The sequence below is a fragment of the Argiope bruennichi genome, chromosome 6 (genome assembly GCF_947563725.1).
Source record: "Argiope bruennichi chromosome 6, qqArgBrue1.1, whole genome shotgun sequence".
NCBI classification, from domain to species: domain Eukaryota; kingdom Metazoa; phylum Arthropoda; class Arachnida; order Araneae; family Araneidae; genus Argiope; species Argiope bruennichi.
The window spans coordinates 59588349-59660437 of NC_079156.1; positions in this window are offsets into that span (position 1 = coordinate 59588349).

Consider the following 72089-nt stretch of genomic DNA (forward strand, 5'->3'; position numbering starts at 1 on the left):
ATGTGCATAATGCATTCGTTTTCTATGAATCAAAATGGTTTAGAAATTATATAGATGTTTGTCTAACGATGCGATACAATTGTGCTTTTAGAAATTAAAAATGAAATATCGTATGCACAGGCATTCGTCTTTTAATGAGATGAATGTGAATTAATTAACTTTTAGATGTAATCTGCTGTTAGAGAGGAATTGTTAATAAAATATTTTAATGTAAAATGGAACATAAAGCATACATTGTTTTTTTCGCAAGCGTTGAAACTATCGAGAAAATACAGATTTTTATTTTTTATGATTTAACCGATTCTATAAAAGACTAAAGTGCTGTATATTAATATTTTTCTACCTCAAGAAGGAGATTTTGTAACCGAATATTTGTTTTTATTTGTTCATTTTGTAAGAAAAATGACTAAGAATTAATTTTTAGAATTTGCATATTAAACATATGCTCAACACAAACATAGAATCTATCCTCTATTAGCACAAAATGCCCCAAAACATTGTTACAATATCTACACGATGTCGGCCGGTATTCAGAATATCGCACAATATTATGTAGAAGATATTGACATGAAGGCAGTGTACAATATTTTATGCTAATAGGGTCTTCTATTCTTTCGCATTTATAATATTGTTACGAATCCTTGATGCGGCTTCCCAGCATAGTGGGTTCCATAGGAGATCCCAGAGCTTGGTGACAAACTTGGCGACTTTGGCGCCAAAATAGATTATATCCGAAACATCGAGAATTTTCCCGATCCGTCCAGTGGGAACCGAGTTACACCTCGAACGTTCCTGATTGGTTCAGAGGCTTCTAGCCCCGCCTTCTGAGACCTATAAAAGGAGCTGCAGCTGTCGGGGGGGGGGGTTGTGGTGAATTGAATCGTGGACCAGTGGTGTCGAAGAGTAGTCGGAATCGACAGTAAAAAAACTGGCCTTCCAGAGATAAGCGGAGCAGCGACGGAGTGAAGCTAGTGCCGAACTAAGCTGTGCGCTACTGTCTGTCTTATTATATGCTGCTGCTGATGTAGCTGCACGTCTCAGCTGAAGATAATCGTCTTCTGTGCTGTATATAGCTGTCGTCTTTGTGCAGTCCTGTGTGTCTTCGTGTAAATGAACGTCGTTGTTTTATTTTCTACTGCCGTCTGGTGATTGAGCGTTCTTCACACCATATAACTTCCTCTATCCAAACGAACCCCGGAAATTTCGTAACAATATACTTTTGTAAATACTAAAAATAGATTAGGAAATATACAAATATTTATTTTTTCAGTTCAAAATAATTCAATATACATAAAATTTGTTTGATCAGTGTCTTTCAGCGTCAAGAATGTGATATATTTGCACGAGTAGCTGCCTTTAGTTGCATTTTTTATAAATATATGAATCGGAGTTGATTTATTTTGAGATATAATTGGTATCTTGGGATTAATTAATAATAAACGGGAGAAATATTAAATATAGAATTAACCGATCACTTATTCATTTGTATATTTGATGTATTCGTTTAGTAAGCATTAAATCAAAATTCCACATATATATAATTTTATCATAAAGTGTCACTTCGGGCAGACTTCTGAGGTTTTAGCATGAATAAAATATCTTATATTCTGAGTTAAAAAAATTTTGATGCTCCTTTTATGATGTGATGAACTGGAATTTATTTTGAGATATAATTGGTCTCAAGTGATTTAATTATTAATAAGTTATCTAAATATTCGATGGAATGTGTTCTTTCTTTGAGAGATTTAAGTATATTCTAACCTTTAAAAGATTTTTAAAAAATACACTTGTACATGATTATTTTGAATACCTTGAGCTTGAAAAAGTTTATCTGAGCAAAATTAATTTGTCTAATTAATTTTTCAGATTAATAAGGTAATAGTACTTTAAGAATATTTAATAAAACAATGATATCTAGATGTAATAAATCCAAGTTAATATGTATTTGATATTTTAAAACCTTTTGGAGGCTGACAGTTTAAAGAAAATAATAATGCAGCAATACTAAACTGTCTATGGATGTGTGTTTGTTGGGGCACAATACAATAGACAATTTAATTTAAATCTATTAGATTTGGTGCAAATACATTTTGAAAGTAAAAATGCACACCTCAAAAAATTTCGGAAATTGTTTTTTGAAAAATGTAACTTCGAAATTTTGCAAAGTTTTTGAAAACTTATTTTCAATTTTTTTTTACTAAATTAAGAAATATATTAATTTATTAAAAATATTTTTAAAAAAATTTTACATTAAAAAAAATTTTGTTTTTATTATTTTGTCATTTTCAACGATAAAGTCTTGAATAGGTATATTGCAAGTCTATTATGGTGTCTATTGCACGAAAATAATTTTTAATCCTAAAAATAATTTTTGAATTTAAAATTCAAAAATTTAAAATATCGTATTTTTAATGATTTAAAGTTATATGCCACATGATTCCTAAATTAGAAACTTTTTCAGAATTGCTTTTTTTATAATTTACAATAATAAAATATAAATCATTTTCATTATTCCATGAAATATTGAACATCAAAATATTATAACATTTAAGATGTTTGCTATATTTCAAATAAGCCCCTGATAACTTTATATAACTAATTTGTTCCATTTCAGAAAGCTAAAAAAATTATTCTGCTTTATATCTGCGCAGTTTATATGAGAAATAAGAAAATGAAGTAACAGCAGCCTGATGAGCCTTTTTCAATATCACGTACAATATCGTGGGACATGACTAAATAGAAAGGTTCATCTACTCAGTGAAACAAGTGTAAGGCTATGAAATTAAAAAGCTTCTTACTCTTAAAATATCCTTTTGAGAGAATCGTAAACAACTATGCATAAGATATTTAGCTGAAATTAAATACAATTAATACTCCCAGTGAATCAGCTGGGGGTTAGAAAAGGCAAGCTTCAAGACTTGGTTCAACTATAGAAAATTTTCTTTCATTCAAAACGTGGAGGCATTGCTTCTCTTTTCAATAGAAATTCAGTTAGAATTTAAATTATATAATTGCACTGTAAAAAAGATCTATAATTCATTCAGCCTTTAAGTATCTAATTGATTTATAAGCTATTGTTTTAGTTCAACAATTTCAACAATTCGTTGATATAAATCCTTTTTCCTCTTTTATCCAGCTTAACTTCCCTGTCTAACGCAATCATCTTTAAACAGCTTAAAATGTGCGCCTAGAATAAACAAGCAGTTTTTAATAAGAATTTTGCAAGAGCCTCCCTTGGGGGCGTTTCAAACCTCATTAAGTTAACCGGGTTGTTTCAACACGCAGTTAATTGCCACACTTTTGCATTACCTTAGAAATGCAAGCCTTTTGAAAGCGCTTTCAGCACTTGCTTCCTTTTCTTCTTCAACTGAAAAGATTGATGATTCTTTTGTTTTAGTGTGATGAAAGCGTCGAATTTACGAAAAGGTTTCTTAGTGCTAATGTCGGATGAAACATTTTTGTTAATTCTAATTTATTCGGTCTAATACTAATTGTTTAGTTAATAAATGTTTTAAGCCAAAGTTTATGCTGACATTATGTGAGAGCTTGAAATAATTATAGTTTTGTTTTCATATATGCGACCAGCTTCATTAAAAGCGAATAGTAAAAAAATATTAAAAAAAATGAACACTTTAATAAAAGTTTGTAAGACTTTCAGGGGCTGTCTCTTTTATGATACACTGTACCTTTTGTCTATATCTCTATACTTGGATTTTCTTTTCTGAAGCGTTTTAGACATTTTGCACCTACATATCAACTTTCCCATGACTTTTATTCTGAATCCAAATTTTTATTGTTGTGTTGGTTTTTAAAAAATTTTGATTTTGTTCAAGCAATGTGTTTTTACCAATTGTTTTAAATGCATTTTTATAACTGTTTTAGCTCCAATCATACATAAATAGTTTTTTCCTCTGATCTTACACAATATTTATTAAGTCCTAATCTTCCTGTTTGTCAGATTTCAGCATACTTTTTTAGACAAAAACAAATCGCTCTTACCACTAACATTTGACAATTTCCAGTGATTTAAAATCATTACCGAGCGCAGTGGGCATGCAAATGATGTTTAAATACAATTAGAAATAATTAAAATACTTTTAAATTGAACAAAATATTATTTCCCTGCATTTTCTCGTCCATTTCTATTTAATTTTTGTCTGAAGTACTAAATTTTGCAACATTATTATCTGGTTTGTTGATTGTTAATTCGTTAATTATTACTGTGAGGTTTATTTTATTTCTTTTAAACTTATAAATTTCAGGCTTATGATGATGGAACTTTGTAAACTTTTTTCTCTCGCATTATTATATAATAAAATGTGAAATTATAAATTTGCATTCATTTTAGCTGTTGATAAAATTATCAGAACTGAAATTGATTTACACATTCATAATAAATTTCAGTCCCATAAAAAAAAACAGTTTGTATTGATAGTTCATTTGAGAAAAAAAAGTCATAATAATGCAGTGTATTTGCACAGAAAAGTAATAAATTATAAATATTTAGATAAATTCTAAAATGGAATTTAAATAAGAAAGTAAAAAAAAAAACGTGTAAATATTTCACTAGTAAGAAGATGCTTTCTTTTTCAAAATTTATGAAATATAACAAAGTTAAAAATTATAAATTGGAAAAAAAATTTAAAGGAAACCAAGTCATAATGAATCTATTAAATTTTATATTCATGCAATTGTTATGAAAGATGTTAATTTTACGAGAACAAAATTATAAGCAATAAAATTATTCATTTATACTAATTATATTTCGAATATAAAGAAAGACTCCATCTAAAAAAAAATATTCCAAGCTATTCTATTTGTTATAGAATTACGACATATCTCAATAAATAAAAGGTCATTTTTTTTTCTATTCAAAATATCATTTGCCTTTCAAAAACATACCGTCATTGCTTAAAACATTCTTTAGTTGTATTTGTGCATATCCACATAAAAACATTGTTCAATTATATTTGCATAGTTACTTTTTCTCTTGAATAGCCAAATATATATTGTGCTCTCTATGATCAGATAAACATATCTTATGTAATATTTGCGATAACGAAATGACATATCACCTATCTATATTAATTGTCTTAAATCATTAAGGAAGTTCCTTGTATTCAAAACTTATTATCTATCGTAAATATTACGACATTAAAATAACAAAACATTAACCCATATTCCTGCACCCATAGTTAAATTCACAAAGAGATTCTCTTCAATTCTTCATGAACAGAATATCGTTAATCTAAATAAATTTCAAAAACTTTTCTCAGTTTTCTTTTCTTTAAAAACTTGTAGCATAGAATGGTTCTAAAACGACATGCCTAATTGTCCATGTTCTAAATCCATAGTTTGTATGAAAATAAATAATAGAAAAATCGACTCTTTTTGCCATTAATGCTTGAAAGAGTGTAAAATTAAGAATATATTTTTTGCACCTAAAAATAATTCTCTTTACCTTCTGCAAGAAGATAACAATTAACTGTTTTACATTAATGAGGAAATTGCGTGATATGATGCATATTTTCAACTAACAAAAGAAAGTATTGATCACTATTAAGTTAAAGATCAGATTCCAAATATCTTCCTCAATTTTCCTATATGAATATTGAAAACTGTTGCTCAGTACGATAAAAAAAAAAGTGCGAGCTTTAAGCCATAGTTTTGTTTTATTAATTAAAAATTCATTCCAGAAAGTATTTTGTTTTATTAAAAAGTTTATGATGCTAAAAGTGAAGGAAAAAAGAACAGAAGTCAATAGAAAAATGGAAAGTGCTTAATAATACAAATGATTCTTTTATTTTTTGTTTGTATGCGATATAATTGGAAGTATTCCGTAAAATATAATTTTTAAATCCACAAATTAATTATACAAGTTAATTTGTTTCAAACTTTTCCCTTCGCTTTAGTTGAGAATTTCCGATCAATTAATTGTGTATGTCTTTGAAGTTGTGAATATCAAGTTTCATTTTGAAATTCCCTTCGATATGGAATAAACTGACTACAAACACTGTTCTGTGTTTTTGAATTAATTAATTTCATAAAAGACTGCACTTTTGTTCTTGCATTGAATTATTTAAATGCCTTGAGTTTTGATTTTTATAAACTGTCAAAACAATCCGTAGTGACGAATGACAGTTCTAATTACAATGCTCACAAGTCTAGCTGATATTTGTTAAATTAAAATCGAAATGATATCGAAAATTAAAATAGATTTCTATTTAGAAATCTATGAAATTTTAGCAATTTGTTAAAAAAGCTCCGAATTAAACTAACATTTTAAATAAGACTTAAAAATAGATAGTATAATGTTTTTCATAATAAACAGGAAACTATGATTATTATTATGGAATCGTTCTTTTAGAAATATCTCAATTTGCTTCATTTTATTTTACAGTTTTAATATTTAAAAGATTTTGCAATTATTAATGTAGGCAAAATTCTTGTATTAATGTATCACTTGTCTTCTTAAAATCAATACCATTTAGTAAGAAAATGTACCTTTTCAGCATCTAGTGTACATAGCTTATTTAATATAATCCATTAAAATTAAATGCTAAATTAAACGCATGAATACCAATAGCACACATATATTATTTTAAATGTATGATATTAAAAATATTTGCAATATTGTTAAATATTGAATAATACTATATCGTACAATATTGTACGATATTGTGCAACAATATCTCGACCTTGGATATATTTTTTAAAACTTCAAGTCTTTTCAACATATCCAACGAGCAAGGCCGAGTTGCATTTAAATTCGATATTCAACCCCTCCAGCACTCTGAAAGTCCTAATATGACAATCAAAATAGAAAAGTCCATCTCTCACGATCTATGCTGAATGTTATCCTCCAAAAACAATTGTTAAAAATTTATCTTTGTAAATGAGAGGAGTATGCATTGGTTAAGGACAGAAAACCTACAAAAGGGAATATAATCATACGTGTAAGGAATCTGTTTCTAATAGATGGTGATGAAATTAATCGAATAAAGAAGTACATAGTTTCTTAATTCACAAATTGTATTGTTAATTGCTTTTATTCAAAATTCTTCAATATTGAAATAGAGATTTGCCATCATTTAATTAGTTATGCCTTGACAATTTGAATATCTTTTTCGAAATTTCTTGAAACTGGTATCAATTCACTATGAAATTTAATCTATGTTTTTCATTCGTCTTTCTAATACACTTCATGAATTATTTGAGCCCCAACAGGACATTCTAAATCAACCGACTAAACAGGTCGAATTCCATTTAAATTTCACCATTATATTACTCTAACACCAGCAATTCTCAACCTGTGGTTCACGCCCCTCTAGGGGGGCGCGAGCATAATAGAGGGGGGGGGGCGAGAATATCCAAGAGAAAATATTATTTAAAAAAATTGATTAACTGACTGAAAGGAAAGCATACATACACATAGAAAACAAAATACATTTCGACATATTTAATAACTTATTAAAGTAAAACAACTTACTAAATTAAAACCAATTTAATAGTTATTAATGACTTCCTGGGGTCTGTCTTGAAGAGCAAATTTTTCGAAGGACGGCTTAATATTAGAAATAGCAACTCTCAATTCTGCTGAGATCTATATTTTGTCTTCAAAGTAGCCACAGCAGAAAATCCAGTTTCACAAAGGTAGGATGTTGAAAATGGTAATAAAATGCGAAATGCTCCCTTTTTTAGTGCAATTAAAATCATCTTCTACTTCTGACCAAATTTCAAATAGTGTTTTATTACTAATTGCCTACTGTGATATTGTAATAAAGAAATTTCAAAGTGACCTCATAGGTCTCAAATGACGTTTTCTTTCTTTCTTCCAAAAGGACTGTTAAGAATCTTACACTCCTATTAAATGATGCTTCTGTATCAGGAGCAGCTTTGGATATCGGAAAATACTGACACAAAAGAGTATATAATCGCCTGAAAGCAAATTCTGTGGTTCCTGATAAATGATAAGGTCAGGTGGATGGGGAATACTATATATTTGCTAATTTGAATGGGGAATGTTATATATTTGCTATGATCCGATAAATAAAACCTTGTATGTTTGGTCTGGGAGAAATTTTTTATATGCTCCAGAAATTTCACTCTATTTTACTATGCTCTCAAACTTCACACTAACTTCTTAATATGTGAGGGAAAATGGGAATTGTTAGGTAATTTGAAACTCGAAACTTATTTCCAAGTTTTGAATCTTAATTATCTCCCGTTTCAAGGATAAAATATTGAAGTTATTGTAAATGAAAGCAAAACCCGGAAAAAATTTTTGAATAATTTCATCGATGGAATGTTTTAATGATCTTAAATTCTTTGCTCTAAAGTTAAAAATTGTGTAAGAAACTTGAGATGAATGGACGGATATAAATTTTAGTGGCGCAAGAGTGAAACTTGGCAAAACTGCACCAAGAAATTTGAGAAATAAGTTATTTCAAAGAAGGGATTAGGAATAATTTTCTCATTAGAAAAGATTTTGTATAAAAAGTTTTCATCAAAGTTTTTAGCATACCTACAGATATTATTTGATTCAGACTTTTCACAAGGACAGAATTTTCCAACTTAGAATTTCCTTTGCATACGATGTAAAATGAAAATAATCCCTCAAAAATATATTTGTAATTGTAAGTTATTTTTCATGTTCTGTCTTCATCACATTCTGTCTTCAAGTTCTAGTTCTATTTTGTCGAGCGAAACAGTTTGTACAAGAAATGTGTATTATTGAAATGTAGGTTTTTCTTCTTTACTTAAGAATGGTAAGAATTCAGGAAATAAATATTAATTTTCAGAAATTTGTTTTTCCATTTACAAGCAGTAGAGTTTTAATTTAATCATGGAATGAAACATGTTAGCTGGAATTTATTTCGAATATTGTTTGCAAGGAGAAAATTGAATTTCGGAAAGGAAATTACCTCATTGTTTTTTACTAATACCTTACTCTCTTTTCTATGCACAATAATTTTGTAATTATTTTGTTGTAATGTGTCATGAAAACTACTTTTAAATATGTATATATGATTTTACTAAATTTTTACTTGTGTACATCAAAATCTCTAAGTTGATTAAATTTAAAAATTAAAATTTCAGAGAATAAAATGTTTAAACCCTAAATGGAGGTTTTAAGATATTTCAAATGGTCAAATCTTAATATTCAGAAGAAGGAAAGATTGTCTGAATGTTAAAGGACAAATATAAATTTGGGAGATATTTGGATGGGCCCTGGCTGTTCCACTTTCTATTTCGAAAATCAGTAATCTCAAGATGGTAATCTGATTTAAGCAAGGATTTTCTAAAAATGGATTTATGAAAATTGAAACTTTTTGGGTAAAATGGACTCACTTTGGTGATACATAGAAATTTAGAAGGGATGATGATGCATGGAATTTTAGAAATTTAGGATGTATTTCAAATGCATAGTGATGAAATGATCACTATTTAAAATATAAGCTAGCACCAAAGAAAGATTCCCGTGTTCCTTCAAAAAAATTGCTATGATAAGTAAAAAAAAAAAAAAAACATTAAAAATTTCTTATTGGATACATGAGATTTTAGCAAAGGGGAAAAAAAACTTCAAAAGTGGTAGACAAAAAAAATCTTATTATTATAAGATTCTTATCTTCAGACTATAAACGTGGTATCGTCATATTATTTTTAAACAGATTGATATATGATATCTTTGAATTGTTTAAAAAATAAAATATTATAATTATAATCTCGATATTGTACACAAAAACATTCTTTACAGTAATTACCTCGCATTTAAGTATAAATGCAATTAATAAAATAATTAAAACTTTTATGGAGCATTATTTTAAAATATACATTATACATTTTGAAGTTTCTATTAAAACTAGAGAAAAATTACATAAAAATATAATTAATATTACTATAAAGTTAATTGTTTTAATTTTAATGTGGAAGGAAAACGTTTTAATGAGACATTACTCTGAAATTTACGAGGAAAAAAAACTTTGAAAATTCTATAGATTCTTAATTAAAATTCTTAAATTAAAAAAAAAATTCTTTTTGTGTAACTATTAACTAAGAAATAACTACATCCCAAATATGTAAGTTCTTTATCTAACATGTGTCTTTTATAACTTTTCACAGAATTTTTATTCACGCATATTGTCATTTACTAAAAGTATTCCACATTGTTAACATTATATTTAAAATATTCTGTTAATATTCAAAATATGTCTTCCTGGTTCTGTTTAATATAGATGTCAGATGAAATACTATGGATATATAGATTTATGTGAATCTCCTAAAAGAAACAGGAAATATTAATATCAGGTGATTTCATGCTTAAGAATCTCAGTAAAATATGTGTATAAAGATTAAAAAATATACAAACCTTATATATTCTTTTACATTTCTAAATTTTGTTATTTCGAAAGGATGATTCCACCCTGTCAATGGAAATAATAAATTGAGATGAAATAACTATGAAAATTAATAGCAAAGTAGCAGACTTTTCTAAACATGAATTGGGAAAGGTGGGAGATATTAGAGCTTACACAATTCAAAACATTACAAAAGTGGTTTTTCATCTGTTTATCTGAAAGAAGGAAAAAAAAATGATAAAACAAATGGCACATATTGGAAATTTCAGTACCATAAAAACTGCGAAACTTGACTGAAACTTTTCATTAAAAATGAGGTAAAAGAATTCTGCAAAAGAAAACTTTATAAAATTTACATATAAATTTGTAAGCGACTTCAGAACCTTTTATTTAAAGCCAAAAAAAGTCGGTGGCAATCAGTGAGAGGACTATTCCTTATAATCTTTAACATAGATTAATTTTATTAATAAATTAAATACATTGACAAGAAGTAGTTTTGTATGTGAGTATAAGGAAAGAAAGATAATAAAATATTTTTAAAACATTCAATTAAAACCAGAGGGATTAGTTTCCCTGAAATTTTCTCTCATATCTAATAAGAAAGACTTAACTTCACTTATTTATTTTCAGAGCCCCGAATATCAGCATTTTGTACTTCATCGTCTAGTGAAGAAAAGAAAATACGTATTCTAGATATCTTTTTTCAGTCTAGAGTTTTCACAGAACTACATATAAATATGATGACAAATTTTCTTTTGCTATGTCATTGCGTTTGCATGTATGCGAATTTGCAGACCGACAGACAATTAAACAATCCCTTGATAAATTTAATTCGAACTTTAAAATGGATCTATACTTTAGATAAAAAAAATTACCAAATTTCATTTATTAATATTTTACGTTTTATAGCTAACATGTTCATTTGCAATTCGACTTGCAGACACACTTCCTGTCTAAGGGTATTGTTCAAATTTTGATAAAATTTGCACATTTTGTTATGATGCCACATGTGTATTTTATATACGCCTACTTCAAAATTTCTTCCTGTTATCGTGATCGCAAAAAAAATTAAATAAAAAAAATGTTTTCACGGATTCAGTGAGGTCGAATTACTTTCATTCTTTATAATCTCGGTTCAATTTTTTTAATGATTACAATATTTTCTTTTTATATATGTCATAAATAGAAAAACACTTAATGATAGTTTATATTATTAGTTAACCTCGCAGAGATGAGAATCATCAATTTAAAAATTAATTCACAATCCAGGAGTTATTATGTAAATATTTGCATTTTGTTCAGATTGAAGTATAAAATGGGAATCAGTAATGTTAAATTAAAAAAAATGCATTAATAGAAGGGATGTACAGAAAGAGAAAATTGAAATAATGACTTAATTCCTCCTTGTATGTTATTTGTATATTACGATTGTTAAAAAAAGTTATAAACAAAAAAATGATAAAAGTATAATTATTTTTACATGTCATAAAATTTTAAGCAGGATTTGGCAAAGTCAAGCTTAAAATTAGCAAAAAAAAGTAGGATGTAGTATCATCCATTCATCTTGTCACCTTAAACTTGTAGTATTACAAAAGACGTTTTAGGTGCAATTAAAACCATATATCCTACAGGTTCTTGTTCAAAAAAAAAGTATATAATCTATTTTTGTTGTTAAAAAAAATGGGACGAAATTTCATTTTTCACATGAGCTTATTCAAGCAATTTATCTTCATTTCCTTTTACCATTCTTGCAGAATCTTGTTTGTTTTTCAATTATTTGTCTTGCTCTATAATATTTTCTTCCAACTGTCCAATTTTCAATAAGGTTGTCATTCCAATTTTTCAACTTCTGTCTTGCTCTTTGGATAAAAGTCTGCTATCATTTATTTCGAGCGGAACCTATTTATTACAAGTTTTTATTTCCTCTTTTTATTTTCAGCAAATCCTTTATTACAGTTGCAAGAGTTTGAATTTTGATAGAAATTTTGTATCAAGTAAGAACATCACGCGTTTCACTTCTCGTGAAATAATCTTTTCAAACGTGAATATCGCTAGTGGTACTCGCATTATAAAGATGGGGACAAGATTATGTTTAGTCTTGAGAAGTTCTTTCATAGCTTTGTGTTGTGCTTACACATACTGATCATTCCATATGTATATTAATAATTTTTGGCATAACGTAATTAGCTAAAGAAAGAGCAAGCTAAAGAAAGATCTCACTGTCAGATTGATTTTTTATGAATATTTGTCTACATTAGGCTATTCAGTTCTGGATGCCAAATGATGTATTAATTCGACGGCGCTTCATTTGTTGACTTTCAGATGGCTGCGATTTCATTAATTATGCTTTTTTGATATATTATGTACAATATATATATATAAACGTAGAATTAAAATAGTTTTAGCATTCCGCTATTTCTGTAGTGCGTGAAATTTACTTGCGTATATATGTTTCCGCATTTCGGCTTGTATTGTAAATGCTTCAACGCGACAGTCTGGCAGAATTAGTGAGCGTTGTCTCAAACCGGATGAGACAGAATTTCTTCGAGTTAAATGAAATGAAAAGTTTTATTTATTTTCTGCATTGGTTTTTTTTTCATTCATTATTTTTTTATGATTAGGAGAAATTCTCGAAAGAAATAACAATTTTAGGCCTTGAAATATTATAGAGTATTGTTTTCTTTATTTAAAATTCTTAGTTACCCTGAATGTAAAGACAAATTTAAATTATCCAAGTTGAAAGGTAGATATTTTTTGAATAATTACAAAAAGTATAATTTTTTTCATTGAAAAGAACGGAAAAGGAATTTCACAGAAGTTTCCAAAATAAGAATTTTCCCTGTGCAATCTAGTAAAAAGTCTTTCCTTCAAATAGTCTTCAATCAAAACATTTAAATTTCCTTAATTTGTTTTATCATTTCAGAAGGTTTAGAAAGGTTGTTCAAGACCATTCCTGTAGAAATAGTTTTGTATTTTCACTATATATAGACACACACTTTGTTACTTTAAAAAAGTACCTATGTTTACTTTAAAATTGTACCTATTGAACTCAATAGGCAAAGAATAAATGTTTGTATAATATTTTAAAATGAGTCGATAAGTCGGAAAGCCAATTTAAAAATAATCTCCTTATAATAATGAACTTTAGGTATGTGATCAGGTTCGGAGGGGATCTTTACAAAAAACTCAAACAAATATTATCATGTTTATAGGAATTTTTTTTATTAATATAAAAATAAAATGATGAAAAAGAATGAAATTATTTTAAATATGAATGCAGCTTTTGAAGAAAAAGCATATTTTGATATAAATGATAGTATTTATACAAAAACTAGGATTGTTCTAGAGAAAAAAAAGTTTTCCAGCCTTTCATTGTTCTTTGTAACATAACATGTTTCACATATCAGACAGTGCAGCTATTATCTAAGAATTATACTCAAAAATAAAATTTGTATGCGTAATATATGAAAATTTGGATTTTTTTTTCAACAATACTTACATTAAACAATCAGATTCACTTCTAGACCATTCAGTGTCAAATTCATAATTCTTTACTTTTGGCATAACGTAATGAGCATTATTTAAAAATTTCATAAAGATATCTTGATTTTTTTTAAATATGATGGTACTCGTAAAGCAGAATTATGAAAAAAAACACATTCTTCAAAAAATACATTGAAAGTTTTTAAATATAAATAAGCATTCCGTACATATCAACATTTTGCTATATCATGACTTCTAATTGGCATAGATACAAAATAAAGATCTCATTAGAGACAAAAACGTACTTATGTTTTTAAAAATTAAAAAAAAATGCGAATTTTTATCCAAATTTGTTTATAGCCTAATTGGATATCTTAACTGATAGCTTTCTAAAATGATATAATAATCTTTCCTTAATATAAAAGAATGCCTTCATATATTATAAACAGAATTACGGATACATATTTCTTACATTTGAAATTTATAACGTAGATATTGTTATTTCTTACGCATAGCTGAATTTAATTTATAACAATAAGCCTGTATCTGTAAGAATAATAGCTTTGCTTCAATTCAAAGAGTGTTTGTTATTAAAGAATCGAAGAATATTTTCTTAAAATATTCCACGCCACATTGCATCTGTTATTTTAACACCTCACTTGCTATTTTATATTCCGAAATGAAAGACAGAATTTTCCATCTGAGAATGGCAACAAAGCGGGAGAATTGGTTCTCAAAATGAGGTAGACAGGCGTCAAAGAAATCTTCCTGGCAAGATAGAATGGGATATATTTTTGTATTTTAATTTAAAACGAATGGGGAAGCTGAGAGAGTAAAAGAGAGAAATTCTATCTTAACTTTGTTTTTAATAAGTATCTTTAAATTTTAGTCAGATGTCATTCCTTATATATTGATATATAATTATTCTTACAAAAATGGTTTTCTGGTTCATGGTTCTTCCAGAATTCCAAGAAGCATGAAATAAAGAAATTGTTAATTTGACATTGAATTATTTCTAATATTTCAAAACGAAAATGGCATTCAAACGATTTCTGAATGAAAATAATTCGCAGAACTTCCTCCGAGCACAACATTTCATCCAAATCCAAAATTGCGAAGTGTAAAGAATATTTTTTTCTTAAAATTATTAATTACATTTTCTTATTAAAATATAGAATGAAGTGAGGGGATGAATAAAAATATTATGAAGATATCTGCACTGGTAAAATGTGTTAATGTATATTCAAGACTATTGTTTCTCAATCTCAAAATAAGCTTTGAAGCAATTTCTAAACCAATGGGAGTAGCCCCCCCCCATATACTTTCATACGCACTCTCTAATACACATATAAAGCCAGAGAAAGTCTTACATGGTATTGGCGTATTATAGTTCTGACATTTTATCTTTTGACATGAATTTAGTATCTTTATTGAATCGATCGTGAGTACCTTAGTGAGTTATTTGCCGAAAAATCATGCATTAATAGTATCCAAAAATCGAATTTATGTTTTAGAAGCATTTTGCTCCATCAGTTAAAAATTTGATAATAAACTGCACTTGTAGTCACAAAATCCCATATGAAATTTGATATATTTAATTTACTGAGTTTTTAAAGTATCACATTGACTTGTTTTTGAAAATACGGACCGACAGACGGTCAACACATTATTGGATTTGGGTTCAACTTTGGCAGATGTCTACGCTATAGATATTACATATGTAAAAATACTAAATTTCATTTCTATAGCTCCCTTCGTTTTTTTATTATTGTATTAACATATATTTGAACAGCCGGACAGAGTGACTTCCTGAGCAAATTTTACTTAAAATTTGATAAAAATCTGCGAATTTCGTGAAATTACTGTATACCTAATTTCAACCGTCTAACTGAAAATGTTTTTGTGTTAAGCTCATTTGTCACAGACAGAAAAATTGACATTTTCTGAAAATGTGTTTTTAGAACTCAAGGAGGTCTAAAACCTGGAGATTCGTCAAAATTTTGAGGTCGAATTTTTTTAACGATTATACTTTCACTATACTACGTAGACGAGAAATAAAAAAAAATGACATCCAATAAACCATTAAAAAGTTAAGAGTAGAGAACAAAAGGAAAGCAAACTATTAAATTCCTTACATTTTTGGTAAACTAGTTGATAAACTAGACTTTTGAATACAATAATGATAGACGATGACCAGCACAATGGTGGTTTTTTTTTAAAGCTCGAAAAGTGGTTTCTGATAAATGATGCCAGATGAACACAAAAATACTATATATTTGCCTAGAATCCATGAACAATACTTCATTTGCTCTGCATGTTAAAAATACTAGCTTCTTGTAATTTTACTCCACTTTCTCTTGTTCTTGAAAGTTTTGAATCCCTAATCTTCTTAATCTTCCACAGAAACTAGGGGATGGTGAGAGACTTGTGATGCGAAACTTATTTTCAAACTTGAGAATCCTTTCCTTTCAATTATCAGGTTTCCGGGTATGTTATTAAAAGTTGTCGAACTGGTGAGAATTTTTGAATAGCAAGATGAATGGAATGTCCTAATCTTCTTAACTTTGCTGAGATTCAAAACTGGAATTGGAGAAAGAAATTTGAGAATCAACTTATTTCAAAGGAAGGATTAATTTTCTTTCATTTCAAAACTCTGTTCCGTGATGTTTCCAGGATATATTTATGTCAGAAAACTTATTTTCATACGATTTTTATTTCTGAACAAATTTTTTTAGTCTGGTGAATGTAAACAAATGTTCAAGAGTGCGAACAAAGGTTTTGTATTTTTGAATTTCTTTGCTTGTCTAAGATAAAGAATAAGTTCGAGAAAAGTGTTTCGTTTTGAGAAGCTAATTTAACATTTTTTTTTTTCAAAGCTGTCCTATCTTCTTCCATTTTTCAATTCGTTGGCTTTTATTTTTGTTTGTTTGATTTATCATAGAAAGTTATTTTTGCATACCAGAGTTAGTATTGTTTAGCATTTGGAAGACCGATCTTCTTTCTAAATTTCTTTCACTAACATTTCGCAATTAATTTTACTAATACCAATCAATATAATAGATTAAATCATACTAACTTTAATACCATATTATTATATATTTAAGCTACTTTTCAGAGTCTTATCGGTTTATAATTAAGAAACTTTTTAAGAATAAGGAAATGTAGAATGGTTGAATCTTTACGTTCATTTTTTATGACTATAATGCATCTTTTTTATTTACTTCCTATAAGAGAAAGTAAAACGAAGAAAGATGAAAGAAAATAAGAAATATTTCTAGAAAAGAAAATAAAAAAAAAATATATAACAGTTTTATAAACAGTAAATAATATATATAACAGTTTTAAGGTGTATGTACACACTTGAAACTTCGGAAATCGTTCAAAATTTCGAATATTCTTTTATTGCTTAATAATGTTCTCTGATCCTTTAGCTTTCAAATGATACCAAGATGTTGTCAATATTCGAAATATTTCTCGAGTTATAATTATTTTTCTTGTGGTGCTTTCATTAAAATTCTAGTTACGGTGTTTTTAAAACTCATTTTATGAAGAATGATATTTTTCCACTATGTTGCTCCATTCAAACAATCGTAACTCAACAAGAAATGAACCAAATACAGTTATTTATATATCAAAATAATCTGTATGAAATAGATGATGTTTTGTGCCTCAATCAAAGTTATATTTATAGAAATAAATTTTTAATAGCTGTTTAAATGTTAAAATTACAGAAAAAATCTCGCTTTTTCTATTCATCGTTGATGAAAAAATTGTTTTAAAAAACTATACATTTTTATAACTTGATTGAGGCAGACAACATGAAGACTAATATTAGGCATCATTTCCAACTAGAATTGTGTATATGTACAAATTAGAAATTAAGAGATCCTGTTTCAAAAAAATAGGCTAATTAGCTCATTAAATATTATTTAATTAATTAATAATTAGTGTAATATGGTTTTTTCTAACTGAAATGAGTTTAAACATATATTAATAACCTACTGTGAAAAAACTGGATTTTTAAAGTTAAAATTAAAAAAAAAATCTTCAAGAGTGTACGTACACCTTAACAATATGTATAACAGTTTCTGTTATATATATAACAGTTTATAATATATGAGATAACATCATGAGGAATCTACAAACTATAATTTGCAATTAAAAATAGTTAATAAAAATCTAACTGTTGATAAAAGGTAATTTCTTATATCTGTAATCACAAATGGTTATTAAAATTATTTAATTTCAAGGCCTCAATACAATAGCCCTTTGTATTTTCAAAATTATATGCAGAACAAACAAAAAAAATTATACAGGATTATAAAATTATATATTTTTTCATACCATTAACTTCATCGTTATCTGTACTTCTTTATCACGATATATTTACGTTACAATAATTTAACTGCTTAACAATGCTTTTAATGTACTTTCCTGATGGGTCATTGCTATAACGAATTATAAGATCTAGATTTTAAGTATAAGATTTCTGAAGTTGATTCGTCACATAAATAAAAGTTCTCAGAATTTCAGTAATTATTTTCTAGTAACTTCGATGGTATTGAAATAAGCGCATTAACAGAATTATTCCTTAGTTTGTCATTAATATGATTTCGATCAAATTAACTAATTAAATTTAACCAATAATATTATATTTGGATTCGTAAAATTTATGATTTTTACTTCGATTGTACGTGTATACGTTATAAAGAATTTCTGAAATATGCTTAGAATATTTCACACCCTTTCGGAATACTTTCCTTTTACGCTTCAGTTATTTTAGATCCGGAAAAGAAAGGTAACATTTAGCTTTCGAAAGTGGCAGCAGAGCAAGCGAATTTGCACCTGAAATGTTGTAGACAGGTTTCACAGAAACGTTCTTGACACGATAGAATAGAAATGTATTTTTGCATTTTGATTTCGGTGAGACTGGAAAGCTGAGGGGGAAAGCGAATCCAAATTTTATTTTTAATAAATTCTATTTTAAATTTCTGTTTGACGAGCAGATGCCGCAATCGAATTTCTTTGTTTCTTGTAAAACAAAATAAGTTTCAAAGGAATAAAATAATTGTAACCTTCTTTCAAACAATAAACCAAGAAATTATGATTTTGGAATTATTTCATTAAAATAAATTTTTTTCATGAAATTGACTATTTTTGATGGAAAAATACAGAAAGTATAAAAATTCTAATAATTTAATAGTTGTAATTAAATATTTATATGTTTATTTAAAATTGGAATAACTTAATCCGCTAAATATTAAATAATTTTGTTATAATTATTTGTTTTGTTTCCATTTTCCACAGTGCAAGGTATTTTAAAATATAATTCATAAATTTGTTTATAGATTAACGTATTAAAACAAATCATTTTTTGTAATAGAACAAGAGGTCGGAAACTAAAAGGAAATTCAAATGCAAGGACTCTTAGTTGATGAGCTAAGCGAAAGAAAAAATATATAAAATAGGTATAAAGAAATAGAAACTTCTAGTGACACATTTCAATTTTTTGAATGGCATTAATTAAAGCAGCGCAGCATATGACAGATATGATAATGTGCAGGATATTGTATCAGTAATAGATCTTTCGAATATTTAAATTAACGGATCAAAGGACTTGCTATTCAAATAGATACTACTCTTAACGTTATTTTTTTGTGAATTTTTGTTACTATTCAGTGTTATTCCATCAAACTTATGTTTTATATTTAATATGCTGCAATACTTTACATTTTCTGACAAAGCATCCTCTATAACAGCTTTCCCTTTGCGATTCATCTTATTGTAAAAATAATTGTTTGAAGGTCATTCCTATATTCTATTCCTAAAAGATATTGGAAGTCGATCATTTATTTTTGCCTTATTTGTAAGCATCCGTTTCAATTTATTTACAGTAAATTTCTATATTAACTTTTTAGCTATTATTTGATATAGTCATTATTTGTTTTATATTAAGCAACAGAATCTCAATGTTTTTATTATCTTTTCAGGCTTTTTAATTATATTCTCTAATCTTCAGTTTCAATTTTTAAATACCTAAAAAATATTTATTTTTGTGCATATTTTTATTTTCATTATGTTGCAAAGCGTCCCTCTGATTTCTTTTGTAAGCATTTCTCAATGAGAAGTACTTGGTTTATTTTAGAGGACTTCGTGAAGAGGAGAAAAAAGTAGTAGTAAAGTAAGTTTTAAAATATAATTCATAATTTCTAGAATAAATTTATTTGGATCGTTAAAGGTATTTTCTCATAAAAATAGCAAAAATATATAACTTAAAATCCAGTATTACCTCGTTGTTGCTTTACTCAAATCAGAGAAATAATAATAATATAAAGGGAGAGAATGTGCACCACCAGAAACCACTCATATAAGGAGTAATGGTCGGAAAAATGAGGATAACATTTATAAATGCCCATTATTAATATTAAGTTGTATTTTATTCTTGTTCCTATAATAAAACTAGAGAGATAAATGTCCATTGTAAAGTAGCCATATGTACTATTTTGTTTAATTTTTTAATGACTATGCTAAGAATTATTAAACTATTGTACCATCTTTTACCAGAAAAAAAAACTTTGCACCAAAAAAAAATGATTTTTTTTATTATATCAATATTTATGTGAAATAAATCATGCAAAATTTTTATATTAAATATAATGTTAAATTAAGAGTATTTAATCAAAATGTTCAGATATGATTTATTGCAAAGATATTTATTAATTTAAACCAATAATTTTAATTCTAAATACAATTTTCCAGATTTTGGAATTGTTTGTAATCCATTCCCAAGAGACGAAATGTAAATATATATTTTTATATTTTAAAAAATTTTATTAACTATGAAATTACCTGGGTTCTAATGAATTAAAATTTCACAAGCAAGGAGAAAAATACATCTTAACTGGATAACTCTTTAAAGTTTAAGGAAGGTTTAATTCAGATTAAAGATATTTTTTTTAAAGGCTAACAAGATTTTCTTTTCATGTAATTAATCATTTTCGTATTTTTCTTTTTACTTTGAAATTTATCTTTCTGGTTGCTCTCAAATAAAAACAAATTTTTCTAAGTGCTAACAAAATAAATTGCTTCCATCTCAGATAAAATACAAGGCCTTTCATGACTAGAATCTTGGAACGCTCGGATAAGCTGTTAAGTTGATAGACGAACATTCCTTTAACCTCTGAAGTATTTATTTTATTTCACCCGGTTGGTGAATAATAGTTGGCTGCCAAATCAGAATTCCCCTTTTGGCGTTGTCTTGGTGAAGTGAAAAGCCGTGGAAAGCCAATCACTTTCCGACGAAATGTCCAAAACGACTCGATTAACAGTTTCTAATCTAATTATCGCCTTTGTAAGTGAATCATGTCAGAACGCAAATTAAACAAGAACTATTATTGATTACTGTTGTTACATTAAAAACTATGGTTGTTTTTATTTTTTGTATGGATTTGATGAAGTTTAACTACCTATAATCAGATTCTTTGTCTTTTCGCGCTTTTCTAGGTTTTACCATTTGTTTCAATTTTCTTGGAATTTAATTTTTTGATGAATTATAATTGAGCGCAAGAATTTCCTTTTAATATAATTTTATACGAATCTAGGTATAAAAATTCAATTTATGATTGCAAATCCCATGTATACCACTTTGGAGAGGAGGGTGCCAGCTCAGGTGTCGTCTTCACACTCAAAGTTAATATTTCATAACTATTGTGTGTTAATGCCATGTAAGGCGTTCTCGTGGAGAGTATGAAAGAAAGTTTTAGAAAGATAACATCTGCTGGTTTTATTGTGTTTGAAATGCATCGGCTTTTTTTAATCGTTTCTTTTACAAACTGTATTAGACTTTTGTGAGCAACCATTATTCCTTATACATATTCGACGAAGGAGGTTACAAATGTAATGAAAAAATAAGATAAAGTGTAATGTCTCTTGTATTTGAGATATATATAATTCGAAAAATCTTACTCTTGGAGATCAAAAATGTGTATATTCGTCAAAATTGTCAAGATCGAATTATGGCGCTATTACAATACTCTCTCTTTATAAACCCGATGTACAAAAAGTAAAGAAATAGATATCTTTTAATATAGCGTTCTAAAGCTACAATGATCTAAATATATTTTATGACCGAAAGGACCTAACAATTCTCACTTTCTCTTACAAAACAAGATTATATTTGCTGCTGACTATCTAGAAAATGGTCCTCAATGAGCCAAATTTCTACAGCCAGTAACATTTTTCATTCACTCAACAAATGTTGTCTTATTTATTGGATCTGTAAGAATATTTATCTAGTGATTGCGCGATCGCTTGACATCATTATCATTTATCAGGAACCATAGATTTTTTTTCCTGGGTTGTTATATTCCCTTTGTGTCGGTCATTCTTATTACTGAATGTATATTCTTGACTGACTTAGCAATATCATTTATCAAGAATGAAAGACTTTTTAGTAATATTTTGAGTAAACTGAGGGGTATACTGAGGGTTATATTCTCAAAAGTGTATTTTGTTGAATCTCTCCCACTAAATTTTTACATTGAAAATGTTCAGGAGAAATTTTAATACTGAATTGAACGTACCGTTTTTGACCAAGAATTCGAATACAATTATTTTACTTTTTTGCCATGTATCTTGCACTGTAAGTGTAATAAAGACTATAATGTAATGGCACATTATATAAAGTTTTAATTACAACTTGAAGAAAAAAATGATTTTAGGTATCGTATTTAAATTTCAATATTAAGCACGAGGCTTTACAAATGACTAATATTAATTTGTTTTATTATATGTCATTGTATTTTGATATTTTCAATGTAAATTCTTACAGTGGGAGACAAATTTTAATTAATTTCTACATACAATAACTAGCAGCAAATTAATATTGTGATCCATTAGTTTTGCTATCAATAAATCCCTTCCAATATTTTCTCTAATGAAATATCTAATTAAAGCATTGTGTTACATCTCAATTTAATATTTAAATGCGTTTGATTATAAATATTAATGAGGAAAATGAATAGAGTTGGAGTTTGAACAGCTTTAATGCGAGCATATTTCATGCCATATTAATTAACCGTTCGTTTTATTTTCAGAGAAAATGAATATGATAAATAAAATTGTTTACAAATTTGTAATTAAATTGCCTTCTGTTGCTTCTGGTTAATATTTTATCAAATTTTAAGAGCATATCATTATCTATATTAAAAGCCTTTTTCTATCAAATTGTTAATATAAATTAAAAGAATAAAAATATATATCAATAAAAAGTGAAATTTTAACTCAAAATAAAGAATTCTTATCTAAAAAAGTTTCAATCTCAATGAGTATTGATAAAATATTAGAAAAAATCGATAAAATATGTTTTGAAATGTTTAAATGAATGTTTTTTTGTAAAAAAATGAATATAATTATCTATAGCAATACTTACTTGCGAGTTAATTTCATAGTAAAGAAATTTTATGTAATATCTCTTTGAATACTGATCTCCAACGGCTTTAAGCGCTTTGTGTTATTGTTTAATAGCCATTTGCTATTTAACTGTCTTTGTGTGCTATTACCTTTCTCACTTTAAGGGTCCTTCATTGAATGATTTTTATTTTAATGAATTTTAAAAAAGAATTTTATTGATAGGCCTATAATTTATAAAACATAGTATTCAAGTTAAGGATAGACTTTAATGCAATATTTTGTATTTTTTTTTTTCCTACTCTTCAGTATATGCCTACTCTTGAAATTTTTTATTGTGCTTTCAGATGTACAACTAAGTTTTTTTGTTTACTTTGAATAAACGTTTTCCGATACAATTATGTAATTCCATATTAATGTAACCTCAATGCCCTTCATGTCTTTCTAGTATTAAAAATTTACAGGATTTATTTTGCGCACACGTTCTCCAACGATTAGATAGCGACTTTATTTCTATAGCATCCAAATTAAATGATTTGAAGAAGCTTTACTTTTAAACAAAATGCCGGTAACATTTCCTACAGTCAATTTGAAAACTAAATATCTTATTTGAAAAATCATTATAGTAAAATATAAATTTAAAAAAGTAGTGCTGGTTAATGTTCTTGTATTATTATTTTTGCTCTAATTGTTCTTTTTAAATGTTCCTACTAAATAGACAAATGCTTGCTATGAACTCTGTAATCAAAACATTTCAGATCATTTAGAAATTTTTTTTGAAATGATATATTTTAAAATGAGCGAACTATAATATTTCGTTTTTAATAGGCTTATAACCATATCTTTTAAAATATCTTAAACAATTCATGAATTGAAATCTGCTATCAAAAAACTTTGTCTTTCATACCTTAAAAATTTAAATACATTTTTCTTTTACTTCGAAATTCTCAATTATCTACATCTAATGCAAATAGTCCATCTGTATAATTTTCATACACTCGGATCTTTTCAGTAGCAAGATATTAATAAGAAACTAAAAGACATTTGTAAATTATTGCTTTATTTTTTTCTGAACACGTATAACTACATTAAGAGAGTAGTAACAAAAAATTTATAAAATTAAAACATTTATAAAATTAATGAAAACAATGGGGAGTTAAACTGATTTTTATCTAATTATAAAGGTAATAACATAGTACATTTTAAAAATTCTATTTGAGCAGTTATATAGATTCTGTAATAAACAAATGAAACAGTTTGAAATAAAGTAGAGCAATAGACAAAACAAAGATACAAAAGAAAAAGCTATATTTAGTTATCAGAATAAAAAATTGTGGATAATTCAGATTTTTAATTATGTTAGTTTTTAAAAATGTTTTACAATTGGGAAGTTGTATCCATAGAAAATATATTTTCCTCTTATATGCAAATGCAGATTTTTTTGCACCTATCTGATTAAAATATGAAAAGCTTACTGAAAACAGAGTAATTGTTGCATATATAATGGAGTAATTGTTGCATTAATTATTTTTATCTTCTGTAGAAAGGAGGACACAAATTTCTAACTCCAAACTTAAATTAAGCATCAACAAATTTAAAATAATAGCATTTCATTCACTAATTTATTCTAAAATTTATAATGAGTTTGCTAGCTTTTAATAAAGACTCCAAAACTGATAGCTATAACACGAGATAACAAGTCTACGAAACTTGGAAATAAATTTTGGATATACAGTAACCTAAGGACTCCCAATTTCCCTCCTGGATTAAGAAGATTAGTGGTAGTACTTGAGGGTCTTAGAAAATGGAGTCAAATTTCGGAGTTCATTACATTTTTCACGCATGGAACAAATGAAATCTTGTTTATTGGCTCTAGTTCAATATATGGGTTCGCATTCACCTAACATCATCATCATCTATCAGTAACCATAGATTCCCTCTTTGGGGTGATTATATTCCCTTTGTGTCGATCTCTATTATTATCGAATTCATGCTTCGCAACGGAGAACCTCATTTGTCAAGAGTGAGAGAATTTTAACAGTTCACTTGGGAGAAAAAGGTCTGCGGTACATACTCGTGAGAGTACTTTGGGACTTTTAGATTATGATTGTCACGCTAAGCCTTTTGCATTAGCAAAGTTTGGTTTAAAATATGAATATTGGTATTAAAACAAGGTATGTTGCTATTTTCGGTCTCAGTTATTAAAATGGAATAGCTTATTTAAAGGTTGTGTTGGAATATATATTGAGGATGAAGTCGTGATAAATAAATTGGAATGAAGAGTGTGGGGGGAATTTAAACTTCCCCCAACGTAGAGAAGCCCATGAAGAGATCACATGTATCATAATGACATGGAATTATACGCCATGCTTTAATTATACGCCATGCTTTCAATATTATACGCCATGCTTTCAAATAGATTTAAGTTGTAGTTGGAAATGTCCACAATAGATGGCGCTGTAACAGAAGTGAAATGCGATTTTTATAGATGAAACGTGTGGAGAGCGCATACAAACTACTAATCCAATAAAGGTGGAAAACAAGCAGTATTCCACTGGTACACATATACAAAATGCTGATCTTTGTAGACAAAGCTCCATTTGTGAAGTACTTTTACAAGAATGTCAAGAATTCTGAGGCTAAGATAAGAATTTTCTATCTAGGGAAGAAGGACATATAATACTGAGTGGTGTATGCGACATGATGACACAATGCGAAATAACAAGAAAACATGAAATTTTACTAGGTTTCTGTATTCTACCAAATATCTACTGAAGAATCCCAATATCAACCCACAGTGTTATAACGTCTGATAGCATTGTTCAGAATGTCCGTGGAATCATTGATGTTCATTTCAATTATGCTGTGGACTCTAAGGTTTGGAAGGTGTTGCTGCGGAGATCGGTGAAGCAATTATACATTCGACACAAGCAGTCCATTTGAATTGAATACTACAGAGAAGCAATTATCCATTCGCATTCAGTGTCGTGCACATTCCGCTCTGCAACTCCTTGCATGAAAGCCAAATTATAACACTTTCACAGGGTCATTCTAAGCACAGGCTCATAAAATACCCTGTGGTTAGATGAAGTCCATTTATTTCTCAATGGATTTTCTGAATAAAACTACAGTTATATTCTGAACTTTTATCTTCGGCACAGTTTATCCTACAAAGGATCTTGAGCCAGAATCATATCCACATCCATCCATCTCAATGGTCAAGTGAATGAACACAACTGTCGCATTTCGACAACAGAAGACTCATTCACAATTTATTCAAAAATTTATGTTTTTGTGCGAATTTATTGCAAGATTCGCCAATGGGTCTTAACAGGTTCAAACAGGGCTTTAAATCTTCTTCGGCACTCAAACACAATATCGGGGTAAACTGATATTGTTTCTGATAGTAGAACTATAGCAACGTAACCTCCTTCAGAATGCGAATTTTATGCAGGACTTTTCAACTGCTTACATTAATCGTAGCGTTAAACAGGTGTTATGGCAAACTTTCTTATACAAATGAATGATCAAATATCGAATTGGTGTTCTCACTCATCTTATTTACCTTCGTGCGTGTTTTGGTTCTGTGGCTTCACGAAGAATCCTTATATCAACCTGCAGTGTTGTAACATTTGAAAGCATTGTTCATAATGTCCGTGGAATCATTGATATTCACTTCAATTATGCTGTGGAATGCGTAATTGAAATATATCCTCATTGGTTTATCAAATGGGAAGGGTTGATTAGAGCCACGGTACTCGTATGGAAATTATGTAAAGCATTACATCGCACCGTAGTGGAGTGGTAGTTATCGGCGATGTCTTGTACTAGTTGTTTTTTAATGAACGCGAGGTCGTGATTTAAAATATTTGTAATCCAAATTTCATGTCCTTATGACCTATATAATGCCCTGAACAGTCTTTAGAGCTGGAGAAGTTCAATTCAATAATCCTGTATTTAGTGTGAGTGGATGCATATCCTTATAGATACTATGATGCTGCAACTAATAAGAAAATCATTAACTTTCGGAATGATGTATTGATAGTTTCGGCTGTTGCTGCATAGTAAATGTGAGTTGTAATTGTCGCTCTATAAATTTAAGTAGTTTTAAAAGTAAAATAAGTTATTCAATACAAATGAGTAGTTGCGGAGTTAGTTTTGCATTGCTTTTATTAAGGGATGAATGTGTTCCCTAAAACACAGTACATTGTTAAAGTCTCTGGAAAATAAGATTAAAAATTTCGCCATCTTTTAATAATAGTCTCAGTAATTGATAATTGAAAAAACGGATAAGTTTACAAACCTGGAATATAAGTTTAGAAACGAAAGTAACCCAAGAATTCCTCATACCCCTAACGCATTAAGAAAATTAATTATAATGCTTAAGGATTTTAGAAATCGGAGTCGAATTTCGAAATCCATCAAATTTTTCACGCACTGAACAATTGAAGTTTTATTTCTGTAATGAGTATATAGAGATCGCATGCAATTATCATCATCATTTATCAGTAACCATAGATTCTCCTTTGGGCTCATAATGTTCTTTTTGTGGCTATCTCTATTATTATGGAATTTATATTTGGAATTCAGAAGTCTCATTAATGAAGAGTGAAAGAATTTTAACAGTTATCTTGGGGGAAAAAAAACTTCGCTTTAAACCTTCATGATAGACACTTTGAGGCTTCTAGATCATGATTTCCATGCTAATTATTTTGCAGTTGTAAAATGTGCTTGGAAAATGAATGTTGGAACTGGAGCATCTCATTTTCGATCCGAATTTTAAAAATTCAGGTATTTCGTCAAAAGGTATTTTAGAATGCACAAATAGGGTAAATTTAAACGGGGAGAACTAAAATGCACTTATATATTTAGTGAGTATAAAAAAATAAGTCATTATAACATTTTCAAATTGATGCATCGATTGCTTGTATTGTTACTTTATTGTAATTTTATACGTAGTTATTGTTGCAAATTTACGAAATGTAGATTACCTTGTTTATCCAGTGATTATTTTTACGAATCTGTAATATTGCTTCCCTTATCCATCAGTTCCATAGCAAAGAATCACTTTTACAAATATTTTAATAGATGCTGAATGTATACCACCTTGAAAATTTAGTAACAAAAATGAACTCTCGAAATAGAAGAATTTTGGCAGTATACCTATTCGAAACCAAGATCCCAGTCCTTCTAGAAAATCAATTCCGAAAATTATAAATGCGGCAGAGGTAAAAACAACGGATTCTACTGAATTTTTTTCTTTGAAGTATTGTTCATAGAATGGGGGCTTCAGTTTTTTTTAACTGGATACCATTGTGTTGAGCTGATATTTAAACATTTTCTGACTGTAAGTGTGTGATATTTGCAAGAAGTATTGCTTTTGTAAGCTCTCCGATCGTCTTGGGTTACTTCCCTTTCCTCATGGAATAAAGAATTTTTATTCACTATCTAGCATACTAGACTTATTTTACCATTTTTTTTTTTTTACAATCAATGGACGATTTTTTTTAATAGTATACATTTAGATATTTTGCAAAGTATTACATTTACGCTCCCCAATCAATAAGTTAATATTTTTTAAACCTATTAAATTTAAAGTTTCCAAAAAACTTGAATAAGTATGTTAAGGTGCTTTATTTAAAAATTAGAATATTCACAAATATGCTAAATATTTCTCAAGTAAACAAAAATCAATTAAATGTACTTTTATGCAATAATTACTTAATTTTAAACATAGGCCTATTTACAGCCTAATTTTCCCACATTTTTCTCGTTTATAGTATAAGATAGTTTTCTTTGCACTATTAGTCCTATAACATTTTTTTTCTAAATTTATCAAAACGAATGAAATTTTCTTACGCCGCATTAAGACAAACTATTTCTTTTAATGTAAAACAACAAATAAATTATGGTGGTTAAAGTATATTTAAAAATAATCGATTACGCTAGAAAAGAATCGAAGAATTATAAAGTACTTATCGATTTGAACAAATATCCAATAACTTTAAGTTTGTTAAAGTCTTTCAGCAACAATGTAACCTGCATAATTGGAATCTATGTCGTACATACAAGCTGTAAAATGAACAGCATTGCTAACAATTCTTAAATATGTATTCATCTTTAAATCTTTCTATAACGATAATTGGCTGGCATATCTGATTTTAGTTAAATATTGTTCTGATTACATAAGTTTGTCATGGATAAACAATCAATTTTTCGCAATATACTATAAGCGATTAAATTAACAATATTTGATTTTGAAATCGTGTAAGAAAATAAAGTTGAATGAAAAATACTACTTTTGCAATTGAATTTTACTGAAATTTACATATTTCCTAATTCAATGCAATTCATTACATTCAATAAAATCTCTGCGACCTGATCTTTTTTAACTGTCTAGCATTTTTATGTATTTCAACATCTGTGGTATGACATTTTGATGCGTAATTGGGTTATAATAATTTAATTCAAATATAACTTTATAAAATTATAATTTTTTTAATTGTTCATTATTATTTCACGAATCTTGGAATATTTTTATACCATGGAATTTATAAGACATTTTTTTCCAACTTTTTTTATAATTTATACAAAATAGTAATTAAATTTAACTCAGAAAAATTTAATTCTTTTAAAAATCCTAAAAGATTCATTTTACTCTCATTGGTAATCTTAATATCTTTTAGGTAAAATAATGGGCAATAAAAATGCCCTACATTTTTTTTCAACATGTGACAGTATAAATAACTGGTTAGAAAATGCATTCGTACTAAAAATAAATGGGTACTACATGCATAAAATCATAAATTTCACTTATAATATTGAAAAAAGAAAATATTAATGTTTTCATTATGTACGTTTGGATGTATTATTGTTTTCACTGCTGCATCATGATTTGATTGATTGTATCAGCCTCATATATAAAATATGAGAAGAATTTAGGATACAGTTACATTGGCTAATGCTATCGGTGGAAAATATTTTTTTTTATCATTTTCATGATGCATAATAAAATATTATCTATAAATCTTTTGCAATGTATTGGCATATTAATTTTTTGTTTAATGAAAAAAAAATCGGGATATTTCAGAATTATAGTCAAATAATTTTATTTATAAATGCATATTTTTTTAATCCGAAATTGTAGAGGAACAAGACTCTTTATAATTTCATTTTGCATTAGATGGAAATAATAGAAGCGTTTCAGGAACAGTTATTTAATTATTTTCTAAGTTCCATATTTCACAAGACAAAACAAACATGAACACGAAAAATGCACTGCATTCACTTAGAATACAATTTAATAATGACACGAATAAAGGTGATCGGAAATATACATAGATGTTAATAAAGTGTCGCCATCTGTTGTATCAAAAGAAAATGTAGTAGAGTTACGTAACCGCTACAAAATCCATTTTCTTTCAATCTCTCTGGAGACTAGGAAAGTGAATGCATTCATTTCATACATCAAATTATTAAATTTGTAGCGAATTTTGATTTCATTATTATAACTACAATTTATATAAAAAGTAGCTATCAAACAAAGAAGATTCCAAATTTGTTTCCGCTTACAAGTTACACAACAATATCAAGTTACTCAAACAAATTTAGGAGATTAATCATGATACTTGAGATCCATGTAAAATTTCTGAATCCGTAAGATTTTTAATACACAGGGCAAACGAGGCCTCGTTTATTGGCATGCATCTAACATCATCATCATTTATCAGAAGCCATAGCTTCCCCTTCCGGGCAATCAAATTCCCTTTGTGTAAGTCTCTGTGATTATCGAATGCATACTCCTGATTTAAGAGTCTCATTTATCAGGATTGGAAGATTTTTAACAGTGCTCGTGGGAGAAAGGGATATGCGGTTGATTCTCATGAGGACACTTTGAGTTTTCTAGATTGGATTGTCAAGTTTGGTGGTTTCAATGGGAGGATTTCGCGAAGAATATAAATTAAAATGTGCAAAACAATCATTTTCAGTTAAGTTGATTGAAAAGAAGGTTATACTTGTTAGAAGTAAGGAAGCATGTTGAAAATATACTTGTATTTTGCGAGTATTCAAAATATCCATTTTTGATCATCGCGAATATTTGGTGTCCAATGGCGCAGGTATAAATTATTATATAATAGGCCAGGATGGGCTATAACTATAAGCTGAATGGATAAAAATGATTTTGGGTATTTAATGTAAATGAATTTTCTTGTGATATTCTTTCATGTTGGTTTTAACTGAAATGTTTGTCATCAGTAATAATTAGATATTACCTTAAAAATGAAGGGAAACATTTAGGAATATATAGTTGAATTATAGAAAATTTTATTAAAGACTTCTGTCAACTCTAATAATTAGAAATTTCTTTGTGATAGAACTGACTTTTTTTATGTATTTAATAAATATATTCTCATTTTTCCTATAGAAAAAAATTCATTTGCAAAATATGCTTTGTTTAAAGAATCAATATTCTGCTCTTCAATGCGAATCAAGCATTAAACCTCAGAACTAGGTATTGATCCCCCCCCCCCCTCCTCAGCTTCTGACAGCACTTGCCCAATTGCAAAATCATTATTAGGAAACTTATAGCCAACATATATAATATAAACTTCTCATTTTCATGCTCGAGTAAGGTACCCTCTTCCGTAGCGTTTTATATAGTCTTGATAGTACTATATTCTTACATTTCTAAAAATTTTACAAGTCAATTTCTTATATATATCAAAAGCACTATAAGGTCAAGTTCTTGCTCGTATTTTGCATAAGACTTATTACAATGAATATATTTGGTCTTTTATTAATAAGTGGCCCATTAATATTAATTTTAATTTTAATGCGAAATATCGATTAATCACTTTGACCTGTTATTATTAACTCAATAATAACATTAACCGTAACGTATTAACAGTTATATTTATTTTCTATAAATGAAGTTTAATTTCTATTCCTTTATCGAATAAAAATTGCTGAACCGAACTTTGGTAAATTTGTAAATAATTAAGAAGTTATTTTATATCCAGGGAAAAAATAAAGTCTATTATGAAAAAAAAACTCTAATATAAATTTTCTATTATAAACAATAATTTAAAAAATGCAATTTAATCCTATTGGTTTTTGGAATTGAAATGGCAGATATATGTTTCATTTACATTATTTAAATTGTTGAAATGTTTATCCGATATTAATCTGATTTTGAAGTGTCTGATGACATCAAGATTTCTTTAATAATTTACTTGAATTCTTAAAATAAAAATTTTATTTTAAATTAAATAAAACCATAATATTTTCTGCAATATTCTATGCTACATCGTATGCTTTCTTTTTAAAATTCATTTGCAATTATGAAATGAAAGGAAGAATTTAGTTTCTATAAGTGGCAACGGAGAGAGAATAATTCATAAAATGTAGCAGATGGGATTCACAAAATCTTTACTGATAAATTACCATAAAATGTATTTAATATTTTAATTTTTAAAAAATCGATTTTTAATTTTTATATTTATATATTTATTTTGACCTTTACTTTGCAAACGTTCTTATTGACATTCTTGGTTTGAGTTGTGAAACTTAATAAACTTCAAAACATTAATCTATTTAAATTTTTTGTAAACCGCTAATTAATACATTATACTTTGGAAAATAATTGTTAGAAATAACACAGAAGATTCTAAGCTAGAAAAAAAAGTTTGACATTTTGGTCAGAAAAAGAAAGACATTTTTAGAAAAAGTCAACGTTCATAAATAAGAAAATGAACATTATTAATCAAGGCAGTAGCTGCGCAATTTAACTAGAGCATAATTATAAAATATACTAATAAATATAAGAAGAAATTTATTGCATATTTGAGAACCCTTTTATTCATAGTGCTAGATAGTATCATTTATACTTTTGATCGCACAGAAACAAGTTCAGTTTTCTCTTATATAAAAGCAAATTTTCTAAGTGAAACAGGAAAAGCTGCTTCCATTTCATTAATACTGCAAGCTTATCTAAGACTAGCATCTTTGATCACTCGTATAAGCCGTTAAGTTGATCGACGAACGTTCCGTTTACCTCTCAAGTATTTATTTTTCTTGGCACATTTTAGCTCGATACCCAATCGGAAATCTGCCACTAATAGTGCCCTAGCTCGGTAAAATCTCTGTAGGGAAGTAGTTCCTTTTCATTGAAGAGTAGAAACTGCGCCAATTCACAATTCTGAAAACTAATTATCCTCTGTGAAATTGATTTATCTGAACTTAAAGTTAATTCTCCGATTACTAATCTTGCATCAGACATTAAATTTTCGTATTGAATCGAAACCCTTTTGGCTGAGATTTTATTATTCAAAACTTTCTCGGCTTTCTTTAAAACCTCTCGCTCACCATTCAAGACGGTGCATAATTTTAATGTTTTATTTATTTATTTTTTAATTTTGATTGTTAAAAATGGCTACAGTAATGGTAAAATGATGTAGATTAATTTTAATTTAAAATTAATGTAGGTTAATTTTAATTTAAAGATGTAATAACTATGCATCGAATTACTTTTTCGAGTGCAAAGGACTAAAACTTCTGCATACTCCGGCTCAATCTGTTGTTCATTATGAATAGAAGCATAGCTTCAGTTGATAATGGACAGAATTATGAGCTGAATTTTATTTGATGAAACCTGAAATGATACTGTAATTAATGATTGTCGGTGTCTGCTACGAACGGAACACTTTTGTGGGGCACGTTATCATCGATGGTATCTTAATAGGGGAAATGTCTGCCATTCCCTTTTGGCAATGATTCATTGCTTTCGTCTGCTGTATTGCTTCAATTGATAATGGACAGTATTGTTTTCGTCTGCTGCATTGCTTCAATTGATAATGGACAGTATTGTTTTCGTCTGCTGCATTGCTTCAATTGATAATGGACAGTATTGCTTTCGTCTGCTGCATTGCTTCAATTGATAATGGACAGTATTGCTTTCGTCTGCTGCATTGCTTCAATTGATAATGGACAGTATTGCTTTCGTCTGCTGCATTGCTTCAATTGATAATGGATATAATTATGAACTGGATTTTATTTGATGTATCCTGAAATGATATTGCAATTAATGATTGCCGGTGTCTGCTACAAATGAAGGGTGCAGGTGTAAGGCGCGTTATCATCAATAGTGTCTTAAGAGGGGAAATGTCTAAAATTCATATTTGACAATAATTTATTGCCTTTGTTTGCTTCATTGCTTCACTTGATAATAGACAGAATTATGAGCAGAATTTTATTTGATATATCCCGAAATGTTATTTAAATGTTTTATTTTTTCATTCATTAATCAATTATTGATCTGAATGAGATAAATATAGAAGTGTTGACATACAACATATAAATTTAAATTTCAGTAAAATTTCTTTATTAAAATTGATTTTATCAAAAGTTTTATAATCACAACCAATATTCAACTATTACATTCTGAAGAGAAATATGCTGAAAACAGAGGAAGAACCTCTTTCACCAAGTTATTTGTTAACAAATCTCCATATGCAAAAGTACTCGTGTTTCGGTTACTTTCAGGAATCAAAAGATTAATAATTTGCTTGTAAATACGCGATATGTAATTTTCTATGTATATTTGTTTATAATAAGTATTTTCTTCCAAATGATGATTATGATATTTACAAATTGTTTTCCATAATTCATCAATTCCTTCCTTATTTTATATGCAAATTAAAAGAATTTCACTACATATAAATGTATAACAGAGTATAAAAAGTCAATTCGCCTATGTTCAGTAAAATTTCTTGGTATTTTCAAGGCGTTTTGAACACAATTTTTAATTTCTGCTTCATTTGTGGAAAGTGTGAAAGTTTCTTCTTAAATAAATTTTGTAACGCATTCTTAGAAATTTTCAAACAAATTATTTTTTAAATAGGTCAGAATATGTTAAATACTTTGTAAGAAAGTTGAAATGCTGCATCCATTCTGAAAACAAAACGATATTACCCAAAATAAAAAATAAAATAAAAGAATACGGAAAAAATTAAAAAAAGCAACCGCACATAAAAATAAACATTCTTTTTCTTTCTCTTAGCTGTCACAATTCTCAATAAATAGGTCAGAGAAATGTGGAATTACTATACTTAAGGTCGTATATTAATTTGCAAAAGTTAATTTAAAAAGTAAAAATCTATAGATAAATTCATGATACAAATTCATGTCATCGTAAAGGAAAAATGAATCTGAAAATATAAGAAGATAGTTCCTTTTTATAAATGTTACTTTTCTCCCATTAATTTTAAATTAAATATCCATGAAGTTAAAAAAATTAGAGAATTACATACATATTTTCAAAAGTTTGATCTGAACGCCTTTTTACATTTTCGTATGCGTAGAATAGAGAAAGTAATCTTCAAAAAATTCGAACTCGAGATTTCAATGAATCTCAACATTTAAAACCATTTCGATAAACACGTTTGACTGTAACTCAAAAACGCTTTGATCTTGAAAGTTGAAATTTAGCGTACAGTCTTTTCATCAAATTTTCAGATTTCTATCAAATTATGAGTAAAATCCATTCAGAGGAAGTTTTTTTTTCGTCCGGCTGTGCGATTATAATTACAAAACAAAAGAGAGCTTGATAGATGAAATTAGGTACACAGATTTAACATCTGTGGTGCAGGCACCTGTCAAGATTTGGCTAAATCCAGAGTTAACTGTCTATCGGTCTGTACTTTCAGATACATGAAAATGCGATAGTTCAAAAATAGTATAACTTAAATATATCTAATTCGGTATTTGTGACTAGAAGTTCAGTTTGTATCAATTTTTTGTTTCAATCGGTTGAAAAAAAATTTGTATGAAACACAAATTTGACTTTTATTAACATATTCTAGGGATTAATGTCCAATAAAACTCGCCAAGGATAGCATGTTAGATTGAGTAAAAATTGTCTCCAAAGGTTAATATTTCTTAACAATTGTACCCCAATGCCATGGTAAGGAGTTATCTGGAATCTCAAGTTTTATTCGAGAGTATACGAGAAAGCTTTGGAAAACCACTCTCACTGATTTTAACTGTGAAACCTGAAAAAATAAGCTGTGATGGGAAAATAGTCATGTCTGAGTGTCAAAACATTTTGCACTCACTGAAAGAATAAAGTCTTATTTGTCGATTCTGGGACAGCTATATAGCTCTCTCGTTTTCAACAGACATCATTATCATCTATCAGAAGCAATAAATTCCCCTTCCGGATGATTATATCCTCGTTGTGTTGGTCTCTGTCATTATCGAATTCATATTTCCCATTCGGGAGCCTCGTTTATCAAGAGTGAGAGAACTTTTCGCAGCTCCTCTGTGGGTCCTCATGGGGGCACTTTGAGGTTTCATGATTATGATTGCCACGCTAAGCCCATTGCAATGCGAAAATCTAGCTGAAAACGAATGCTGGAATTTGAACCGGAATTACTATGACCGAAAAATTTCAACCAAATGATTATGACCGGAAAAAATGTCAACTGTCGACTGAGTCATTTTCGGTTGATAATGATTTGAATGTGATTGTCTAGGTAAGAATATAATGAAGCATCATCATTGAACATCTAGTGTCTTGAAAAAGATTATAAATATAATGTGTGGACTGAACTGAACTGAAGTGAAGTGAATATGAAAGTTTATTTTCGGGGAGGGGGGAGACATATTTATTTTTGAACTTTCACTGACTGTATCTCTCTGATAAAATTATCGCAGCGAGTTTCTAAAAGTCTTAAATGCAGATAATATTCTTTAATCTAACCAAATTTTTCATGATTTTTTATTTTATTGTGAACCATTTTATATTCGTTTAATTATAAAATAAATTTAATATATATCTGGAAAAACATGACAATTTTACAAAAATTGCAGTCATATTTGAACAAGCCAACTAAATTTATCCAAGGATTTATTCAAAAATTTTTTTAACAAATTGCTTTATTTTCCTTAAGTAGAAGAAAAATATAAAGTAATATAAAGTTTTAGAAATTAATTGAAAACAATATTTCAAAATTTAAGAAATCTTCTCGCATAAGTTTCTGTAAATAGCTTTATGCATGGTTCTAAATTATTTCGCTTTTATTTTTAGCAATACATTATCATCTCCTGTATTACTAACTCTAAGGTAATAACTAATACTGGTTGTAATTTTAATATGGTAATATTCCTTTATCTTTTAGATTTATTTTGCTATAACTGTTTTTCCAAAATAGTTAGGTTGTAAAATCTGAATCCAATTATGTGTTATCTTGGGTAAGTGATAGTTTTAGAGTGGCAATCATTATATTCGAAATGTTATTAATGACTGAATTAACTTCTTAAAATTAAATCACCTTTGCAAATCATTTCTAAATGGAATTAAAACAAGACTTTTACTGGATTGCTAGCTTTGCATAAGATTTTTTAATTTTTTTTTATTACAATCATGCATTGAACCACTAGAAGTTTGAAATCTTTATTGTTTTACTTCTTTAATTCTTTCATTGTTTCTTTTTTTAAATAATTTGTTTCTGAATTGAATACAATGATTTGATGCCTAGCTGTAATCATAAAACTGATTTAAAATCTTCATATAAATTTCAATTAATGAACCTTATAACTTGTAAACTCTTTATTTAATGTATGGGAAAAACACATCAATATTTTCTTTTATTTCTTCATGCAATAAAGCAAGTGAGGTTAATATAATGAAATCATTCATTTACATTACATTCATTTGCAAATCGTACATCACATCATTCATTTACATTACATGAAATCATTCATTTATGTTACGCGGATTTTTCATTATAATTTTGGCATCCTTTTTTAAATGGCCATCCTTTAAATGGTCAATCTATTTAAATTTTTATCCTTTGGCATGACTGAACAGTTTTGGCTGCAGTTGGTCCACTTATATAAATTATAAAATATTTATTTTAATATTTCACGACATTTACAGAAAATACTTTTTTATTAAATAAAAAATAATAAACAATTTACATATTGTTAATTTGTGAATGGAAGTACTCTTCACATTTTTTTTAATCATTTATTCTAAATCCAAAACTTAATAGCAAAAAATAAATGGCCTATAATTTTTGGCAATAACTTTTGCATATTAAGGTTCATATTAATGTCGATGAGTTATGAAGATCGGAAAAACTCCCTGAAGACGCCTTTTGTTGATTCCTTCACTCTTAATAAACAAAGTATTGTTTATTAAATTTCCAGGAATAACAATTTCCAACATTATAATTTTAGATACGTCAATTAAAAAATAAGGACTTAAGTGTTTTCTCACTTCTTTCATTTACTATGGTACTCTTACTTACTCTTAGAATGACCTAAATGTAAAATTGTTTTTTGACCTTAAAATTTACCTTTTTCGGAAATAAGAAGGTAAATATTCGTGAATACTGTTTTGCTAATAGTGGTGTTTTTCACCAACAAAGACAATGTTTTTCCAACCGACAAAAAGACATTTTTATCATCTTAGATATCTACAATAAAAGAATTGCCAAGTGTACCACATTTGGGAAGAAATCACCAAAGAATATTCAGCTTCGTCGATCATACAATATTCTTATACTGAGCCACCTTTTTAATGTTTCATAGTTTTTACATGCATTAAACCAATTTTCCCATAAACCTTTCTACAAATTGATTTATACCGAAAATTATCCTGTTCAGAATATTGCCATTCAACTGAACTGAAATTTTATTAACGCACTTCAGCTTATTGATGCCCAAAATGTTGACGGATACAAAATAAAACCATGGTTACGCCCCTGAAAAATAAATGAAAAATGAAATATTTTCTTGAAAATATAAAGATTCGAAAACTGTTGCGAGAGTCATTGGAGTCAAAGCCGGTGGCATTTTAATGTTATTAGATCAATGCATTAAATGCCCAAAGTGTTGACGGAGACAAAAAAAACCATGCCTTGGCCCTTGAAAAATAAACGAATAAAAGAATTATTTTGCCTGAAAATAAAGAGTTTCGAGAACTGCTGCGAAAGTCACTAGAGTCACAGCCGATGACATTTGAATGTTATTTAAATATTATTAACTCACTGAAGCTTATTTATACCCAAAAGGTTCGACGGAGGCAAAAACAGATTGTTAGGCCTCTGAAAAATAAATGGAAAAAAAAAAAAACTAATATTTTGTTGGAAAACCTGGTTTCGAGAACTGCCGCGAGAATCACTGGATTCATGGCCGATGGCATTTGAACTGCGGCACAGTATTCTTACTCAACTGACATCATAACCTATCACGAATTATGAGTTTCCCCTTCCGGTAATGATAATAACCCTTTCCTGACAGTCTCTGTCATTAAAAATACTCCTGTTTCAGAATCCTCATTTATCAGAAATAGAAGACTTTTAACAGACCATTTGGAAGGAAATAGTTGGTCGTGAATACTCATGATGCCATTTAGAAACTTGTCATTCTATCTTTAGAAATACAAAAATACGTATCTTTAGAAATCATTCTATCATTCAAAAATACTGCAGTAATTTGAGAGTGGGAATTGGAATTGCAGCGCAGCTATTTTCAATTAAGTTGATATGAAAGAAATTGTTTGGATATTAGAACTTGAGTTGCATGTTGAATGGGCGTAAATTAACGTATAGTGAATAAAAAAAAATAGAATTGCAAGATAAATATGTACTCGACTTTAATTAATTTAACTGAGAATATCAGAATAAAATAATTTTGGAACTGGAATATTGATTGCTTGAATTTCTACATATTATGACTCTTGATTTTTGTTGCCATTTCAAAATTATACGAGTATGAAGTACAGATAATAAACATAATTCAGATTTAAGATTTCACCATACCGATTTTCATTGACGAAACACTAAATTATCGGTATATCTTCTCATTTGGAGCACGGCTTGGCCAGTATTGACCCTTGCGCCATAAAAAAAACAATGAAACCAACCTAATTCGGAACTTTTTGCAAAAATTTGAGAAAGCCCTTTATATCTTTGAGAGTTCTTCTTTTAACTAAGAACATGATTATTTGACTGATATTCATTCTTACACCAATAAATGATAAATTATTTAGTCTTGATGCTAGCATGCAAGGCCACGCAAGAACAGCTCCAACTGCAAGATTTATTGCTTCAACTAAGTTATGTGGATTAAGTCGATATTTTTGTTCTCCCCTTAATTACATGTCTATCAGAACCCAAAAAGTTAAAATTACATCCATATCTAAATAAACAGGATTCTAAAACGTTTAAGGTTTATTTTCATTAAGTTTGTGAAGAAAAGTCTATTCTTTCTTTTTTTTTTATTTTGCATTAACAAAAAAAATTCCAAAGGTTGATCATCCTCATCTTGCTGATCTGAGCACTTGTCGAACATTTCGAGGTAAAATGGAAGCAGAATACAATTTAGTAAACTTGGTAGAACTCTTTACAGCATTTAAACGTGGATTTATCCTAGTGTTCTTTTTGTTATAAATCTAGTTATTTGTATTAATTTGAGTTACCTTAGCTAGAGGATCTTTCTGTGTTTTATTTTGGATTCCACTTTCTTCTTTAAAGCTTTTTATATTGCTTGTAGAATAAAATAAATATACCAATTTAGCAATATGCTGCATAATACCTACTATTGTAATGTAACATAATCACATTTTGATTGCTGCTTTATTAACTAACAATTACGGGAAATTTAAAAATAATAGATTTTAGAGAGATAAACAAGCAAATATTAAAGACAAACTATTTTTTAAATATTATCAAAATGCAAAAATAAAAAATGGAGGAGACGATAATTTTAGTTATCCATTTATTCGAGAATTTTCAGGAGCACGAACTCTTTTGTAATGAGTTTTATTTCTGTCTTCTTGCGTTTTCATTAAAAAAAAATTAATAAATTTTTTTTTCTCAAACATATGAATAACACTAAATATAAATGATATGAAAAAGTACTGGATTTCATATTACGAATTCAGTTTCAAGCTACAACAGTTTTTCTTCACATTTTTAAAATGTACAGACGCTTTTAGATTAGTAGGATTCACTTTTGGAATCACTGTAGATTGTTTCAGAATTGGATTTGTTTACTAATTTATTTTTAAAAATTATAATTTCGAATCATATTTCGCGTTATCTCATAATTTATTAAACTGGCAATTTGTTTAATACTCATTATTGTGGTAGTTCATTATTTTTTTTTCTTATCTTGGTTGTCAGACATAAACTTAGCAAAATAAGGGAAAATTTTCATAAAGTTCTGATAAGAATATTTGAATAACATGCTAGATCTCATTTATTAATGTTATTTATTAATAAGTCATAAATTGTTTGGTAATAATGTCTGCTTCAGCGAGATCTAACACATTAGAGATTTAACATTTCAAAATTTAATTAAGGAAAATACCATTTTACTTCTGTCGAACATCTTTAGTTATAAAAATATAAAAATAAGCACATATAAAAATAAGCAGTTTAATCATGTAATAACACAGGAAACATTAAATTATTATTTAAAAATAAAATAGTATCTGAATTAAAGATATTCCAACGCTTTAAATTTCGCAATTTAATCTTATTTTATCATCAGCGTTATATTAGGTAATATTTTTTCTCAAGATTTCTCTATTTCTTTATAAAATGAAAATAATTTATATTTATAAAATAATACACAAGTATTACAAACTAATCTTAATCTATGAATAATACATTTCAGATGAAAGTATATGTATAAGATGGTAAATTACAAGATGCTATTCTTGTGATTCAATTTTAAAACATGTTTGAGAAATCAATTGTTTTTTTTTAATTGTAAAAATTCATCCCATATCTGCAATTATTAAAATTATCGGTCTATTTTTCTTGATTTATAAACTGATGCAAATCTGAATTTAATTTATCATTAAAAAAACTCAAATTTATAGATGGTTGGATCGGCATCTCATTTTTCAGATATACACAATTACTTGGAGATCAAAATTACAATGTTTAACATTGATCCGATAAGCATTGGCAAATGTTCTACCCCACTGGGGAATAATTTAACCATAACGGATTGTTTGTGTACCAAATCCAAATTCATAACAAAACTCTCCATTGCAAGGCCGAAATTGCAACTGAACCAATTTCTAACCTATGATCCTACGATTCAAAAACAATATTTGCAACCAGCTATATTAGATATCAAATGGTTAAGGACTGCGAATACCAAGAAGTTGAATCTCGTTTTTATGCCCAGAATTGAAAAAGCTGCATGTTGAATCTGTTTAAATAGTTGAAACTCAAAATTATTTCAACTGACATGATGAGAAACATGCAAAGTGTAAGGCTTGTTTAGGCATTTTCATGTTATGTCAACAAGGTGCAAAATTGCAAAAGGCCAAACCCAAAAATGGACATTAAGGAGCTTCAAAATGGAACATTTATTGAAATGAAACAGAAAACAAAATATGAAATATGAAACAGTGCCTCTCATAATCAATTTTATCAGGAAAAATTATAATTTTTTTATCTCTTATCTTTAAAAATATTTAAAGTTCTTGCTTATCAGATTCATTGGAGATCCAGTCTTATTTTATGTTTGTCTTCTGATATAGAATTTTTAATCATTTCACCCTATTGCTAAAAAAATTCTACTGCTAAAAAACAAAGGATGTTTCAATCATACACATTTAAAAAGCAATGCAGTTGCATTTCTGCATATTTCATCTCAAAGCGAGTTTCTATGACCTTGTATCGCTTTTACTATGCTATAAAGCATTATATCGCTTTTACTATGCTATAAAGCATTATATCGCTTTTACTATGCTAAATCAATAGCAGACAATTTTTACAGTTAAATGCCCCTCATTCAACAATCGCGATCATTTTGACGCCACTCCACCCTTGCATTAATGCGAAAAGGAAGAACCCATCCCCATCTGAAACGATTAAACGGCCTTTTAACCGCCTGAGCGTGCATTTTAAAGTAATTTCCAGGAAACAGAAAACGACACAGTCGAGAAGAGACACCGGGCGCTTTAAATTCCAGACTTTCTCAACAGGAAGGGGCTTAACAAGCCGTCTGAAGACTCTGACAGAGATTGATGGGGGACGTGGCTTTAGCAGCTCCTCTCTCCATCTCTCGGAGGCAAATTAAAATTGTGCCTTAAGACGCGACATTTAAGCTACCTTGCTTTAACGTGTTTTGGATTTTGGTTGATATGTGTTGCCTTAATTCCTTTGATCGAACGCGCATGGAACAAAGGAAACCATCATTTATTGTGTTGAACAATTGTGGGTGTTTATTTATTTTGATTTCTTGTTCCGAAGTATAAAAAAAAGAGAAGATATTGTTACTTCAGAATGTTAGAGACTCGTGCATGCGTGTGCTCATTCAAAAATGCATTGAGAGGGAATTATGGGCAATGGAATTTCGTGTGCAAATCTCAACACATGTAAAATTCTAATAAAAATCGGATGGTGTCCTACAAAAGGATTTGCTTGTTTCATATGCATATGAACAGAGTAATTTGAAAACCCAAAATATTATAGAAAGGCAATTTTGTTTACTGGGATATAATTAGAATTGTATATCTGTAGTGAATTTTGGATCAAAAGAGAGACCCTATTTTACTGTATACAGGGTGATTCTAAATTCATGGTAGAGGCTTGTAACGGAAGTAGAGAGCAAGCATACAAATAATAACTTAGGAAACTCGGGTGCCAATCCATTTCGTTAGTCATAAATACAAGGTGCTCAGCTGAACAAGATGTTTTGTTTCTAATTTCTACACTAGTAAAAATATTTTAATGCAATTTTCAGTAATGATGCATTTATTTAAAACGATAATTTATTATATAGTAATATACGGACGCATATGACGCAAACAAGAGATGGAAAAAAGAGCAAAACGTCGTCGTTGGCAAGTGTAATGTTTACAAGAATTGTTGAAAATTGCGTTCAACAATGGAGATGCATGCTTAACAGCGCCGGTTGTTCGATTAGCGTATACCACCTAAAGAGGTCAGGTGTTCCAAGTACATATGCAGCTGCCTTTGATATTCGAGAAACGGGATCCCCAACTGACTCAACTGGAGTCTCATAAAGTCCCCAGAAAAAGTAATTGAAGCTCGAGAAATCGGAGTGGCATAGGGACTGGTCCACCATACTTTCTTCTTGCAATAAATGATTTTTTTAATTAAATATAGTACCATTAAAAATTTTATTAAAATATCTTCATTGGTGTAGAAGTTAGGATCTAAATATCTTATTTCATTTGCATGGCGACACTCTGTATTTATGACAAAAGAAATGGATTATGACCCCAATTTCTTCTGTGATTGTCATTTGTATTCTTGTTCTCCAATTCCCTTACAAGTTTGTACCATCCCCCTGGGGCACCACGAAATGAGGATGAGATGCTTCCGGCATGGTAGTTGGATCTCTCCACCCTGGAGGAGGCACGAAAAGTTTGAGTATGGCTCCTATCATCGATGACGGGGCATACTTCCTTAGGGAAGGTTTGTACTATGGCCGGTGATAGCCCTGATGACTCAACAACAGTTCCCGCCTGTGTATCTGTTGCGGTGGTTCGGTCATTCAGTATTTATCAGTGTGTCTTCGGGCGGGTTGGAGAGTCAGTGATATGACTTACAAGCTTGTAACATGAAATTGGAATATCCCTCTTTTTAAGTATATATGAACGCAAAAATTCACCAATGGTAAAGTTTCCCAAAGAAGGAAGAATTCTGCAGGAATTTAGAAATATTACTTTGGTATACAATCTTCTGAACGAAAGTGCAGATTTGTGTCAAATCGTGGATGCATTCGGGAAAAGGTATCATTTTAAAATGATATTCAATATAATAAGAACCAGTTGTCTATTCTGTGTCATTAAACTTTAAAACTGAAGATCAGGCCATTCACTCTTTTCTAATGCTGTGACCTTCGAGATTTGCTGACTCTTTACTGCGTTCTACGTTCAGGGTATGCAAAGGGGGATAGAAATATAATGGAAGAGAAAGTGTTTATTGTTTAAATATATGAGAGGAATACTTAAATAATCCAGACGAGAAGAATTTTGCACACTAAAGCTATCATTAAACGAATTGCACTAATAATTTTATCTTAATTTACATCTTTAGAGAACCAAGGCTATCTTCAGTACTATCTAAACACTTTTTTTAAAATTTTAACGTTTGGAATTGTATTTTATGTAAAATAGTACTCATTAGCTGTTTCCTACAAGACACTTTTTATTATTTCTAAAATGTTAGTAAAATTCAATTTTTTTAAATGAGTTTTTTTAGGTTATTCTTTTAACTATGCAGATTATTTTTTTTAAAAATCCAGGTAGCTAATAAAATTTACAATGGATTTCCTTCTACTAATGATATTTATTATTTTCTTTTATTCTAAAACAGACACAAAAAGAAATATTCTGAATAATGCATTAATTTCGACTTTGAAGCTGCTTAAAATATTACTACACATCTGGGAGCTAATTCCATAGCAAATTTCATAAAATATATATTTTAGATCATTCTAAAAAGAATTATGCAACCCCTTTCAATTTTTGAAAACCTTAGATTTTCAAAAAATAGCATATCGATCAGTAATAGGTATACTGATCCAATATTGCATGCACTATTTAATTGCAATTTATTATTTTTGGTTTAGTCCCAGTTATTGAATGCAAAAAAAAGTTACATATTAAAAAACTGATAAAAATGATATAAATCACAAAAAAATAATGGGCTCGGATGTATGAACACAAAGTATCTTTCATTTGATAAGAGCATGATCATTTGACATTAGGTAAGAAATACGATGTTCCGTGGCATCTTGAAATCGTGCTCTAACTTCAAAACGGAGCATTAATCCTACAAATCAAATCATGTATTTGTACAATATGAAATAATATTTTACTTCCTGCTTCGTCTCTTTCATATCTATTTTTCTAAAGAATTTATTGGATTTCTCTAAATCACGTAATAAAGATTAACCTTTTTTGTACTTTAGATGAAAAATTTCCGTGTTAAGAAATAATCTCAGTAACAAGAGATTGATTGCATTCTATCACAGAAAAGGAATTAAACTTTCTAAGAACGAACATGTTGAAGACTAAGAAATGACGAGCACTATTTCTTTTTATTGAAAACTAGCTCCCTTTGGCGACCAGATAGTTTCCTGGGGATATTGGTTGCCTTCGATTTAAATTAAATATTTTTGCATAACTTGATGTTTATGATTTTTTGTATAAAAAAGGACTTTGGCTATTGAACTCATGTATCGTAATATTATAATTGTCAGGGTAATTGTGGAATAAGTAATCTTGTCTCTTTCAGATTGAATATCGGCTGTAATAGCAGCAGAATATTACTTTCTCACTTTTCACGTAAATTGCTCAGCAATGTGATCGAAGCAGGGATTTTATTACTCAATTTTTAATAACAGAAAGGCACTCAAGCAATTAAATATTTGAATAAACTATGAAAATAGATTGAATTCTTTTACGTAATTTTGAAAGAAATTTTTTGGTGATTTTTAAAAAGGTATATTTAGAAAATTGTCAAAAATTGGGAATTTTAATGCCATTAAATTTATATTATAAAAATAAAAAGTTTTTAAATTTAAAACATTTTACAAATTAAAAAAAATAATCGAAATTAAATAATAATTCAAATTTTATTTAAAGTTTTAAAAATATTTATTTGTTCTGGAAAGTTATATTTGTAAAAAATGGAATTGTTCTAGGACAAAGCTATCTGGTCTGCAGAATGCGAACACGCGCGCGCACACACACACGCACACATGCGTATAGTTTATTCATAAAGATATGGAATTACATTTATATGTATAACATTTTTTATATTTACGTAATCATTATTATGTGACATTTCAGTAAAATTCTTTTAAAAATTAATTTTATATATTAATCTATTCTCGCATGTTAGTGTTCAAATTTTTATCGAAATTCGTGAATTCGTATTCTTCACCAAACACTGAATTTTTTTCAAAGTTCTGTTGTATTGTGTATAGTTATTTCATGTATTGTATGTAAGCTCAAAATTTTTTAAATAAATTTTTCCACTTAATTTACCCATTGAACTGGCAGAAAATCTTAGAGATTCCAAGTTCTGGCGTATACTATGATGAAAAAGGGAAGGGGAAAAAAGTTTTCATAGGTTAAATTTTGTGACTAATTTTATGGGTTTTATGATTCCGAAATGTTCAAAACGCAACGTAGAACAAACTTTAGAGTTGGACCTACAAAGGCCATTGAACCTAATGCAACCAATTTCGGCACGAATTTATTTCCTGGGTAGTAGGAATTTTCTAAAATATTCTTCAAAATTTTATTTGAATTTTTAATTAAAAATTAGTTATATTAAGATTTTATCTCATCTATTTTGAAACATATTATCCTGCTAAAACGATATTTACCTGATCTAAAAGTTAAAAAAAAAAAGCTTCTTAAAAATATGAATTTTATTTCAATATTTCTTTTTTTTATTTTAAAATTTTTAAAACATAGCTGAAAGTATATTTTTAATATTGTATTGATACACTTTCAAAAAATAGGAAATCTAACACATTTATTGAATGTGTATTGTACTTAAAAGTTAATTTTTTTAAAGTAATACAAATGTCTAAAATATTATGCTTTGATGCTTCAGAAAAAAAGTTTAAATCTCATTTAAGCTTTCTGCTTCATAAAGGCTATAGAGCTTTAGTGATTCTTTTATTTGGTAGGAACATTTTTTACCCTTTTACAACAGTGATCTCGTTTTTAGAACTATTTCTTAATATATTCATTTTGCACATATATGAGATTGGATCGGTATGTAAAAGATTAAACTTTATTCAAATATATTTTTATGCAAGTAAGAAAATATTAAAACATTCGTCATCGCGAATCTAAAATTCCATCTCGTATAAACATTATAAAAATAAGCAATAATTATTTTGCTTCTCAGATAAGACCATTCCAAATTTTCTCTCCTCTATATATCTTCTTAATTACTTCTACATTTAGGAATCCAACCCTTTGATTGTTTCGTCTTTTTTATTATAAGTTCAGTCGAGGATGCTCTGTGTTTCAGATAAATATTTATTATTATTGAGTGCAATTAAGTACTGAGTTAGTAAAATTACTTTTGTATTTTTCTTTTCAGTAAATGCCTAACTCACTGCTACTCATTGAGTTCAACAGTATTGTTTTATATAAAGCTAATGATTAAAAAAAATTGCGAACTTTTCATCAACAACTAGCTCTTTTTATCTTAATTTTTCACATTTTAGAAATGGGAATATTTTTTTTTTAAACACAGTAACGGATGTGACATTTCTTTTCCATACGGCACATTATATATGGCATAATATTTATTGCAAAAGAGGAAAAAAAAATTCAGAACAGTAAGGAAAAAAATTAATTTTATATTCCTGTTGTAACATTTCAAAAAATTAAAATAGGTGGGAAATAGGATTTAACAAACGAAGAAATGTTGGTTTGAAACATTATTCGCAAATGTGTAAGTATTTTCCATCATATAGCATTAAAAAAACATCATATAGCATTAAACATCCATTGGTTTTCACTTCTGTAATGTCCAGTACGTCATTATTTTATGCCAGGGATCCTTCCTATTCTAATAGAATGTCCACATTTTAATACTTAACGCATCAGCTACTTAATTTTTTGCATCGTTTTGAAAGATATGCAACATAAATTACCCTACCTGAAATTTTTTTCTCGCCTAAAAACGATTGTTTTTGGCCATTTTATCTGATTTTTGAAATATTTTTTTAAATTGTATTTTCCTTGTGACTAACTTTTTACAGACTGCCTAGATTGATAAATCATGACCTACGATATTGTTTTATAAACAAGCTTGTAAAATTAGACTTTTTATCACCATATATGTGGTATTATTTAATCGTAAAGTGTTTTCGCACAAAACAAATTGGCCAAATAAAATCTGTAACTGTGGTTTAATAAATATCCCGAAGCATTTGAATTTTTTGAATTTCGCAAAAGGAAGAAAAATAAATCTGAATTGAACGCAATCGATGAAGAATAATTCTAATTTTTTTCCCATATCTTATATGATCATGAGACTACATGTATAGGCCTGATGTGAAAAACAAATAGTAGTTATTCGTTATTGATGGCGAGGCTTTATATTTTTCTCCTTTCTTTTTGTAAAATTTGGAAAATATAAATGTTTTGGGGCCTTTATAAAGCGACGAAATATGAAATCGAGTCCCTTCAGTATTGTAGTAAAAACTATCTGCTAAAATGTTATTTTAGAACAGAATTTTCAAAATGTTTCACGAAGCTGTCATTTATTATTTAAGTGCACGCAAGTGAAAGAAATGGGTGCACAGTTATTTTCTGTCTGTCCCGAGATGCGCCATTTCAACTTCATGAGACGGCAACTTTTTCGACCCAAACCACCCATTGTCTTCCACTTTCCAGAACAATCAGTTTCTCAGTGAAAAGCGAATTTCTACGTGAAACTCAATTTTTTTTTCAGAGTAAAAAAGGGCATGTCTATACTCCTAATTATTAGTAGACATCTTATGTTTAATTTACTGTCGAAGCTCTGTCTACAGTAACTTTCATTTCATTAATATTTTATGACAAGTAGAGATATATAAAGTGTGATGATTGGTCTTTTGAAGTAAAAGCAGAATATTTTATGACTCCAAAAAGTGGTGCGACATTTTCGTTTCAAATTCCTATTTTCAAAATATAGCAAGATAAGGTTTCATGCTTAATTCTTCTGGTTTGATTGCATTAGTCATTGTGTTTGTGATTGATAGATAGTGAGACATGTTATTACTGCCTACTATGCCAGCTGAAATGCAATGGTCTATCATTACCCCCCGTGCCACATGATGTTCGGAATATTTTTCCCAGCGCGAAAGATAGCTACTTCAACTTTTTATTTCTGAAGTTATTTTGTTATATTCTTTTTGCCTGAAATAAATCGTTTTTTTTTTTGTTCTTCTTAATGTTGTATTATTTTTGAAGTTCTTAATAAATAGGATATCTACTAAAGTTCTTATCCACAAGAAGGGCCGGGATAGCCTGGTTGTTAGGGCGTTGGATTCGCATCTTTTGGGTTGCGAGTTTGAACCCCACCAGCTGAAGACTCTGCGTGTGTGTGGCGACTGACGCACGTATAAATCTGCCTTGGTCAGAAAGTCCTCCATGTCGAGAGTAATACCCCTGGGTGGTTCAGAGTTGATCGCTCTCTGATTCAGGTCTAAATTACGATCTGTGGATGAATGAATGAAATGCATGAGTGAAGTCCGCCCCGCAAAAAGGGTTGTGATGTGTGAGTAGCTAAGCCGTACTCTTGATCCTAAAAAGCTCTACTGAAAAAACAAGAGACTCTCATTCGGCTTAAATAGCTGACAGATAACTGTCAGCGGGCTTGCAAAGTGCCATAAGTCATAACAAAACAACATTATCCACAATAGGATAATATATCATTAAAAATAGTATATATGATAGTATATAGATAAAATTCAATAGATAAATAGTATATAGATAAAAGTATGTAGGATAATTACTAAATGTAGTTTATAAACTTCATTTCAATTTTTCCAAACTTTCAAATTTTCATTCAATAGTTAAAAATTGACACTCTATTTGCCGAGAATCTTAATAAAAAATTCTATAAAAGAAAGATCATTGATTATTTCTATATTTCCGATTTTCAATCGAGAACAATAAATATTTAATCTCCCAGAATTCATCCATTTCACTTCAGAAGAAAGAATATTAATGTTCCATCTTTCACCTATTTCAATCTCCGCATTTTTTTCCCCTTTATTTATTTTGTTGTTGTTGGATAACAGCTGCAATCTAGGCAATGAGGATATCCATTGGAACAAAATCCTCAAAAATATGGAGTAATGCGTCTAGTGACTCTGCAATTGCATCAGTTGACGCAAACTATGGTCAAACTTTCTACCGCTGATTATACCAACCATTTTTCTTAAACGAAATAATATAGCAATTATAATGTTAAAATGTTTTGTATCATAGAGAAAATTGAAATTTAATAATTAGATACTAATTGAAATGTTGATGGCTTTTTTCGTCATAACTTCTGAAAATGCTATTAAATATTTTTTAATGAATTCCCTTTTTAAAGACAGATTCTAATTATAGTGCATATTTTCATGAACATAAGCAATTTTTCAAAAATATTTTTTGCATAGTTTTCAATAAATGAATAATATTTACTTCTGAAGCTCAAAAGTTTTACATTGTGCATCAAATTTTTACTCGCTTGATTTTTTTTCCCTTGTGGAAAGCTAAGAAAGTAGGTTTCTATTTAATATTTGTTTAACTTAGGAATAAAAAAGTAAAGCTACAGTGTCACAAAAGTTAGAAAATTTATGAAAAATACAATCATGTTTATAATTTTCTATGATTCATAGACTTTAATAGGATAGTTCATACTCGCAATGCTTAGGACAAGTGTAAATTAGTTAAAATTACAAGACTTTGAAGTCTCCCACAATTTTATGACTAAAAATAAGTTTTTGAAAATCCCTAGAATTAACTTATGCATAAAAGATTTAATTAAAAATTAACATAATTAATACTCCTGGCGAAACAGATGGTCATCAAAGGCGGCTAAAAACAAAATCTGAGATGCAGCCATTTGTTAATGCCGCATCGTATTTATTGCCATTGCCGTGCTGTAACTTGTCATGATCCAATGCGCATTCTTTGGAACACCAAAATCGTGTTTTAATGGGAATATTGTGTTTATCCTATTGTACACATATTACAAAGAAATATACATTGTGCAATTGTTTTGTTTTGAAGTTTGTTTTTTGTCGAAAATCTGGAAAATTTGAAAGTATATTTGGAAAAAGCTTATTACTAAAAAAATAGTTAAAAAAAGGATTATAAAATACTTTATTTGTGAAAAAATATTTTTATTAAAATTATAGAGATCGAAATAAAATAGTAAAATATTAAGGTTCTTATTAATCTAATTTTCAATTAATATTCTGGTATTTGCTTCCTTGTAATAATCCCTACGGTTTAATTAACGAATTGTTTTCAGCATCTCCATATATTTAATAATAAAAATATTTTTTTTTTTTACTTTTAATGAAATTATTTTCTATGTTTTAATTTAGAATAATAAATAATAAACTCAGTTGCATAGAATTTTTATATTTATTTCTCGAGCTGTCTATTAAATAGGAATTTTCGTACTGGATTAAAATTTAATTGAAATTTGATGATTCGCGCATAAAATGTTCTTGAAAATATTAAATGTGAGAATTCTACTGTATTATGAACTTTGTGAAAAATTATTTATAAAATTTCATCTTTGATGAGATATCCATTTAACAAATAAATGGATTAAATACAAAGCTTTAAAAAAATCAGACATGTAAAAAGAATTAATAAATCTCTAAATGGAAATTAAATTCTGTTTTATATTAAAAGATTTATATTTCTATGTGCTTCAGATGTTTTATAGCAAAATTATTTTCTAATTTTGCAGACATATATTTAAAATAATAAATTCTGCAAATGTATTTATTAATTTTTGAAATTATCATTTCTACAATTGTGTATCAAATGCCACTTCCCATATAGAATCCAAATTAAAACTAATTGTTGGCAACTAACTTTTGAAAGTTCTAAAACAATTTTATTAAAAGCATGCAATTATATAAAACTTCTTAATTTTTAGCATGTCAAGAAGTTAGGGGAAACTGAATTACGGAATTCCAACTAGAAAAAAAAAGTAAATAAATGAAAACTTTAAGTTAAATAAAAGCATTATAAAAATCAATAAATCTTTAAATTTCATCTTAAAATATATGATGAGATCTTTACTGATACATAATTTGTGAGATATGAAACATATAATAAATGTGAATCCAATATTTTTATACACTTAAAAGTGATATTCTAATAGACGAATATAAGAGAATACTGATTGGACGACGCCCCGCATCTTTTTGGCAGAAAAGTTTAATTAAATGCCTAATTACTTTTACCTTTAATGTATGAGCGATAATACACAAACGAAATCGAAAAAAAGAAAAGAAAAGGGTACTTTGAAAAAATAATTTCGATAAATGAGATATTTGAAGTAGCAATAAAGCTCCCCCAGGAACAATGGGAAACGCTTTGTTCTACAAACTGTTATCTTTAAAATGCATATCCACCTCGTTGAGTCTGAATGTTCGTTTAGAAGTGATGTTCTCTCTAGTAACATGCGCCCTCAAGGATTCACATTCATCAGGCTCGATTACATGGAATACTTTCCCATTTCAAATTAATGTTCTTTTATTCTTTTCCAGTTGATAAAAGCCAGAAGTAATCATAAAAACAAAATTCAATTTTATGGGGGGGGGACAAAAACTCAATTTTCAGATAGCATTTTTTTTAAAATTTGTTTTATCGTATAAATTTTTTTTTTTTTTTTTTTTTTTGTTAATTTTTATCGTATGAATAAAAGAAAAAAAGGTCTGGGTTTTAAACCTGAATATAGATTTCTAAATTCTTTTCTGCTGGAGGTTCTTAACAGAATGGATTTAGATCATTTGTTTTATGAGTATGTATTATTAAGAAAATATGAGTTTTACTTTTCTCGATAATTTAAATTCTTTGTTGAAATTTGTTTCGAGATCTTTTTTCTTTAAATTGCTTTAGCTCTGAAAGAGGTTATATTCCGTTTAAATAGAATTGTGTTTATTTTGCTTAAATTACATAGAAGCAAAATAAATTCCCACCAGATTTGTTGGGAAAATATAAGTTTGCCAGAACTAAAACTAACCGGAAATGGCGTTTTATATTTAGAGAACCATATGAAAATTTTGATTCAAAGACGGGAAATTTCTTCTACATTCAAAGACGGGAAATTCTTTTTACCAAAATTACTTTAGTTTATTATGATAAACAAATTGACTTATCAGGGTTCATTAGAAAAGGCAATCAAAGCAAATGTTTTTCTCTGAAGGATTACTTTCCCAATACTTTATATTATGTTTCTGTGGGTTCAGGTTATGCTTTAATGGATAATACCTTTCAATGGATCTATTATCCATATCGAATTCATAAAGATCATGGTTGATTACTTTAATGCAGAATTTGAAAATATACAACAAACAGGTAGAGAATTAAATGGAATCCTACAAATGGTTCCAAAAACGATTTCGTGAAAATTCAGGCAGGAAATTAAAGAAGTTGCCTCAGAGAGATTTCCAGTTACTTTTTCCCCATATAAATGAACGACAGCAATGACATTGATATTTGTCATATATAGCGTAGACTGTTGCACACGAGATATGCCTGCATTGCATTACTATATAACATTTTCACTTTTTATACATATATACCAATAATGAACTGCTAAAATTTTAAAAATTGCTTAAACCCAAAAATATGCAGTTTTTTTTCCTTTGCCTTAGTGTGATTTAGTGGTGGTAGCTGGTAATCAGCGAAGGCATTTTCTAAGATTGCAGATGGCATTTCTGAATTGCGATTAATTTTTACATCATTTTTCGTTATAAATATTAAGATATCTCGCACAGACATCATTGCAAGTGTGTTTGAGTACTAGAGGGACCCTCAAGTGTTTCTGGAATATTTGACCGGTGTGGTGCAACCGTATATTTCTTGTATTTTTACTGGTTATTCCGTTCACCACGCAGAAAGGCATGTGGTTGATGCATCCGAATTATTGTAAAATGTTTTAGTTTATTTATCATGTCTCCAGAGTTCCTTGGCGCCTTTTAGATTACGCACAATCGTCAAGGTCCTTTGTTATAATAGATAATAAATAAGTTGGCGATTTCGATTGATGGCAATTTGCATATTTTGGCGATTTATTGCGTGTATCGTAGAAATAAGCAAGTACCTGGCAAAGTATTTATTCTACAATATTCTAAATGCCAGAAAATATTCTAAAGATATTATAACTATATTGATGGGCATTCTTTAACTAAATAAGGATACATTAGACCTTTTGCTAGTTAAAACTATTGTTGCAATGGAAAGGATAGTTTCAACACTAGAAATCTTCGAATTTGTGAGCTAACATTTCACGTGCCGATGCGAGTTGTGGAATGATACCATTGACATTCAAGTTTTCTTTTTACTTTCTCAAATACGTATTACATAGAAAATATAGGAATCGTCAGAAATTCGAACCCAAGATTTTGGCAAATCTTTACCTTTTAGACTTTCCTGATTTCGAAAAACGTGTTTTTGAGAAAATATCCACCGGTATGTCTGATGAAGATGACTCAATAACGATTTCAGGTAGACAGATGATTCACTGTTAATTTACACCAATTTAATTCACTGTTTTTACACCAAATTGGCATATTTCTGTCCAATTTTGAATAAAATCTGTTCAGAGGAAGTCAGCATGTTCGAATAAAATTTAACACAATAACTACACAACTAGCAGAACCAGATAAGATTCGGTACACAAATTTAACATCGATAATGTAGACGCATATCAAAGTTTGAAACAAGCTCCGCAGCTGTCTGCCGACTGTACTTTCACTGACTGATTGACTGCCTGCCGGTTTGTATTTTCAGAAATAAATTCAATAAAACTATGAATTCAATCCAAAAGTTAATATTTCGGAACTATTGTACATAATGGGATATTGTACACTCTGCATTGTACACACTATTGTACACACACTGATATTGTACACTCTGCATTGTACACACTATTGTACACACACTGATATTGTACACTCTGCATTGTACACACTATTGTACACACACTGATATTGTACACTCTGCATTGTACACACTATTGTACACACACTGATATTGTACACTCTGCATTGTACACACTATTGTACACACACTGATATTGTACACTCTGCATTGTACACACTATTGTACACACACTGATATTGTACACTCTGCATTGTACACACTATTGTACACACACTGATATTGTACACTCTGCATTGTACACACTATTGTACACACACTGATATTGTACACTCTGCATTGTACACACTATTGTACACACACTGATATTGTACACTCTGCATTGTACACACTATTGTACACACACTGATATTGTACACACACTGATATTGTACACACTATTGTACACTCTGAAATAACAAGTTTTTTGGAGAGTATATTTTTAAGTTTTGGGGTGACCCACTGGTTTATTAAAATTGGTATTTTGAATTCCAATTTGGTAATTTTAAGTTTTGTCAAATCTAAATTGGCGGGATTGTAAAACTTATAATTCTATTAATTCTTATTGTCACTGTAGAAAATCCAATTTTGACAAATTTATCATTTTCAGACTGGGATACAATTATCTGTTTCATAGCAAATGCAGATAATCATAATAAGAATTGTTCCCATTCGTATTTTGCCAAAAAAATATCTCGGAATACAGTATTTATAACGTTCATATAAAAGGGAGTAGCAAATTTTGATTTTATTTCACTTCAAATAATAAAACATTCCATAGAATATATGTCCAAACGGTAAAAGCAGTTAGATAAATATAAACTGATATCCATTATTGTTACGTTTTATTATTGTATTAAATATACCAGATGCAGTTAAAAATATTACAAATTAAATAAAGTATCAGTACTGTTTCTTTATCTACCAGATTTCGCCTAGCGTTTCAAACTTTTCTGCGCCATAAACAGCTTTGAATGCATCGCTTCCATTTAATAAACAAAAGCGGGAAGATATCCAGCATTCTATATCTCAGTCAGAAAGCCTGGGTAAATACTAATTCGTGGAATTTATAACAGCATCATGAATTCAGTTTAAATGAACTGGAGTAAAAGGTAATCAATTTCGCTGTCGGGAAACCATGATTACAGGAACCGATGGAGTAAACTCTCGGGTTTATCGCAGGGTTATTTGGAGACTCCAGACAAGAGAGCTATTAAAATTCTTTCTCAATAAATTATTTATCGCGCTATTTGCTGCCTAATAAAATTGTTCCTAGAAATTGTATAGTTTCGGGTCTGTTACGAATAAGCAAATGTTTCTAGATATTATAATTTTTTATGCTAAAGTTCTAACACTCTTGTGGTTTTGCGAAATAAAATAAAAAAATATTTGAAAATTATTTCCTATGTTTCTTATTTGTTCTTCTTTACTTCCCTAATTATTCTTTAGTTTTTTAGAGCGCCATGATTAAATTTGTAACGTTCATAAAGGATAAATATTCTTTGAATCTAAATTCGGAATAGTGAATGCTAGTTTCTAGAATTATTTCTTAGTTCCACAACACTAAAAAATTTCACGCGGAGTCGGATAAGTAGATGACTATATATTCAGTGAATAAATCGAATTAAAAACAGTTTTAAAATCAGTTTAAAAGGTTTTTATTGATTACAAAAGATGATTTTTGATTTTATTACAAAAAGATGATTTTTATTACCAAAGATGATTTTTATTTTGATTGTTTTTCACTTTTTTAATTTTTAACAGCTGGTTTTAATCAGATTTACTACGGATGGCGATACTGGTAAGGAATGAAAATTAAATTTAATAAAAGTGTAATTAATAGTAAAATTTTGAAAATATTAAATTGAGGTATCGTCATCGAGACTTTTCAAATGTATACAAAAACAGAATTCTTGTACATCAAGATGTGATGAAAAATTGGTTTCAAAATTCCATCTTTACAAATAATATATATTAAAATTATATCCATTATTGCACTAAATAACAAATTTTAATTTTAATTCTTATTTTGTATTTTATTATTATAAATATCAAGATTCAGGAGATCAATTTCTTCTCCACCAGATGAAGCCCTATTATGAAACCAAATTTTATTCTATTAATCAATTAACTGATAGTATGTTTCCTAAAATATGTGCAGCAGCTTATTTTAATCAAAATACACTTGTGTAAAAAAACATTCTATTTCACTAAAAAATGCCTGCCAATAAATTCCATCTTATCTAACATGAATCATGTTAAATTATATAAAAAAATTGCTTACTAAAAACTGGCATAAATAGACGAATTTTTAGATAATCTTTTCGTAAATTTTGATTTTATTTACATATTTTCTGCAGAGCAATCTTTAGGTTCGAAAAGAAACAGTATATCTAGTAAAAAGTATCCAAGTTGCACAACTAAACCCATATAAAGTGTATTTTACTTTCAAATTAGCTTTCGATATCACTTTGTATTACATGAGTAATACGGATATATCTACGTCCGAAAACTAATCTTCTTAAGAAGAATTATATTTCTTATACATCGCATAAGTATCCAAGGGCTGGTAAGTCAAACTGTGCACGACAAGATGGATGGCATAGCAAACATCAATATGACACCATAGACTTCGATTTAAAGGTACTTTAACTGGAGCTTCTATTCTTTCTGCTACAAAGAATCTTATCTACTGGAGGAACGTAGACATAAGTATCACTACTTGATTTCGTTGCTTTTAGTTCTTCATTCATAACATAAACTATATTCATCTTTTTTCTTTCAAGAAAAATTAAATAATAAGAATTCAAATTACTTCAGATACTCATCATTATATAGTTAGAAATTTTAGTGAAAGAAATAAAGCTAGATTCCATCATTCGACTTTAAATTTTTATTGAACAAAAGAAATACTCACTCTATCCTACAATAAAAATTATCTAAATTAAATAATATAGAATTCGACATTTTTTATAAAAAAAAACTAAATGAAATTAAGCAATATGTTAAAAATATTACTCCTCAATTTTTATTTTGAATCTTCATACAGTGAACAAATTTTTCAATCATTTCGTTTCGTTTCGTATTATTTTAAATTTTGCCATTTTTTTTTCAGTAATAAATTATTTTTTATACTTGAAACTTGTTTTATGGATTTTCCTTTATTCAAATTTCAGAATAACGTATAATTAGGAACATCAATGGTGTGAGTTGCTGATCTTACGATCTTTCTTTTGCTAAAAGGAATATGTTTATTTTTCAAATTTTTATCCGTGATGTTTGTCTACTTTTTTTCCTCAAAAAACCATCATTAAAGCCTCAAAGATGGCTCTTGTTCCAGAAAAATACAAACAAACCAAACCAAACCAAATCATTAAAGCCCCGCTATTTCAATTGTCTTATATAGGATCAGTTTATTGTACATATGGATATTTTTTATATAGAGATCAGTTCCATTGCATTATAACGTTATTAAAATAATAAATGCCCGGTTCATTTGTCTTCAAAATTTAGTTGCACTGTAGTTTTACTTTTTCGTCCTGCAAATTCCTTGCACAATAAACATGTGTATTTAGCTTTCAACGGTAGAAAATAAATCACTCAATTAAACATTTGATGAAACAATGAAAACGATTTGGGTTTCTTTCACAACAAAGAAAATAACATTGTGAAATGTACTTAAAAATATGTTTAAAAGTTAATTAAATCTAGACTAAGGAGTTTTACAGCTACAAAATTGTCATCATTGAAAATATAATGGTTTGGACCTCAAAACTATGTAAAATTCATTTTTGTGCGAGAATATCAAGAATATACATCAAAATCTTGCCTAAGTTTTAAATCAATTTCTAATTAAAATTTCAAAATGTCACTCCAAGATGCACATTTTCACCCTCCAAAATATATCTGTGCCAAATTTGGTAGCTGTAGGTGAAACGATCTGACCTGTAGAGCGCCAATATTAACACATTCATCTTTATTATAAGTACATATAGTGAAAATGTTATATTGGATTATGTATATTGGAAATGTCATATCGGTAAAACTAGACAGCAAATCTGAACCTAAGGCAAGTCATACAGCAGTCAACATGTTAAAACATAGCAGTTGAAAATTCAATAATTTGCAACTATGGAAAAATCGCAAATTTAAATCTTTGCGCTTTCAAAATTTTTCTTTTAAAATATTATTTTACAGTCTTAGTTATCAGTATATATGGCGTTATTTGCAAATTAAGGTTGTGGAATTGAAAATAAAATTCTATGTCAATTTCATCCTTCAAGAAAAATTGATCCAGACATATAAAGGTTTGAACTCTTAATAATATTCGCATAAATAATTAATAAAAGAAATTTGTTTACTTTCGTCTAAATTGTAGTTAAGGAACCCAATATTTTATTTCCAGACTAAATTAAGAGCACGAATTTATCAAATTTGGTGATAACAGCATATTTGGCGCTATTGCAATTAAATCATTTTCATTAATTGCTTCAACGACTAAGATTTGGCGCGTTTCAGAAAATACAACTAAAAGCAAATTAACCCAAACGAAATTGTGGGCATTTGTTGGCGCTTCATTCTTGCCCAGAGGCGGCCAAGAACGTGGAGGAGAAACTTTTTATTCCCCGTTTGATAATGAAGAAGTAATTCAATTATACGATGTTGTTGGCTGCATAAATCTCGGATAGTTGAATTAGCGCAAGAGGGAAACACAACAAATATTTCGCCAAGAATGTTTTTGAAAATTAAGCCAAATATTTGGAGGGAAAAAAAGTGAGAAAAGGTATTGGTTAGAGACCCAAACGATTTTGCTCTACATTTAGTTTTCTGATTTGAGTATAAACGAATCTTATCAATAGAATCCGAAAATATGTAAGATTACTTTGATAATTATGAATGCATAAATATTTTAACATTGCATGAAGTTTCTTTTTTTATTGTTTTATTGAAAATTCTAAAGATTTAAAAAAAAACTTTCACTTTATTAAAACATGAGAATCTACATACATGAATCTTAGTGTGAGAAACTTGAATGTGAAAAAACTATAAATTCGTACATGGTGATTGATTTAAGTTGTTTAAACTGTCAGATTTCTACCACGAATTCTTAGTAGGTAGGTAAGGTTTTATCATGTACACATAAAATAAGAATATTAATATTTTTAATTTCTCGCAGCCATTCCATTTAATGACTATGAATACTTTCATTTAAGAATCCACAAAAACTGTGGTCGTAATTTATAAAAACACATATTTCAGCTACTATATTATATGACAATTTTTTAATGCACTAGTGTGTCATTTTTTTAGTATCAAGTCTAACTTTAGGGAAGTTTGAGTTAATAGATTACCTAGAATTTTAAATTATGAAATAAAATCAAAATAAAGAATTTATCTTACTGGATCTTAGTTTTTGTTGAAATTCCATTGATATATCAAGTGCAAAGATTCCAAACACGAGATTTGTATATCAGTATTGGCCATTGCCTAATATTGACACACCTAATATGTAAAAATGCGATTAAATTGTCAAAAAAATGATGAATGTTTGAAAACTCAAATATATAAAAGATTTTTTAATAGGCCTAGAGATTTATCTAGATATTTTATACGAAATTTTAAGAATTCATTGCATTATTTAATTAATATCATTAGGAATTTATAATATTGCATATCAGTTTCATTGAAGGAAGTTTTATAAATATTTTATGACAGGTCGATGATCCTCATGATCAAGCCTAAACATGACCTTTGGTTAAATTTGATGGAAAAATAATGAAGCTTCTCGAAACTACATGAATTAAGCTGATACCTCTTTTAGCGTTCGAGATTTAATAATTCTTCTAAATTTTTGTATGTCCTGTCGGAAATCTATTATAAGTGAGAATCTGAAACTAATGCATTCTGCCGAATGAATGCACTCTTTCACAGAATTTTGTGGAATAAACTCTGAGTGCTACTATAGTGCTGTGCTGTTAATTTATTATCGATTTGAAACTTGAATGTGTTGCTGATTTCTGAAATAGGCTTTTTGTTCTTTTCTGATATCTTTATTATCTAGGATTCTTATTTTTTTTTTTTTATTTTATTTATTTTTTTTTTTTTTGAATATGGCGTCATATTACGTTACCGAGATTATTGGACTATTTACTGCAACTTCACTGGACGGTTTTTCCAAAATAAATAGTCACCAAATCTCATCCATATGTTTTGTTCAAAGTCGTAAGAATTGGATATTGTGCTTTATATATTATGTGTTATTATATGCCTTATGATTAAACAAGCACCAGCCAACCATGTCACACAAGCGAGCAATATAGAATTAAAAATCATTTAACACATACCGAATGTGAATTCAACAATCTTCATTTTCATTCTAATAAAAAAATAAAAATACATGAATAATTTAACATTGAAACTTATAAGCCTAGTTTCCATACAACTAACCATATAAATCCTTAATATTTTGAAATTCTTATGTATTTTGAAACTATAGCTCACTGGATCATTGATCCATTTATTACTTTCGTTCTGATTCAAACTAACGCCATGGAACATGCTTACAATAAAAGATTACTAATGCTTCACTGTTGATTACTGTATATGGAAGTTAAATTGCTTACTTTCTTCGAAAGTGTTAACTCCAGAAATGTAAAATTTAGATTGCAGATTGAACTTATTTTACATATGAGGCCCTACATTATAATCAATACCTAAGTCATTAAAATTATGATATTTATTATTTTTTTTTTTATTTCTGGAATATGAAAAATAAAGTATAATATTTTCCAAAATATTTCGAGATTTTCATGAGTGTATACATTTAAGATTTCACTGAAATCACTATAACATATAACTATTCCTGTTTATCTGTGAATTTAGTAATTCAAAATCATTACGATAGAAAATTCGCACTCTAAAATACAAATCTATAGCTTTAGATTATATCATTTAAATGACTGATATCCAAATTATACATATGATTCACTTCCCTACAATAGGTAGAAATGAGGCTGTGCGCAAAAAAGCTAAACAGAAGTAGCTATGCAGGAGGCCGAAAGGTTGAATTTGTGACGTCACAGTCGAAAGCCTCTGCTTAGCTCTGTTGGTGATGTAGGAAACGCTATTCCTATGCAGAAACTATTTCGTCTTTCGATAGTAATTTTTCTATCTTTTTTTACGGATTCAAACTCACCTCGGAATGAATAGCCGATAAAAACTAAGAATTCATAAAACCTCTTTAATTAAACATTTATTTTCTTGCGGATTAAGAAAACCTTTGAAATGAATAGGAGATTTGTATCTTTAAATCCATAAGTTCCCTTTCAAATCAAATGGCATTTACAGAAACACAACAGAAGTACAAAGTTTTTGGCAGTTACTTATTACTGAATGAATTTTTAACATCGACGATCAATTAAAATAAATATTTGAAAAAATAATACAAGTAAAATAAAAAAACAAGAACAAATTGCAAGTTGCAAAACAAATTGCAAGAAATGAAATTTGATAGTAGATTACCCATTGTTTAGAGAAAAAGTACCAGAAACCAAAAAAACATTTTTTTTTCATATTCATAAAATAACATATGCAAAAAACTGATATTTCATTAAAAAATCAATTTTAAAAAGATTAGTTCAAAGCAGGAAATTTTGATGATGCATAATCCAGTGCTTTGAGAAAAATTATACAAAAACGATAAATTATTTAATTTTATTTACATAAATTTCTAATTAAATTGTTAGAAACAGTTTACAGTTAGCAGTTTACAAGGTTTCCTTGGCACATCTGAGTGACACATATTTCTATTAATTCTATTATTGTCAGAAATTAAACATAAAACGTTGTATTTACAGTCATTTAAGAATTTTAGAACATTTAGGGTTTGGCAATAAAGGCATCAGCTGTTTGATTTTTCATGGGAAATAAGGCAACTATTTCTTTATAATTTGAAAATAAAGAAGTTATCATAAATGCTTGGACAGTGTTAGCTTGTTCATTGGCATTTTCTTCTTTCCCTAAAAGTTTTCCTCCTTTATAATGTAAACCGGCATTTACATAAATTTCATCTAAAAGAAGGCAGACAAGTTTTTCATGGGGAGATAGCATCTCATTCTTTTTTTGAGGGTAGATGATGTGACTATTGTTAGAAACACTACTTGGGCCCTTCAATGCATTGGATAATTTTTTTAAGTAGACAGGATGAAGCAAAATTAAAATTTTTGAACTACTTATGAAACTATAAGCCGCAGGATAGCAAAAATAAAATTTTGCTACAAGAAGAAGAAACTGTGTGGAATAAATGTGCTTAGATGATAATGTTAATTTCAATTGCTCTATTATTACACTGAAAAATAAAACCTTATCACTATCCTCTTGCTGAGAACATGCATTTTCTATCAAATGCATAGCATTTTCTATTTTCTCATTTGGTTTGACATCGTTTAGTTTAAATGCAGCTAACCAACTCAACAAGCTGTCAAATTTTGTCCATCGATCACATTTATTATGTTCTCCCAAAATAAAAAGGGAAGATTTTTTCTTCAATAACACAGAATCATGCCAAATTTCTACAGTTAAATCCTTACATATTTTCAAGGAAATAACAATACGAGGACACTGGTTAGTGTCTAATCTGTAACACAATACGAAATTATCTGTTTTTATGTTTAGCCAGACATCACTAAGTTTTTTATCATACATTTCCTGCAAATTTTCAAAAGAATTAATAGTGTCATTTGCACACCATTCAGCAAACTTTTGTTCATCTCTTAATTTCAAGGCATTTATCCGTTCAGATGGAGATTTTCTACTAGTAGACGGCTCGTGAGAAAGGTAAGAAAGTTGGTTAGGAAATATTGATGGATATGCATCATGGGATGATTTTGGAATTTGTCTTTGAACAACCAGTTCACTACCATATCATCTCTAATTACACGATCTTCTTTAATAATGAATTTTGAGCTAAAATGCTTTATGCAAACTACAGCAGTTGAACTAGGAATAAAATCTGCCCTATTAATGCTTTTAACCCACTGACTTTTCCTCACCTTATCCTTAGGAAAAGTAAATGATGAGACATAATTGTCTGTATTGTTGTAATTAGAATTACAGCCCGGGACGCAACATTTTCTACCTTTAGCCATAATTAAGCCAGAGTTTCTTAATAATGGGGCACAGGTTCTACAAAAAATGTAAGATTAAAGCTAACTAAAATTAAAAAAGCTAAATTAGCATTAAGTTCAAGGATCTCGACAAATTTAAATTATTACCTGTAATAAAAATAATATAGGAAATATTTCATTAAACTATTTCAAATTAAAATTCTTCATTCTGTATGTTTAAAAAATAACTGTGTTTCTGAACAATTTTCTAGCTATTTCCTCCAAAACCCTATTATTTTCTTTAGTCCACAAATGAATTAAAAAAATTATGTATACTTTACATAAAGAGAAAAAGTCCGTTAATTTTCAGCCGAACAATTTCGTTTTGCTCGGCCCGCACAAGCGAGTTGATTTTTTCCGTACTTTAGGCTTAGCCGATCTTGGAGAGTAATACTAATTTCTAACCATTATGAAATGCTTACATTTAAAAGAAGCTATTGAAGTTTTTAAGCTTTAGAAGAACCTAAGAAATGCAAAGAAATTACGGTGGTGTTCCGAGACACCTGGTTTTACACTGCAAAGTTCTTCCCTCTTTCATTTAGCACAATTATTTAAATACCCAAAGACGTGCTTTCTTTTCTTTAAATACGCTGGCGCATATAGGCTTGGGGGGGGGCATGGAGGTTTAATGAAAGCTCTGAAAATATGTCCGAGCATGCATTTGCTTAATCGCCATATGTAATGTCTAAGTGATGTCTTTTTTTTTTTTTTTTTTTTTTTGCTTTATAGAATAGAAAGTAGGAAACTCTTCTTGTCCTTGAAAGAGAAATTCGATCTTTGTTGTATAATTAGGTCCTTGAATTCGACTGATCTGAGGAATGAGAGAATTAAGGTTCAAATCTAATGGCCATTACTTATCACGACACAATCCCTCCCGTAGGAGATACAAATAATTCAACTCCACAACATTACTATGTTTACTAAGAAAGTAAGAATTAATCAGTGAATGGGTATTTTTTTGCTCACATATGGACTAGATCTCATAGAAATTCGTTTAAAAAACACCTTTTTGTTTTTTAAGGCTTTTTATTGATGACATATAACCTTATTATAAGAAATGCTCTTAAGTTATTTATAAAGCACAAATAGCTTTGAACATTTTATAAAATTTGATATTTATGTATGTTGTTTATCCTTTGAGGCCCAGTGGCTTTATCCATCTCACTTTTTTTTCTCAGCTATATATGTCACTAAGATTTGCCATAGTGGTGTGCAGGTTTGGGACGCGCTAGGATAGAACCTGGGACCTTTTGGTTAGCAGTCCAGTAACTAAAAGATTTTGCTAAAACAGCTGTTCGAGCAGAAGCGCTGTTACTGGCTTATATGCGATTCACCACAGTACTCTCCCTCCAGTGAGGCGAAGGGGAGACGAGCGATATTGCGTTGAGTGGTGATGTATTGAGTAGTAGCTGTTGTCTTAATGGGCCGTACCCTTATTTGAGTAGCGCCAAGCGTTATGGCGAGAGTTTGTGGGTGCCGATGCGCCAAGTGTGTCTGGCGACTTAGGGTTGCTGCGTCACGTGAGTCTGACGACTTTGCTGCTCCAAGTGAGTCTGGCGACTTTGGTTGCCGGTAGATGGCGCCACAACAGCTGTATGAAGGTTGAAGGTTCAGCGTCCGAGGTCACCAATGAAGAGGTGAGGGACGCTCGAGGATAGAACCTGGTACCTTTAGGTTAGCAGTCCAGTAACTAACCGATTTTGCCAAAACAGCTGTTCGGTAGAAGCGCTGTTACTGGCTTATATGCGATTCACCACAGTGGCTTCAAATAAAGCCACCTCTTAGCTTATATACAAATGCACTTAATATAAGCTAAGAAAATCGTCATTTTCGTTTCTTTATTGTCTATTTGATTTAGTTTAATCAATTTCCCCCTGAACTTCAGTAGTTTTATGTTCTGTACCTTAAAGGATTAAAGAATAATCTAATTCTTAAGGGAAAGGAATCGTAAATTCATGTCGCAGTACCTCACGTATAACAAGTGTCGACAGAGACAACTTGTCGTTGCCGAATTTCCGGTATCCATCTTCGTTGCCTACTTTTAACACTTGAAAAACGTTACGCAGAGCCTTTCAGGGAGACGATTCCATCCATCAAAGTGTCCCCAAGCACTGACTTTAGGCAACTCCTTTTTAAAAATATTAGCCGTAGTTGGGAAAACTTAGAAATAATAGATGTTTCTGCTCGGATTAAATCATCTGGAGGTCCTTTTTTATGTTTGAATTTCTCTGAAAGACTTGAATAGATGTCGTGTGACTTTGAGCCCGAAGATAAAGTGATCGCGTTCTGCACCGGAGTTGGGAAAACTTTCTGTTTTATGGCATAGTTGTGGGAAGTGGTTCAATGGAGAGTTGCTGGTAAAAAAATGGTGTTTATGAAATTCTTATAAAAATGTAGTGCATTAAAGAAGCAACTTCTTTTTTATTTGGTGAAGATGGAGTATATGATAATTGCTATGAAGATATTTAAGTTTTCATGAAAACTTTTCTAGAAGTAAGTTACTTTTTATTTCTTTGTTTTGATTCTTTTTAGAAACTTTAGAGAGAATTTCTTCAGTGTTTCACTTAAACATTTGTAATTTTGAAAACATATTTGCTTTATTTTCCTGTTCATGTTAGAAATTTGGTTTCTAAATTTTTTTCCTACGAAAAAATATGAAATTATTTATTGCGGTACTCATGCATTAGGTAATACGATCCAAATAAACGAAAAAGCATATGGGAAATCTTTTTTTTTCTTCTGTTTTTAGGTACCATCGTGGCAACAAATAATCAATTTTAATATATTTTTTACTTTATTGGTATTCAAAGTGCATAAAGAAAAAGTATTATAATTGTCAAAAATTCGAATTCGAGATTATTAGGGCGATTATTTTTTCTGACCTCCTTGAATTCGATAAGACACATTTTTTTGGAATAATGTCTATCTACCGCTCTGTCTATCTATCAATGAACATCATAACTCAAAAGTTTTCATCTACACGGATCAAATTTAATAAATGATCTATCATCCACATTTGTATATTTCTGTCAAATTTTAAATGAAATCTTTTAGATGAAGAAGACTGCAGTGGCCTGATGGTAAGGTCTCGGTCTCGGCCTCGGCCTCGGAAACGGAGGGTTTCAGGTTCGAGACTCGATTCCACCGTAGAACCGTCATGTAAAGGGCTCTGTGGCACGTTAAATCCGTCATGACCAAACGTCCTCCCGCTGGTGTGGTGTGGAGAGGGGGGTGCCAGCTCAGGTGTCGTCCTCGTCATCTGACCTTGGTTCAAAATTACGAAGTCCGTCCCCAAATAGCCCTGGTGCTGCTTCAACCAGGACGTTAATTTAACTAAACTAAACCAAACCATTTAGATGAACTATGCCTACTCTGACCAGCTGTTCAAATACAAGTTAACCAGATAACTACGAAATCAAGGGAACAAGACGAATGAAATTTGGAATACAGACTTAGAATCCAAAATGTAGTAAATCAAATTATCAAATTAAGAACCGAAACATATCGATAAAATTAAGAACGTTAAAGCATTGATCGGCTGTCGATCCTTTACATGCTTATGAATGCGATCATTCAAAAACTCAGTAACTTAGGCAAATTAAAGTTTATTCAAAATTCTAGCATGTAACATGTAGATTTTTATCAAATTTTGAACATCTCTCAAAGTGTTGACGACTGCCGGTTTGTTCTTACACAAGAAAGTAATCGTGGTAGCTAAAAAAATGAATGACTTATATATGACATTTCATATGTGGTTTTGTAATTACAGTGACAGTTTTATAACAAACCTCAGTCATTTGAGAAAGAAGTGTTCAAAATACATACTCATTTTTCTGATGCTTATATTAGCCTCACCGCAGTGACTAATCGTCAGTAAGAAATTTCCAGAGATAACGCACTTACAGTCTCTTTCGTGGTTTATAATGTTCAGTTATATATATATATATATATAAGAGCATATAAGGAAATTCAGGGGAAATCAATCCTCTGACTTATACTCAAATGACAATATGAACAAATTATATAAAGATAAAAATATTACGGTCGGTATCATTTAATGCCCTGATTTCATAAAGTTTTCAACTGTCATTAAATTATAAGTAGAACATTTATAAATTTTGTAAAGTGTACAAAATGTTTATCGAGTTATTATCGCAATCCATAGAAGAAAATTGAAGCATTTAGTTTGAAACAACGTAGCATTTTAGGACTAATTCCTTTTTGTTTAAAGTTTTTTATTTATTTACCCCTAATTATAGGTACTCTAGTTGATTGTTGTGGCTTTTGAGATTTATGTTTTACGTGATTTCTGGCTTCTATATATAATTGTGAAAAAAGGCTAAAAATTCAAGGATGAGTTTTTTATTCGGTATTATCTTTTTTTTTTTTTTCTCCAGATGCATGACGGAAGAAACTTGCAAATAAAATGGATCGTCTCAGAAAAATTAAAATTATTTATTTAAACACTCGTAGTGCAGATAATGCAATCAGTACCAGGATTATCAATTCGTATGTTTTAATTACGTTTAGTTAAATTTACATGTTATTTTAAAGTTAGATAATGCACATGAAAAAAAAATTTTTTTACCGATGTAAAAATCAATAAAATCGGTCGATATAAAAAATTTATAAAGAAAGCACAGCAAATTTATACATAAATTATCGTTTTCTCTCTAAGGACTTCATCTTATTAATTACTAGCCGCCTTTGGGGACCAGTCGGTTCGCCACTCTTAATGTTCGTTTAAATTTTAATAATTAAATATTTTACGCAATTCCTACTTTAATAGATTCTTCATCAAAATATTTTAAAACTTCAAATTTTGATAGTCATATAATTCACTCACAATATTATAAAGGCCTTCAGTCATAACGTAATATGTATCTCTCTAATTTTCTGTTATCTCCCGTAGAATTTATGCTTTAAATTAAAGTGGAAAGAATTGATCTGCAATTAATATAATAATATTTTTTACTGAAACAAAACATTTTTTTATAATGATTACTGATAACAGAGTCACTGAGCGTTTAAACTTTATGGGCACTAAAGAATATCTTTCTTAATTTCTCAAGAATTTGTCAACAAAATTTTCTCAGATTCATCATAAACAGATCGATTAGTTAACAATGTTATTAATTAATCGATTAATTAACAATGTTATGTTTAAATGCATCAAACACTAAGAAAATAAAATTAATCATTTAAAATAATCGGTCGAAAACAGGTTTTAAAAAACGATGTACTTAAAACTATAAGCATATACAAAAAATATATAACTAGCATAAATACAATTTAATTACAAAAGCATGCAACTAACCTAAAAATAATTTAAATCAAGAATCATCCGTTGATAATATTGTCAACAATCAGAACACAATGCGCATGCGTGAATTTTCAACGCCAGTTACGGTAACGCAAATGCATGAATTTTTCTATGCCAGTTGGGGTAACGCTATGCAGATTAGAAATTTTTAATTTCCTTTATTCTGTGTTATTTTAATTCAAAAGTACTTCAGAATGAATCTGAAAGATCGATTGATTAACAATGTTTAATTTTAAATGCATAAAACGTTAAGAAAATAAACAGAATCGTTTGAAATAATCGGCCGAAAAATGTTAACCCCTAGCCTCATTACTGTTTGGGGGAAAAAAACTGAAGCCTTACTCATTTGGCGTTGGGGGGAATAAAAAGATTTTTTGGCGGGAAAGTTAGTTTTTAATTAATAATTAAAATTCTATTTAAAAATTCAAAAAAAGGGGACCCCTAGGTGCACATTCCCAACCTCTAAGGTATACATGTACCAAATTTGGTAGCTGTAGGTCAAATGGTCTTTTCTGTAGAGCGCCAACACACACACACACACACACACACACACACACATTCATTTAGCTTTTTATATAAGTATAGATAAAAAAAACATTATTTCATTGCTTTGATTAATTTAATGATTGATTAATTTGCTTTGATTAATTAACAAATTCTCGTACATTATAACTAGATGCCTCTCGGCATCTTCCCCATTCACAAGTTTTTTCTGAGGTAAAATAAATTACAAAAAATATTTTGTTGTTTTATCTTGGCATAGACAAGCCTGCTGGCGAAGTCAGCGATTTTAAGCCGAGAGAGCGTCTCTTGTTTTTGAGTAGCGCCATCTAGGGCCAAGAGTGCGTCTTAGCTAGTCATGCTCATCAACACTTTTTATGGGGCGGACTTCCATCATGAATTTCTTTCACAGATCGTAATTTTGACCTGAATCAGAGAACGATCACCTCTGATCCAGTAACCCCTTTGTATTGTCTCAACTTGGAGAACTTTATGGCCACAAAAGATTTATACGTGCGCCAACTACCTTATACAGGGAGAGTCTTCGATCGTAGGGGTTCGAACTCACAATCCAAGGGATGCGAATGCAACATCCTACCAAACAGACCGGATAAAATATTTTTATTTTAAGGATTACAATTTCTTCTTTAAATTTTAACTTAATTAATTTTTTGAGGAATCGCACGTGAGTGGAGTGTACAAAAAGTTTAATAAGTTTCATATCAGTAGGTAACAGTTTTATTCTTAAAAACGAAATGTTTATAATGCCATAGACTGTTCACAAAGACTAGGTTGCAGAAATCGGTAATAATTGTCTTCGATAACATAACCATAACAGTACGTCATTGTCTCTGATTTATCGTTTGAGTAAAAATAGAAATTGAAGCATGGATTTATATAGCCATACATAATGTTAAAGCAACATAATGAAATGATAGAAAATTCAGTCATATTGCTTATTTGAAAGATATCCCAATATTATTATAACACAATACAAGAAATGTCATGATTAGAGAGCGATAATTACAGTGACTCATAATGTAAATAAGTGTAAGTATAAATGAATCGTAATCAGTATAAGTGAACAACCCTAGTCTTTGGCGACAAATTTGGCGACCATTTTACAACTTATTGATGAATCTGATAAAGAAAATTCAAAAAAATGG